The sequence below is a fragment of the Triticum urartu genome, chromosome 5A (genome assembly GCF_056163025.1).
Source record: "Triticum urartu cultivar PI428250 chromosome 5A, HENAU_Tu73, whole genome shotgun sequence".
Lineage (NCBI taxonomy): Eukaryota > Viridiplantae > Streptophyta > Magnoliopsida > Poales > Poaceae > Triticum > Triticum urartu.
This window is the reverse complement of record NC_141877.1, coordinates 129,139,788-129,211,876: the sequence shown is the minus strand read 5'-3', so window position 1 is coordinate 129,211,876 and position 72,089 is coordinate 129,139,788. Positions and strand designations below refer to the sequence as shown.

The 72,089-nt window shown below is 48.0% G+C and overlaps 1 protein-coding gene and 2 pseudogenes across 3 annotated transcripts; 2 read left to right on the top strand and 1 right to left on the bottom strand.

The window, feature by feature from the left end:
- The first annotated feature begins 17,502 nt into the window (after positions 1–17,502).
- Positions 17,503–23,636, top strand: LOC125508148 (uncharacterized; annotated as a pseudogene).
- On the top strand, positions 19,702–20,800 carry LOC125506847 (uncharacterized; annotated as a pseudogene).
- A 227-nt stretch (positions 23,637–23,863) lies between the features above and the next one.
- On the bottom strand, positions 23,864–31,556 carry LOC125508149 (CTP synthase family protein). 3 transcript variants are annotated; one of them, XM_087525670.1, is made up of 23 exons: positions 31,186–31,553; positions 30,277–30,356; positions 30,104–30,190; positions 29,947–29,997; positions 29,735–29,852; positions 29,598–29,654; positions 28,849–28,913; positions 28,615–28,698; positions 28,337–28,387; positions 28,191–28,253; positions 28,024–28,070; positions 27,646–27,715; positions 27,505–27,567; positions 27,112–27,201; positions 25,640–25,678; positions 25,408–25,557; positions 25,256–25,333; positions 25,097–25,182; positions 24,817–24,865; positions 24,629–24,709; positions 24,453–24,546; positions 24,233–24,329; positions 23,864–24,137 (listed from the first exon to the last, which is right to left on the bottom strand). In XM_087525670.1, exons 1-22 carry the CDS (start codon positions 31,337–31,339, stop codon positions 24,253–24,255), a joined length of 1,734 nt encoding a protein of 577 aa, XP_087381796.1. In that variant the 5' UTR covers positions 31,340–31,553; the 3' UTR covers positions 23,864–24,137; positions 24,233–24,252. The 3 variants fall into 3 exon arrangements, with proteins under 3 accessions (XP_087381796.1, XP_087381797.1, XP_087381795.1); XM_087525671.1 differs by lacking the exon at positions 24,233–24,329 and having other exon boundaries at positions 23,864–24,232; positions 31,186–31,556; XM_087525669.1 differs by having other exon boundaries at positions 27,505–27,715; positions 31,186–31,555.
- Between the last annotated feature and the right edge of the window lie 40,533 nt (positions 31,557–72,089).

The window sequence follows — 72,089 nt, the reverse complement described above, 5'->3', positions numbered from 1 at the left end:
AGCCTCTGGTCCGGTAAGAACTTGAGACTGTAGAGGTCCGTGCGAATCCAGAAGAACGTCCCCACAGATAGGGCCACCAATGGCGCACCGCCTGTACCAAGCCAATGAGCTCCCACTCGTATGCCGCGAGCTTAAGATGGCGCAGAGTGAAAGGCCTGCTGAAAAAGGCGAGATGGCCCTCGCCCTGATGAAGCACGGCGCCGAACCCCGCACCCGAGGCGTCACAGTCCACCACGAATGGGCGGTCAAAGTCCGGCATCTGAAGAACGGGGCCCGTCGTGAGGGCCCCCTTGAGGGCCTCGAATGCCGCCTCCGCCTCGTCGTCCCATGCGAAAGCGTCGCGGCGCAGCAAACGCGTGAGTGGCGATGCGATGAGGCCAAACTCCTGAATAAACTTCCGGTAGTATCCTGCGAGGTCGAGAAAACCATGAAGAGCCCATGGTGAGTGCAGTGTCGGCCAGGCTGCGACGGCCGCCACCTTGTCTGCATCCATTGCAACCCCGTCGGTCGAGATGACGTGGCCAAGGTAGGCGACTGAAGGCGTCCCGAACGAGCACTTCGAGCGCTTAAGATGAAGATGGTGCGCCCGGAGCTCGTTGAAGACGATGGCGACGTGCTGGAGGTGCTCCGCCTAGGAGGCGCCGTAGATAAGAATATCATCAAAGAAAACGAGCACAAACCTGTTGGGTAACGTAGTAATTTCAAAAAAATTCCTACGCACACGCAAGATCATGGTGATGCATAGCAACGAGAGGGGAGATTATTATCTACGTACCCTCGTAGACCGATAGCGGAAGCGTTATGACAACGCGGTTGATGTAGTCGTTCGTCTTCACGGCCAGATCGATCAAGCACCGAAACTATGGCACCTCTGAGTTTTAGCACACGTTCAGCTTGATGACGATCCCCGGACTCCGATCCAGCAAAGTGTCGGGGAAGAGTTCCATCAGCACGACGGTGTGGTGACGATCTTGATGTTCTACCGTCGCAGGGCTTCGCCTAAGCACCGCTACAATATTATCGAGGAGTATGGTGGAAGGGGGCACCGCACACGGCTAAGAAAACGATCACGAGGATCAACTTGTGTGTCTAGAGGTGCCCCCTGCCCCCGTATATAAAGGAGCAAGGGGGAGGCCGGCCGGCCCTTGGGCGCGCCAAGGAGGAGGAGTCCTCCTCCTAGTAGGAGTAGGACTCCCCTCTTTCCTACTCCTACTAGGAGGGGGAAAGGAAGGGGGGAGGGAGAAGGAAAGGGGGGCGCCGCCCCCCCTCTTCTAGTCCAATTCGGACCAGAGGGGGAGGGGGCGCGCGGCCCACCCTGGCCGCCCCTCTCTCTCTCCACTAGGGCCCATAAGGCCCATTACTTCTCCCCGGGAGGGTTCCGGTAACCCTCCGGCACTCCGGTTTTCTCCGAAATCACCCGGAACACTTCCGGTGTCCGAATATAGCCGTCCAATATATCAATCTTTATGTCTCGACCATTTCGAGACTCCTCGTCATGTCCGTGATCATATCCGGGACTCCGAACAAACTTCGGTACATCAAAATATATAAACTCATAATGAAACTGTCATCGTAACGTTAAGCGTGCGGACCCTACGGGTTCGAGAACAATGTAGACATGACCAAGACATATCTCCGGTCAATAACCAATAGCGGAACCTGGATGCTCATATTGGCTCCCACATATTCTATGAAGATCTTTATCGGTCAGACCGCATAACAACATACTTTGTTCCCTTTGTCATCGGTATGTTACTTGCCCGAGATTCGATCGTCGGTATCTCAATACCTAGTTCAATCTCGTTACCGGCAAGTCTCTTTACTCGTTTCATAATACATCATCTCGCAACTAACTCATTAGTTGCAATGCTTGCAAGGCTTATGTGATGTGCATTACCGAGAGGGCCCAGAGATACCTCTCCGACAATCGGAGTGACAAATCCTAATCTCGAAATACGCCAACCCAACATGTACCTTTGGAGACACCTGTAGAGCTCCTTTATAATCACCCAGTTACGTTGTGACGTTTGGTAGCACACAAAGTGTTCCTCCGGCAAACGGGAGTTGCATAATCTCATAGTCATAGGAACATGTATAAGTCATGAAGAAAGCAATAGCAACATACTAAACGATCGGGTGCTAAGCTAATGGAATGGGTCAAGTCAATCACATCATTCTCCTAATGATGTGATCCCGTTAATCAAATGACAACTCATGTCTATGGTTAGGAAACATAACCATCTTTAATCAACGAGCTAGTCAAGTAGAGGCATACTAGTGACACTCTGTTTGTTTATGTATTCACACATGTATTATGTTTCCGGTTAATACAATTCTAGCATGAATAATAAACATTTATCATGATATAAGGAAATATATAATAACTTTATTATTGCCTCTAGGGCATATTTCCTTCAGTCTCCCACTTGCACTAGAGTCAATAATCTAGTTCACATCGCCATGTGATTTAACATCAATAGTTCACATCACCATGTGATTAACACCCATAGTTCACATCAACATGTGACCAACACCCAAAGGGTTTACTAGAGTCAATAATCTAGTTCACATCGCTATGTGATTAACACCCAAAGAGTACTGAGGTGTGATTGTGTTTTTGCTTGTGAGAGAATTTTAGTCAACGGGTCTGCCACATTCAGATCCGTAAGTATTTTGCAATTTTCTATGTCAACAATGCTCTGCACAGAGCTACTCTAGCTAATTGCTCCCACTTTCAATATGTATCCAGATTGAGACTTAGAGTCATCTGGATTAGTGTCAAAACTTGCATCGATGTAACCCTTTACGACGAACCTTTTTGTCACCTTCATAATCGAGAAACATATCCTTATTCCACTAAGGATAATTTTGACCGCTGTCCAGTGATCTACTTCTAGATCACTATTGCACTCCCTTGCAAAACTCAAGGCAGGGTATACAATAGGTCTGGTACACAGCATGGCATACTTTATAGAACCTATGGCTGAGGCATAGGGAATGACTTTCATTCTCTCTCTATCTTCTGCCGTGGTTGAGCTTTGAGTCTTACTCAATTTCACACCTTGTAACACGGGCAAGAACTCTTTCTTTGACTGTTCTATTTTGAACTACTTCAAAAACTTGTTAAGGTATGTACTCATTGAAAACTTATCAAGCGTCTTGATCTATCTCTATAGATCTTGATGCTCAATATGTAAGCAGCTTCACCGAGGTTTTTCTTTGAAAAACTCCTTTCAAACACTCCTTTATGCTTTGCAGAATAATTCTACATTATTTCCGATCAACAATATGTCATACACATATACTTATCAGAAATGATGTAGTGCTCCCACTCACTTTCTTGTGAATACAGGCTTCACCGCAAGTCTGTATAAAACTATATGCTTTGATCAACTTATCAAAGCGTATATTCGAACTCCGAGATGCTTGCACCAGTCCATAGATGGATTGCTAGAGCTTGCATATTTTGTTAGTATCTTTAGGATTGACAAAACCTTCTAGTTGCATCATATACAACTCTTCTTTAATAAATACATTAAAGAATGCTGTTTTTGTTTATCCATTTGCCAGATTTCATAAAATGTGGCAATTTCTAACATGATTCGGACAAACTTAAGCATAGATACGAGTGAGAAACTCTCATCGTAGTCAACACCTTGAACTTGTCGAAAACCTTTTTGCGACAATTCTAGCTTTGTAGATAGTAACACTACTATCAGCGTCCGTCTTCCTCTTGAAGATCCATTTAATCTCAATGGCTCGCCGATCATTGGTCAAGTCAATCAAAGTCCATACTTTGTTCTCATACATGGATCTCATCTCAGATTTCATGGCCTCAAGCCATTTCGCGGAATCTGGGCTCATCATCGCTTCCTCATAGTTCGTAGGCTCGTCATGGTCAAGTAACATGACCTCCAGAACAGGATTACCATACCACTCTGGTGCGGATCTCACTCTGGTTTACCTACGAGGTTCGGTAGTAACTTGATCTGAAGTTACATGATCATCATCATTAGCTTCCTCACTAATCGATGTAGTAGTCACAGGATCAGAATTCTGTGATGAACTACTTTCCAATAAGGGAGCAGGTACAGTTACCTCATCAAGTTCTACTTTCCTCCCACTCACTTCTTTCGAGAGAAACTCCTTTTCTAGAAAGGATCCATTCAAAGCAACGAATATATTGCCTTCGGATCTGTGATAGAAGGTGTACCCAACATTTTCTTTTGGGTATCCTATGAAGACGCACTTCTCCGATTTGGGTTAGAGCTTATCAGGTTGAAACTTTTTCACATAAGCATAGCAACCTCAAACTTTAAGAAACGACAGCTTAGGTTTCTTGCCAAACCATAGTTCATACGGTGTTGTCTCAACGGATTTAGATGGTGCCCTATTTAACGTGAATGCAGTTGTCTCTAATGTATAACCCCAAAACGATAGTGGTAGATCGGTAAGAGACATCATATATCGCACCATATCTAGTAAAGTACGGTTATGACGTTCGGACACACCATTACACTGTGGTGTTCCAGGTGGCGTGAGTAGTGATACTATTTCACATTGTTTTAACTGAAGGCCAAACTCATAACTCAAATATTTTACTTCTGCGATCATATCTAGAAAGTTTTATTTTTTGTTACGATGATTCTCCACTTCACTCTGAAATTCTTTGAACTTTTCAAATATTTCAGACTTGTGTTTCATCAAGTAGATATACTCATATCTGCTCAAATCATCTGTGAAGATCAGAAAATAATGATACCTGCCACGAGCCTCAATATTCATCGGACCACATACATCAGTATGTATGATTTCCAACAAATCTGTTGCTCGCTCCATTGTTTCGGAGAACGGAGTCTTAGTCACCTTGCCCATGAGGCATGGTTCGTAAGCATCAACTGATTCATAATCAAGTTATTCCAAAAGTCCATCAGCATGGAGTTTCTTCATGCGCTTTACACAAATATGACCTAAATGGCAGTGCCACAAATAAGTTGCACTATCATTATTAACTTTGCATCTTTTGGCTTCAATATTATGAATATGTGTATCACCACGATCGAGATCCAACGAACCATTTTCATTGAGTGTATGACCATAGAAGGTTTTATTCATGTAAACAGAACAACAATTTATTATCTTACTTAAATGAATAACGGTATTGCAATAAACATGATCAAATCATATTTTTGCTCAACGCAAACACCAAATAACACTTATTTAGGTTCAACACTAATCCCGAAAGTAGGGAGTGTGCGATGATGATCATATCAATCTTGGAACCACTTCCAACACACATCGTCACTTCACCCTTAACTAGTCTTTGTTCATTCTGCAACTCCTGTTTCGAGTTACCACTCTTAGCAACTGAACTATTATCAAATACTGAGGGGTTGCTATAAACACTAGTAAAGTACACATCAATAACATGTATATCAAACATACCTATGTTCACTTTGCCATCCTTCTTATCCGCCAATTACTTGGAGTAGTTCCGCTTCCAGTGACCAGTCCCTTTGCAGTAGAAGCACTCAGTTTCAGGCTTAGGTCCAGACTTGGGTTTTTCACTTGAGCAGCAACTTGCTTGCCGTTCTTCTTGAAGTTCCCCTTTCTTCCCTTTGTCCCTTTACTTGAAACTAGTGGTTTTGTTTACCATCAACACTTGATATTTTTCTTGATTTCTACCTTCTTTGATTTCAGCATTACGAAGAGCTTGGGAATCGTTTCTGTTATCCCTTGCATATCATAGTTCATCATGAAGTTCTACTAACTTGGTGATGGTGACTAGAGAATTTTGTCAATCACTATTTTATCTGGAAGATTAACTCCCACTTGATTCAAGTGATTGTAGTACCCAGACAATCTGAGCACATGCTCACTGCTTGAGCTATTCTCCTCCATCTTTTAGCTATAGAACTTGTTGGAGACTTCATATCTCTCAACTCGGGTATTTGCTTGAAATATTAACTTCAACTCCTGGAACATCTCATATGGTCCATGACGTTCAAAATGTCTTTGAAGTCCCGATTCTAAGCCGTTTAAGCATGGTGCACTAAACTATCAAGTAGTCATCATATTGAGCTAGCCAAATGTTCATAACATCTGCATCTGCTCCTGCAATAGGTTTGTCACCTAGCGGTGTATCAAAGACATAATTCTTCTATGCAACAATGAGGATAAACCTCAGATCACGGATCCAATCCGCATCATTGCTACTAACATCTTTCAACTTAGTTTTGTCTAGGAACATATCAAAAATAAAACAGGGGAGCTAAACGCGAGCTATTGATCTACAACATAGATATGCTAATACTACCAGGACTAAGTTCATGATAAATTTAAGTTCAATTAATCATATTACTTAAGAACTCCCACTTAGATAGACATCCCTCTAATCCTCTAAGTGATCACATGATCCATATCAACTAAACCATGTTCGATCATCACGTGAGATGGAGTAGTTTCAACCGTGAACATCACTATGTTGATCATATCTACTATATGATTCATGCTCAACCTTTCGGTCTCCGTGTTCCGAGGCCATATCTGTTATATGCTAGGCTCGTCAAGTTTAACCTGAGTATTCCGCGTGTGCAACTGTTTTGCACCCGTTGTATTTGAACGTAGAGCCTATCACACCCGATCATCACGTGGTGTCTCAGCACGAAGAACTTTCGCAACAGTGCATACTCAGGGAGAACAGTTGTACCTTGATAATTAGTGAGAGATCATCTTATAAAGCTACCGTCGAACTAAGCAAAATAAGATGTATAAAAGATAAACATCACATGCAATCATAATATGTGACATGATATGGCCATCATCATCTTGTGCCTTTGATCTCCATCTCCAAAGCATCGTCATGATGTCCATCGTCACCGGCATGACACCATGATCTCCATCATCTTGATCTATATCAATGTGTCGTCACATGGTTGTCTCGCCAACAATTGCTCTTGCAACTATTGCTATCGCATAGCAATAAAGTAAAGCAATTATTTGGCGCTTGCATCTTATGAAATAGAGAGATAACCATAAGGCTTTTGCCTGTTGCCAATAACTTCAACAAAACATGATCATCTCATACAACAACTTAAATCTCATCACGTCTTGACCATATCACATCACAACATGCCCTGCAAAAACAAGTTAGACGTCCTCTACTTTGTTGTTGCAAGTTTTACGTGGCTGCTACGGGCTTAGCAAGAACCGTTCTTACCTAGGTATCAAAACCACAATGATAGTTTGTCAAGTTGGTGTTGTTTTAACCTTCGCAAGGACCGGGCGTAGCCACACTCGGTTCAACTAAAGTTGGAGAAACTGACACCCGCCAGCCACCTGTGTGCAAAGCACGTCGGTAGAACCAGTCTCGCATAAGCGTACGCGTAATGTCGGTCCAGGCCGCTTCATCCAACAATACCGCCGAACCAAAGTATGACATGCTCGTAAGCAGTATGACTTATATCGTCCACAACTCACTTGTGTTCTACTCGTGCACAACATCAACGCATAAAACCTAGGCTCGGATGCCACTGTTGGGTAACGTAGTAATTTCAAAAAAATTCCTACGCACACGCAAGATCATCGTGATGCATAGCAACGAGAGGGGAGAGTGTTATCTACGTACCCTCGTAGACCGACAGCGGAAGCGTTATGACAACGCGGTTGATGTAGTCGTTCGTCTTCACGGCCCGACCGATCAAGCACCGAAACTACAACACCTCCGAGTTTTAGCACACGTTCAGCTCAATGACGATCCCCGGACTCCGATCCAGCAAAGTGTCGGGGAAGAGTTCCGTCAGCACGACGGCGTGGTGACGATCTTGATGTTCTACCGTCGCAGGGCTTCGCCTAAGCACCGCTACAATATTATCGAGGAGTATGGTGGAAGGGGGCACCGCACACGGCTAAGAAAACGATCACGAGGATCAACTTGTGTGTCTAGAGGTGCCCCCTGCCCCTGTATATAAAGGAGCAAGGGGGGAGGCCGGCCGGCCCTTGGGCGCGCCAAGGAGGAGGAGTCCTCCTCCTAGTAGGAGTAGGACTCCCCTCTTTCCTACTCCTACTAGGAGGGGGAAAGGAATGGGGAGAGGGAGAAGGAAAGGGGGGCGCCCCCCCCCTCTCCTAGTCCAATTCGGACCAGAGGGGGAGGGGGCGCGCGGCCCACCCTGGCCGCCCCTCTCTCTCTCCACTAGGGCCCATAAGGCCCATTACTTCTCCCGGGGGGTTCCGGTAACCCTCCGGCACTCCAGTTTTCTTCGATATCACCCGGAACACTTCCGGTGTCCGAATATAGCCGTCCAATATATCAATCTTTATGTCTCGACCATTTCGAGACTCCTCGTCATGTCCGTGATCATATCCGGGACTCCGAACAAACTTCGGTACATCAAAATATATAAACTCATAATGAAACTGTCAGCGTAACGTTAAGCGTGCGGACCCTACGGGTTCAAGAACAATGTAGACATGACCAAGACATGTCTCCGGTCAATAACCAATAGCGGAACCTGGATGCTCATATTGGCTCCCACATATTCTACGAAGATCTTTATCGGTCAGACCGCATAACAACATACTTTGTTCCCTTTGTCATCGGTATGTTACTTGCCCGAGATTCGATCGTCGGTATCTCAATACCTAGTTCAATCTCGTTACCGGCAAGTCTCTTTACTCATTTCGTAATACATCATCTCGCAACTAACTCATTAGTTGCAATGCTTGCAAGGCTTATGTGATGTGCATTACCGAGAGGGCCCAGAGATACCTCTCCGACAATCGGAGTGACAAATCCTAATCTCGAAATACGCCAACCCAACATGTACCTTTGGAGACACCTGTAGAGCTCCTTTATAATCACCCAGTTACGTTGTGACGTTTGGTAGCACACAAAGTGTTCCTCCGGCAAACGGGAGTTGCATAATCTCATAGTCATAGGAACATGTATAAGTCATGAAGAAAGCAATAGCAACATACTAAATGATCAGGTGCTAAGCTAATGGAATGGGTCAAGTCAATCACATCATTCTCCTAATGATGTGATCCCGTTAATCAAATGACAACTCATGTCTATGGTTAGGAAACATAACCATCTTTAATCAACGAGCTAGTCAAGTAGAGGCATACTAGTGACACTCTGTTTGTCTATGTATTCACACATGTATTATGTTTCCGGTTAATACAATTCTAGCATGAATAATAAACATTTATCATGATATAAGGAAATATATAATAACTTTATTATTGCCTCTAGGGCATATTTCCTTCAAAACCGACGTAAATAGGGCGGGAGGACGTCATTCATCAAAGCCTGGAAGGTTGCCGGGGCGTTGGCGAGGCCAAAGGGCATCACCAAGAACTCGAAGTGGCCGTGGTGAGTCCAAATTGCCGTCTTGGCGATGTCGTCCGGATGCATGCGCACCTGGTGGTACCCCGACCGGAGATCGAGCTTGGTGAAGAAGCGCGCCCCATGTAGCTCATGCAGGAGCTCATCAACCACCGGAATAGGGAACTTGTCATTGAGCGTGAGAGCCTTAAGGGCGCGGTAGTCGATGCAGAAGCGCCACGTGTCGTCCGATTTGCAGACGAGGAGAACCGGCGCGGTAAACGGCGACGCGGTGTTCCGAATGATGCCCGCGGCGAGCATGAGTGCACATTGCCGCTCCAACTCGTCCTTCTGCAGCTGCGGGTAACGGTAAGGACGCACTGCCACCGGTGCAGAGCCCGGCAGGAGATGGATACGGTGATCATAAACCCGAGCTGGTGGAAGGCCCTGCGGATCGGTGAAGAGGTCGTTGTGTTGCTGCAGAAGGTGATCCAATAGTGGGTGATCGGCCTCGGAGGTAGCCGCGGCCAGCTGAAGCGGTGGCGTGGCCGGTACAGCGCCCCCAACGCCGTCCCACCGGATGCGGCGGCCGAGCCGCCAGAAGGTCATCGTCAGAGCGTCAAAGTCCCAAAGTATGGGACCGAGTATTTGCAGAAAGTCGATGCCGAGGATGAAGTCGAAATAGCCCAAATCAATGCCCGCACACGTGATGGAGAAGTGTTCATCGCCGATGGTGATGGGTACGTCCCGTGCGAGGCCATGACACCGGAGGCGATCGCCGTTGGCCACCTTGACCCGAAGTTGCTCCTCGCTCGTCGGCTGAAGCGTTAAGCGACGCATGGTTGCCTCGGGCAGGAAGTTATGAGTGGAGCTTGTATCCACCAAGGCCACCAAGCGCTCGCCGTGGATCATCACCGGCAAGAGCATGGTCCGCTCGTCGCGGATGCCGGCGAGCGCGTGGAGCGAGACCACGAGAGCCGTCGCCGGGGCGGCTGCGGGTGCAGCCTCAGCAGTCGCTGGAGGTGGCAGTGTGTCGGCCCCGTCGGCCAAGGCGTCCTCCTCAATGAAGTCGACCATCTCCAAGTAGAAGAGGTGCGGGCAAACATGACTCGGCGTATAGGGCTCATCACAGTTAAAGCAGAGGCCCTGGCGCCGCCGCTCCATCTGCTCCGTCGGTGAGAGATGACGGAAGGGTCGCGTCGTGGCTGGTGTAGTAGTCGCTGGAGCGGCCAAAGGTGGCCGTCCCGGCGCCGGGGGTGGTCGGGTGGCCTATCGGCCTCCTCGAGCCGGGGCAGCCGGCTGCATGGCCTGGGCGCGAGCCTCGAAGGCGCGGACGTAATACATGGCCGTCTGGAGATCCTGAGGGCTGCGAAGCTCCACGTCCACGCGGATGTGATCCGGAAGGCCACCGACAAAGAGGTCGGCCCGCTGCTGCGCCGTCACACCCGACGCATGGCACGCCAGGGCCTGAAAACGGTCAGTGAAGTCCTGCACCGTGGAGGTGAAGGGAAGGCGGTCGAGCTCCGCCAGCCGGCTCCCGCGCACCGGAGGCCCAAAGCGAAGGAGGCAGAGCTCGCGGAAGCGCTCCCAAGGAGGCATGGCGCCCTTGTCCTGCTCGAGGGCGTAATACCAGGTCTATGTCGTGCCGCAGAGGTGGTACGAGGCGAGCCAGGTACGCTCCCATGTGAGGGTGCGCTACCCGTGAAAGAACTGGTCGCATTGGTTGAGCCAGTTGAGGGGGTCCTCCGTGCTGTCATAGGTGGCGAAGTCGATCTTGGCGAACCGCGGCGGTGTCTGGGTTGGAGCACCGCGTCGAGCTAACTCGGAGGTGCGGAGCAGCGAGGCGGGTGGCGCCTGGTTGGCGTACTCCGGGTAGGGACCCACGGAGCCAGATGGCCCGCCGAACTGCCGAAAAGGGGTCGGCTGCTCCGGAGCCGTGGTGTAGACCGGCGATGGCGAAGACCCAGCCGCCCAAGCTGGTAGTGGCGACGAGGATGGCGGGAATCGGACCTGATGTATCGGAAGGCCGGCCGGCGAGGCCGCCCCCGAGCTGGGCAGGGGTGGCGCTGGTGGTTGCAGCGTCGGCTGTGGAGGGTGGGCGGGTGCGTCGGTTGCCGCGGGGGAGGGTGGCTGCGGGTGCCAGAGGGGAGCCGCAGCTGGCGGCGACGGCAGATTCCATAGAGGAGCCGCGGCCGCAGTGGTCCCGCCGGGGTGCCCCGCCTGGAACGGCAGCAGCGGTAGCCCGGTGCAGGCCGGCACGCCCTGGGCCGGCCACGGCAGCACGGGGGGCCCTGCCTGGAACGGCAGCAGCAGCTACCCGCTGTAGGCCGGCGCGCCCTGGGACGGCCACGGCAGCGTGGGGTGGCCGTATGCGGCAATCGGCGCAGCCGGCGGAGGTGCGTACAGCCCGGCCATGTACTGGTGGTACTGGTTCAGATGGAGTCCCTGGATGGCCGTCACGAGATCCCGCAAGGTATTGGTTACCTGTTCGGGCTTGAAAACGGCGTTCGTCGGCGACGCGGAAGTGATGGGGGCCGGCGGCGGTGAGAAGCCCACGGTGGTGACCGGGCCCGACAGCGTGGGGGCCCCGGCGGTGGTCATCGGGGCGGTGGACATCGGGGCGGTGGTCATCGGCGACGAGGGCGTTGAAGAAGACATGATCGAACCCGAGTCTCTGGATACCAAATTGGTAGAACCCAGGGTCCTACCGGACCTGCTCCTTAGGTTGTAGGGGCAGGCAGGGGGAAGATGGAGGCGAGGGCGACATGGCCGGCGCGTGGGTGTTGTCCTGATTGCAAGAGGAAGACGGCGGCGAGAGGGAGGTGGTGCGGCTAGGGTTAGGGTTCCGGCTCCTTCAGGGAGAGGGGCAATAGAATATGTCTTATTGCTTAATCTCAAAATAGTCTTACAGCTAGTATATATAACCACAATGCTGAAAATAAAATAACTTGTGGGTCAAGCCCCTAATCTAAACTTGCCCGGTGGGCCTTCTACGGGCATAAGTCTGCCCGGTCATAACAAATTCACAGGGTGTAATTACAAGTACTTATATCCTCTTTTATGTGGTGATTGATGTACTCATGAGTTCCATGAACCATCCACTTTTTGTGCTTCTCTTAATGAAAATATGCAAGCTTCGCAAGTTTCATTATTTTGGAAAAAAATAAAATGCTTACCTGTGGTTCTGCCTTGTCTCTATGCTCTTTGGTCATAGCAAATTGGAAAGTTTGTTGGACTGATAAGCTCCAGGGACGTGGTGGCGTTTTCTGTTTTTAATAAGCCTTGCATGGCTGGTGATGTGACGCACCCATGTAGCATGCATGTAGGCGTAGGAAAGGGCCGGGTCGTGTGCACGATTGCCCGCTGTTGTTTTTTCTTTCTGTTTCGTTCTTCCCGGTCAGCGTGGCAAGCTATCGTGATGGAACTCGTGGGATGGCACGACAATTTCGGATCGTAGCAGGCTGGCCGGGTTTAGTTAGCTCGTTTGTTTTGTAAACTGAATAACGATCTAAGGAATACAACGGAAAAGCTGGGGAGTGGGGAGTCCGCCCGGCGAACAGAAACCACTATCTCGTTCATCCTCTCGTTCCTCTATCTCGCTCCTCTCGATCCCATCGGCAACGACAATTGGCATCAGAGCCTGGTGTTTGATCCTGCTCCGGTGGCCGGCGATGTTTGATCCACGGCGGCGCTTATGTCGGGGGACGAATCGTACAGGAAGAGCAAGGGCGGCGCCAGATCGCCATCGCAGACGCCTTCATCCAAGGCGCCGGTTGCGCGCCTCAACGGCAGCGGCAGCGGCGAGTTCCGCGTGGTGGAGCGCGTCGTGCGCGAGGAGTCGGGGGCGTCGATGATGCTCACCCGCACCAATTACCAGGAGTAGGCGCTTCTAATGCAGGTCAAAATGCAAGTCGCCCGCGTTTGGACGGCGGTGATCGAAGATGGCGCCGACGAGAACGATGATCGGCGCGCGATGCAGATAATTCTCACCGGCGTCTCGCCGGAGATGCTGCGCGTGCTGGCTGCGAAGGACACGGCAAAGACGGCGTGGGAGACCATCAAGACGATGAGGATGGGGAGCGAGCGCGCCCGCGAGGCCAAGGCGCAGGTGCGCCGGCGAGAGTTTGAGGATCTCCGGTTCAAAGACGGGGAGTCCATCGAGGATTTCGGGCTGCGGCTCTCCGCCCTCGTCGCTGATCTCGAGCTGTTCGGCGACCCCGTCACCGAGCACAAGGCCGTCCTCAAGTTCCTTCGTGTAGTGCCGCGCCGTTATTGCCCAATGGCGATGGCGATCGAGTCGCTTCTCGATCTGAAGGCCATGACAATTGAGGAGCTCGTCGGCCGTTTTTCGGCATGCGAGGATCACTATGACCTCGACGACGCTACGCAGGCCACCTGGCGTCTCATGCTCACGCACGAGGAGTGGCTGGCCAGAGAGAAGCACGGCGGCGGCGGCTGTCGTCCGGTGCGGGTGGCGGCAAGAACAAGTCGCCTGCTAAACCCAAAGGTGCTGGCGGCGGTAAGGCTGCGGCATGGAATCAGGGTGCAGGCGGATCTGGCGGATCGGGCGTCAAGAAGAAAAAGGGGAAATGTCACCATTGCGGCATCCCTGGACATTGGAAGGAGTGCAGGACATGGCTCCGCGAACAGGAAAGGAAAGGGCAGCAGGAGCAAGCCAACTTGGCGCAAGGAGGCGACGAGACAGAGCAGGGCCTGCTCATGGCCATGGTTACCGATGTCAACACATCCACTGTCGTCGTGCCTCAAGAGGTGTATCTCAATGAAGAAAAGGTGGTCCCTGTGTCATCTCCTGATGATGTTTGGTTCTTCGACACTGGAGCTAGCAGCCATATGACCGGTGATCGGCGGGCGTTCGCGTCCCTGGACGAGTTCGTGCACGGGACGGTGAAGTTTGGCGATGGCTCGCTGGTGTCCATCAAGGGGCGCGGGTCCGTCATCTTTCGCTGCAAGAGCGGGAACCAGCGCGCGCTCACCGGTGTCTACTTCATCCCCACTTTGCGCAGCAACATCATTTCGGTGGGACAGTTGGATGAAGCTGGCTGCATCATTAGCATACAAGACGGAGTCATGGCCATCAAGGATCCGTCAAGGCGCATGCTAGCGCGCATCATGCGGTCGGGCAGCCGGCTCTACACTGGCATGCTCACCATTAACAGCCCTGCATGCCTCATGGCGCAAGGCGATGATGCGTCGTGGCGTTGGCGCGCGCGCATGGGACACCTGCACTTTCGCGCATTCCGGACCATGTCTACCAAGCAGCTCGTGCGGGAAATGCCAGTCATCGACCGAGTCGAGCAGTACTGCGACGGGTGCGCCCTCGGGAAACAACATCGCGCCCCGTTCCGCAGACCGCGGCATACCGTGCAGAGCGTGCTCTGGAGCTCGTGCACACTGATCTGTGCGGGCCTATCACTCCAACGACACCAGGCGGCAGCAGATACTTCCTGTTATTGTTGATGACTACAGTCGCTACATGTGGCTTGGGCTGCTGAGGTCAAAGGACGAGGCGTATGAACGCTTCAAGAAAGTCCAGGTCATGGCCGAGGCGGAGGGCAGGTGCAAACTTCGAGCCTTCCGCTCGGACCGTGGAGGTGAGTTTAACTCCATCGAGTTCAAGGCCTATTGTGAGCAGCAGGGGGTCAAGCACCACACCACAGCACCTTATTCACCTCAGCAAAATGGTGTCATCGAACGACGCAATCAGACGGTCGTGGAGATGGCGAGGTGCATGCTCAAAAGCATGGGTGTTCTAGCGTTTTTCTGGGCTGAAGCAGTGAAGACAGCGGTGTACTTGCTGAACCGCGTGCCAACAAGGAGTCTGGAGGGTGTCACCCCATATGAGGCGTGGCACGGCCGTAAGCCCCACGTGCAGCACCTGCGCACGTTTGGGTGCATGGTGCATGTGAAAAGGATAGGGTCGGGCATCTCTAAGTTGTCTGACCGCTCGACGCCCATGATCTTTGTTGGGTACGAGGAGGGCTCAAAGGCCTACCGTGCGTACAACCCCGTAACCAAGAAGGTGCAGGTGACACGCGACATCGTCTTCGAGGAAGGACGGCCATGGGACTGGAGCGCACCGGACGCGCCCAGAGCGACGCCCATGTCTGCCACATTCACCATGGTGTACACTACGGCTCACGGCGTCCACGAGTTGGACACTGGCGCTGCTACACCGCTGGCTTCACCGCAAGGGGGAGCCACTCCTACTACACCAACCACAGGGGTGGCGACTCCAGACGCGGGCACGCCGGTGCAGAGCGCGCGTGGAATGTCGGCCGAGCAAGGGATGTCCGCGGGCACGAGCTCGTCATCGCAGGGCACACCTGCGACGCCAACAGAAGGTACGCACACCCCGGATGTGGCTCGCCAGATTCGTTGGGCCACTCCCCTGAGTCAAGATGAGAACCGCCGAGATGTGGACAGTAGCAACATCCGATACCGGCGCATCTCCTGCATACTTGATGAGACAGAGGGGGAGGCTATTCGCGAGGCTATGGAACACTGTCTCCTCAGTGCAGAGGAGCCAGACAACATCAATGAAGCTTTGGATAGTGCGGCCTGGAAGGAAGCCATGGATGCAGAGATGGACGCAATCATGGAGAACTCAACCTGGCAACTCGCCACTCTTCCCCGCGGGCACAAACCGATCGGCCTCAAATGGGTGTATAAAGTGAAGCGCGATCCCAGTGGAAAAATCCTCAAGCACAAGGCCAGGTTGGTTGCCAAGGGTTATGCTCAGCGCGAGGGAGTTGATTTTGAGGAGGTTTTTGCGCCCGTGGCGCGAATGGAGACTGCGCTGTTCTTCCTCGCTCTTGCCGCGCACTCCAGATGGGAGGTTCATCATATGGACGTAAAGTCCGCCTTCCTCAACGGCGATCTGGCGGAGGAGGCCTACGTCGTGCAGCCGCCGGGGTATGTCATCGACGGCAGAGAGGGCGAGGTGTTGAAGCTGAGCAAGGCACTGTACGGGTTGCGTCAGGCACCAAGGGCCTGGTATGCCAAGCTGGATGAAACTCTCTGAACACTTGGCTTCAACAGGAGCCCACTTGAGCATGCGGTTTATCGGCGTGGGCATGCACACTCATATTTGCTAGTTGGGGTGTATGTTGACGACTTGATCATCATAGGCACTGACAAAGATCACATACATGAGTTCAAGAATCAAATGCAGCAGCTATTCAAAATGAGCGACCTTGGTCTCCTAAGTTACTACTTGGGGATCGAAGTGGTTCAGGCAGAGAGTGCAATCACTTTGTACCAACGCAGCTATGCAGAGAAGATACTTGAGACAGCCGGGATGACTGGTTGCAATGCATGTCACACCCCAATGGAGTGCAGACTCAAGCTGAGAAAACAAGACGATTCCAAGCCATGTGATTCTTCTCTCTACCGCAGCGTCATTGGAAGCTTGAGGTACTTGACACACACAAGGCCTGACATCACTTACGCGGCAGGAATAGTGAGCAGATTCATGGAGAAGCCAACCGTGACACACTGGACAGCAGTCAAACAAATCCTTCGATATGTGCAAGGTACGTTGAGCTATGGCTGCAGCTATGCACGAGGAGGGACACATGGACTGTTGGGGTACAGTGACAGCGATCACGCAGGTGATGTTGGTGACAGAAAGAGCACTTCAGGGCAGGTGTTCTTCTTTGGAGGCAATCCCATCTCATGGACTTCTCAGAAGCAAAAAGTGGTGGCAATCAGTTCGTGCGAAGCTGAATATGTGGCAGCTGCTGCAGCCACTTGTCAGGGGCTTTGGCTGAGTCGTTTGCTTGCTGAGATGAGAGGAGAAGAACCTGTCAAGTTCAAGCTTATGGTGGACAATAAGTCAGCGATTGCACTTGCGAAGAATCCCATTCACCATGACAGATCCAAGCACATAGGTGTGAAATATCATTTCATTCGAGAGTGCGTGGAAGAAGGGCAGCTGGAGCTAGACCACGTCAGAACCTCAGATCAGCTCGCCGACATGCTAACGAAGGCCCTGGGTCGCGTGCACCATGTGGAGATGCGGCAGAGGCTGGGCCTCAGGGTGATTGGCGAGGAGACTGGAGCTTAAGGGGGAGAAATGTTGGACTGATAAGCTCCAGGGACGTGGTGGCGTTTTCTGTTTTTAATAAGCCTTGCATGGCTGGTGATGTGACGCACCCATGCAGCATGCACGTAGGCGTAGGAAAGGGCCGGGTCGTGTGCACGATCGCCCGCTGTTGTTTTTTCTTTCTGTTTCGTTCTTCCCGGTCAGCGTGGCAAGCTATCGTGATGGAAGTCGTGGGATGGCACGACAATTCCGGATCGTAGCAGGCTGGCCGGGTTTAGTTAGCTCGTTTGTTTTGTAAACTGAATAACGATCTAAGGAATACAACGGAAAAGCTGGGGAGTCCGCCCGGCGAACAGAAATCACTATCTCGTTCATCCTCTCGTTCCTCTATCTCGCTCCTCTCGATCCCATCGGCAACGACAAAGTTTACAGCAGCAGATGGAGGATATAAGCCATGAAGTGGTTAGATTCATATTACTCTAAAATAATGTCTTAACATGGTCGTCCTTTTTTTCTGGTATTTGTTGTTGCTCACAGTTGTTTTGTCGTGTACAAACTGCAGAAGAAATTGGCTTGTTTGCATTCCGACCGACATGCTGATCAACACCCAAGGTAGGGGGATCTGTAGTCGCGCCGGGTCCACTGTTTCTTCATTCATTTTTAGCCTCATCCTGAAATATTTAATATTTTCCCATTGTCAAGATGCCATTTATGTAGTTCACAATACCCATCTGATGTTCCCTTAATGGAACAAAGTAGTATGTGAATGTTAATTCAGAAAATGTCAATCGAACAACATATCGCATGAGTTTATCACAATGCCATTCATGTTTCTGTTTCAGATCAGAACCATATCAGGAGGGTGCCACTTTGAGTGAACCAAACGCCAACATTCGCCTGTGTTTCCTGGATGGCCTGAAGACTCCAGTTTACACAGAGAAGAACATAACATCTGAAAGCGATGCGGCTATCAGGATTGGCATCTTTAATGGTGATAACATGATCAAGGAAGGCCTGCTTTCAAAGCTGAAAATTGAGATCCTGGTTCTCCATGGAGACTTCTGCAACGACTGCCTGGGAAACTGGACCGGAGAGGAGTTCAATAGTCAGATCGTGCAAGGCCGGGATGGACACAGGTTTGTGTTAGGGGGTGATTGCAGTGTGTGGTTGAACAATGGAGAGGCCTCCTTCAGCAGGATTCGTTTCAAAGAAGGATCATCCAGGACTCGCAGTAGGAAGTTCGTCGTGGGAGCAAGAGTTTGTATGAGCGAAAAGACTGGTGTTTGAGTCCAAGAAGCTGTCATGAAGCCGGTCACGGTGCTGGATCGTAGAAATGAAGGTACCAATAGAACACTGTGATCTGTCAGAGGTTCTGTGTTTTTGTTTCTTAATCTTTTATTTGCTTCAGCAAATGAGAAGAGGTACCCTCCAAAACCAAATGATGAAGTGTATCGTCTGGAAGAAATAGCCAACGATGGAACTTACCACAGGAGGCTTAAAAATGCTAAAATCTACACAGTGGAAGACTTCTTGAAGGCTCTGAATAAGGACGCAGACGACCTCCGTGTAAGGGTAAAGATACTTGGTCTGGAACTTCTCTCTTTCTATACTTGTAATATTTTTACCGCAATGCTCAATATTGCTGCAAATTCTTGACATGCAGGTTCTTCTGATAAAGAAGGTGAACAACTCCTGGGGAAAAATGGTTAAGCATGCTAAGGGATGCTGTCTCACAGACATAAATGATAGGATGAATGTCAGTCTTCCTCAACAAGTTCCGTTTGACTATGTGATGAATGACAATCTTCCTCAACAAGGTCCCTCTAGCACACATTCTTCTCTGGATGCAGTCATTCTTGAGCCGGATGAGGCTCTTCAAAGTTAGTTAGATACTTGTTATCTTTCCCTGACCATGTTTTCATCTTTTTGCGATGGCCTCAACTCTCGCGCATGAATCTGTCGTTTCAAGGAACCACAGCAAACGAAAACCGGTTTCATGATAAGATTGACCATCTCACTGAACCATCTCACCACAATGAGTATGTTCATGGTGATCAGAACACAGTTAAGTCAAATTATTACCAAGGTAGTTGTTGCTTCTTGTTCCCCTCTGTGTTTTTGTGTGGAATTCCTTGCGATTTCAGTTACTCCGCCATGCTCATACTTGCCATTTTTCAAGTAGGTCAATCCAATCCAGAAAATGGCAATCTTGCTGAACAAGTTCCATTTAACTATGTGATGAATGTCAATCCTCCTGAACAAGCTCCCTCTAGCACACATTCATCTCTGGATGCGGTCATGCTTAAGCCGGATGAGGTACTTCAAGGTTAGTCAGATATACGTTACCTTACCCTTACTATGTTCTCATCTTTCTGCGATGGCCTGAACTCTTGAGCTTGAATCTGTTGTTTCAAGGAACTGCAGCGGATGAAAACCGGTTTCATCATGTCACCGATAGGGTGTTTGTTTCCAAAGACTTATTGGTTTAGGGCTTAAAAAAGTCTCTATAAGTCCCATCTAAACCAAACAGGAGGAATTTAGAGCATCTCCAACAGGTGCGGCAAAAGGCGCGTCCGCGCGGTAAAATTTGGTTTTAGCGCGCGCCAGCTGATTCCGCGTGCTCCAGCGGTGGCGGCAACTTACCGCGTGCGGGAAGCGTTTGCGCGCGCGGGGGAGAAAGCGGCACACAGCGCGGTAGATTTGGCGCGCCGCTTCGCGTTCGCCATGCGCACAGACACAGCCACGCGCCCTCCCCTCGCAACCTCGCCGCTTCGCCGCTTTCCGCACCACCATGCCGCCGGGGTTCTTCGGGCTACCGCGGCGTCCGCGAGCGCCCCAACGGCTGGTACTCCGCCGAGATCCGGTCCGGCGTCGTCCGGCTCGGCCTCGGGTCGTTCCGGAGCGCGTACGAGGCGGCCCGCACGTACGACGCGGCGGCGTGGTGCTTGGATAGGCCCCGGTCGCAGATGAACTTCCGGGACGTCTTCACGCGTGAGCAGGCGCAGCGCGTCGCCCCTCCGCCGCGTCTCATCACCGACATGGACCGTGCCGACCACGCTCGGCGCTGCCGCCGCCTCCTCATCGCCGAGGAGGACGAGCGAGCCATGGCGGAGTGGCGCCGTCGCCACCCGGAGGACGTCGCCGACGAGCGTGCCTACTGGGCGGAGAGGACGGCAAGGCGCCGCGCGGAGCGGGCGGACCGGCGTCGGCGGAAGGCATTGGCGAATGCGCAGTGCGATATCGTTGCAGCAGGTGGAGGTCGATCTTCATGTCAGACGATGAACGTTGGGACGACATGTGGCTTGATACCTCGGACAACACCGACGAGGATGATGATGGTGATGATAGCGACTTGGAGTAGTTTCTATCTAGTTGCACCGTAGTTCTATCTATCTATGCTTTCGAACTATCTATCTAGTTGCACCGATGTAAAATACCTTTGTATCGTTTTTTATCTATGCAATTTATCGTTTTTTATCTTATTATCTATGCTTCCGAAAATGTTGTAAAATGAGCGTGCGTGCTGCATTTTTTGCGCGCTGTTGGAGCAGCACGCGCGCTGCATCTTAGCGCGGCTGCTAGAGCCAACGCTGCGCGCCGCGCCAAACCAGGCGATGGGTGCGCGGCAAAGCTGTTTTTTGCGCGCGGCGCGTTCGGCGCCTGTTGGAGATGCTCTCAGGTGCGGTAAAAGGCGCGCCCGCGCGGTAAAATTTGGTTTTAGCGCGCGCCGGCTGGTTCCGCGCGTTCCAGCGGTGGCGGGAACTTACCGCGCGCGGGAGAAAGCGGCACGCGGTGCGGTAGATTTGGCGCGCCGCTTCGCGCGCACTTATAAAATGCCGCGCTCGCCACGCGCACAGACATAGCCACGCGCCCTTCCCTCGCAACCTGGCCGCTTCGCCACCTCGCCGCTTCGCCGCTTTCCGTGCCACCACCGCGCCACCATGCCGCCGCGCCGCCGGGGTTCTTCGGGCTACCGTGGCATCCGCGAGCGCCCCAACGGCTGGTACTCCGCCGAGATCCGGTCCGGCGACGTCCGGCTCGGCGTCGGGTCGTTCCGGGGCGCGTACGAGGCGGCCCGCGCATACGACGCGGCGGCGTAGCGCTTGGATAGGCCCCGGTCGCAAATGAACTTCCGGGACGTCTTCACGCGCGAGCGCGTCGCCCCTCCGCCGCGTCTCATCACCGACATGGACCGTGTCGACCACGCTCGGCGCTGCCGCCGCCTCCTCATCACCGAGGAGGACGAGCGAGCCATGGCGGAGTGGCGCCGACGCCACCCGGAGGACGTCGCCGACGAGCGTGCCTACTGGGTGGAGAGGACGGCAAGGCGCCGCGCGGAGCGGGCGGACCGGCGTTGGCGGAAGGCATTGGCGAATGCGCAGTGCGATATCGTTGCAGCAGGTGGGAGGTCAATCTTCACGTCAGACGATGAACGTTGGGACGACATGTGGCTCGATACCTCAGACAACACCGACGAGGATGATTGATGGTGATGATAGCGACTTGCAGTAGTTTCTATCTAGTTGCACCGTAGTTCTATCTATCTATGCTTTCGAACTATCTATCTAGTTGCACCGATGTAAAATACCTTTGTATCGTTTTTTATCTATGCAATTTATCGTTTTTTATCTTATTATCTATGCTTCCGAAAATGTTGTAAAATAAGCATGCGTGCTGCATTTTTTGCGCGGTGCTGGAGCAGCGCGCGCACGCTGCATCTTAGCGCGGCTGCTGGAGTCAGCGCTGCGCGCCGCGCCAAACCAGGCGATGGGTGCGCGGCAAAGCTGTTTTTTGCGCGCGGCGCGTTCGGGGCCTGTTGGAGATGCTCTTATAGAGACTTAAAGTGGGCATTTGGGACTTATGAAATAAGATTCTCATGGAGAGACTTATAGGAACTTATAGTTGTAATATGGTCTTTTAGTCCATGTTAAGTCCCAGGAACCAAACATGTAGGGACTTTTTAGGGACTTGAGACTTATAAGTTGGGACTAAAAAAAGTCCTAGGACTTATGAACCAAACAGGGCCTGAACCATCTCACTCCAATGAGCATGTTCATGGTGATGAGAATGCAGTTAATACACATTATTACCAAGGTAGTTGTTGCTTCTTGTTCCCCTCTTATCTCTTTATCCCCTTTGTTTTATGTATGGGATTCCTTACAATTTCGGTGACTTGGATATGCTCATACTTGGCCATTTTTTAAGGTGTCCCACCCCTTGGCCAGCAGCAACCTACAACATTCATGGCACCTTCACAGTTGGATGGTGAATTTCTATGGATCTTAGAAGGTGAGCAACCGGTTTCTGCACTAACTTATCAACAGCAAAACTGAACAGACCTGATAGATGACCCACAATTTACTCTGCTTCCAGGATCAGTTCAAGCAAACATCCATAGCCAGATGCAAGTTCCCATATCCATGGATTGTGGCAGTGCCATGGAGGCATCAACCTCTGTCCAACACAACCTTCTAGCGCAACCATTTGAAGTGCGGATTTTTGGAGGCCGAGCTCCAGTGAGCTTGGTATTTTGAAAAAAATCAAAAAGTGTATTTAAAAGTTCCAAAAAAATCTGAAAAAAATACCATGAAAACCTATATGTATTCCGCAAGAACGTGTTAAATTTCGTCGAAAAATGTTGTGATTCGTAGGCTGTACAAAAATAACAAATTTCTGGCCCAATAACAAAAATAAAAGGCCCATTAAAAAATGTGCATTTGTCTTTTTCCTGTACGCCACATGTAAACGTATAATACTGTGAAATTTTGCATATACATAGTATACATGTGCATGTGTGTTCAAAAAATAAATTTGGAATTTTTCGCACTCTAAAAAAATAAAAATTGAAAACGAGCTCACTGGAGCTTGGCCTTCGTTGGCATTTTCCGAACCATTTGTGCCTATTCAATTCCAAGAAAGCATGCCTGGGATCCATTACTCTGAGAATCCACCTAACCATGACTCTGGACCAACGATATGGCAAGATGATCCCATCACCGAACCGGAGCCTAGTGCTTATCCTTATCATGGGCTGGATCATGGAAACCTTTAGCAAGCGGGCCCATTCTGCAATGCAGTTTAGGTCGTGTAACATCATGGTTTTGTGCCATTATAACTTAGGTGACAGGTTGTGATATATGATGTGCAGTATCAGGCCTTGTAGACTGTATGTTTGGACACAAAGTGCTTTGCCCCCATTCTTTCTATTTGATGTTCTAAACGTTGTACAATGATGTTGCGTAGGATCTGAGGGTGTGCTGCAACTTAGGCAAAACATTTTGTTGTCTGCGTGCACCCACTGACGTTAAATCGATGTTTATATGTTTCAGAATGTCTACAAGTGTAAACTGCGATGAATAGAAGACTGGTACTGTTCCGAAAAAGAAAGAAAAATATATAGCATTTTTTTCTTCTAAAAGGGTACTTATTTCACCAGGGTTTCGCATTGCAGCATGCCATATTTACCATGGTAATAAAGAGGGGGCATGTCAAAGAACTCTTTACATGATCATCTCAGACTGATACACAGGTTGTACCTCAAATGATGTCAACAAGTGCCTTGGCATGGCCATCGACAAGTGCCAACGAAATTACGACCCCATTGTATGATGATCGGTTAAGCCACTCCCCACGGAAAACAGAACGTATCTCTCAGCTTAGGTACATTTCTGGTACATGACTACATGATGCAAACTGCTTTGACGACAAGCAGATGCTTGAACTGCACACACATTGGGCGATATCCATCTGGAGCAATAACACAATAGTTCCACTCATAAAACGGATGGGCATAGGTATCCCAGGAAAACGTTCAGGGATAATCAAGTTTGAGAACACAGTACCTGACGGTGTGCAAATGACACTACTCAGAAGCTCCAGCGTCACCATTGGAGACATTTGTAAGTGTTCGCATGCGTTCAGTCGCTGCCAGTATCAGACCTTCATACCAAATTATATAGCAGCTATATCACGGTGATAAACGAGAACAGGGGCAAATTATGGCACTGCATTCATGGGAGAGCAATTAACAGGCCAGCATAAAAGCGTAACGGATAAACGTACCTGTAAATGGAGGCGAGGGTTTTCGAGGCCTCGACTTGAATTCTGGATGGAACTGAACACCTATGTAAAATGGGTGATCTTGTAGCTCTACAATCTGATCGTAAGTGCAAGCAGGTTCAGGCTGGAGAGGTTAAAAAACATCAAGACAATGATGAAATGGGATGTTTGCTCGGTACCTCCATCCTGTTTCCACTTTCATCACAACCAACAAACTGAAGTCCTGCATTCTCAAGCATTGGAACAAAGCTAGGATTGACCTATTTAAACAGAAGAAATTTTTATCACTTCCAAGGAGCATAAGGTAATAATGGTATAATAGACACATGAATAACACGGGGTTTAATAACCAACAGTCATGGCAAACCTCATATCTGTGACGATGGCGCTCATCTACATGTGGAGGATTTCCATACCTGACATTTGCATTAATCTCCATGTTAGAAGGTGAACAAGATTGTGACAGAGCAGCATATATGTAACAGATGGTCAATGAGAAACACTAAGAGTTCAACGAAAGCTCCTGACGACATGCCGCACAAACAGTTAAATTTCATGGCTGTAGCAGTGGATAAATGTTTTAACACACTAGCATTCAGAAGCCTCACATATATCTGTCTAACAAACAAAGGATACAACATCCTTACAGTTTCGATGTCAGACAATCTGGTTTACGGAAGAACGTTCGACGGCAACCCAACCTCATCGTGTTTCCCATGTGTGTTTTTGATACCTTTACAGTGAATTACAAAAGCATTAAAGCAACATCATCTCCTTGTCTTGCACATAACTGGACAGAGAAGTACCTCAGGCATGTACATAACAACACGATCTGGTGTGTCTGTGTTGAACTCTTCACTGTCTGCATTTCCCAGGCCCAAAACCTACACCAGTATTCCTAAAAATCAGGGTCTACAAAGATAATTGGTTGACAAGTAATAAAAGGAAGCATACACACATGTCTGGACATCTCAATCACCGATATCTGCATTCCCAAGCATATGCCAAGATATGGTACTTTATTCTCACGAGCATATTTTGCAGCCAATATCATCCCAGATATTCCACGATCTCCGAATCCTCCAGGTATCAAAATGCACGAGGAACCCTGATTTATTTTAGAATTAGAACACTTTTAGAAGACTGAGCTTACATAGCCACAGAGGAACCAAGACAATCAGCATACTAACCTTAAGAGTTTCCCAAGCTTTAGCATGAGCATCTGGTGCCTGTACAAAAATGATACCACAGTAAGGTAGTCAAAGACACAACAACAAAGCAAGGACACACGTCATATAATTGCTAAATTGACTACAGATACTAAATGCACTACAAATGTAATCATTGCAAATAAAATGACTTTGTACAGCAGCATGTTGAGCTAGTAGCATAGTATGCATTACATCGATATCTACAGCACTGAGATACTAATCGGCAGCAAGATAGAACAGATCATCAACATCAGTTGTATTGGCAGAACAATGAATATTCCGCCTGCAGCCCTGCTCAGGAGCTTAACGACGACAAGATCTTCTTGGGCTCACATGGCCATTCCCATCAGTGTCCAAGGAAGGGTATGTATCCGGTGCACCCAACCTTGGTTCACTCGTCTAGAAGATGTTAAAAGGTTTTGGAAAAATTCAGCATGCAGACACAGTATATATATTTAACAGCTGTGAAGTTCCAATATAAAAATTTGAATACGGCTCAAGAAACAAAAGGACAAATCTCTCTGCATAGTAGCTAATCTAAATTCGGCAGCGAATTCGACCCATTATCGCTATCAACTTAATTTGTCATTTCTATTTCGTAAGTTATGTTTTGAATTTGGATTTGAAATTTTTAGACTGCAGTGTACTCATTGTGTCTATACCATCTATTTTTCGTAGAATTTTGCAAAATTTCTAAATATGTAGGCGGAGGTTCGGTGCACTGGTTGCACCACAAGTTCCAGTGCACCAGATGAGTTTCTCCCCGGCTGTACCACTCTTACAGCCTTAGCATTTGCTCTGGAGAAATGATAAAGATATCCAGGCGGGATAAGGTGTCAATGTCTCCAGAGGCAGGAGAAAACCTCTGAGGATAATCCGTACAGCCTGAGAGAAAACCAGCATATATCAACCTGTTTGGTGGGTCCCATGGAAGACTGTAGACCACATCCCTTGTGGAATTTCCTGGCTTTAGTAGCCCCATCAATCATGAATTCAGATCGTTTGCACAGGGTTACAAGCGTATATAAATGGTGCTCCCTACGTTCACTAATACAAGTTGTTCTAACTTTTTCCGTATGTAGTCCATATTGAAATATCCAAAACATCTTGTATTTGTGAATGGAGGGAGTATATAACTTAGGATTGTACCACACATTCTCCCGATGCATAATACAAGGAAGCAAAGCCTGGTGTGCTCTGTGTCTCACAGCCTCAGGCATTCCTGGACAAAAAGTCCTACCTCCAGCCAGACACAGAGCACACCTGCAAAAGTAGTGTTGCCTTCGCTTGCACCCTAACTTGTGTAAATGCTTCTGTCACTACTATTCCTGTGGACACCAACATGTCTATTGCTCACGTACACTTTCCCATCGCATATTAAGTTCATCGGGTCTACTGTGCTAGTACTCTAGCCAACATATCTTATGAAAAGCAAACTGTTAGCGGCTTACACTTGCAGCAGCTGCATCTTCAAGATCTGAAGCTGAAACCCACTGGATAGAAGGTTTCTGTGAACATGCAACACTGGCATGTAGGAGAGCCTGGAACAAAATGAGATGCATACATGAATTAAAAACAGTGTTTACATCTATAATAAATGAGACAATATTTATCATTAGTACAGCATAAAAATGGGGAAGTCCAGCCGATTGCTTCTACAGTAGACACCCATGGAGAGTTTTGACTGAATAGTTATTTCGCAGCAGAAGCAGAAATTCTAGTTATTGGAATCATTTTCATCATTGGCAAGCTTGATTTAAAACTATAATAAACCTTGTATGAGATGTAATGTTTGTAACTAGGAAAGACGCTTTTATATGTTTAAAAGTTGATTCTTGACCCACCTTCACCACTGATAAGTAAGAATCTGACAGATTAGTGTACTTCCCAACCAAAGCAATTTTAACCTGCATGGATCCATATTCAGTAAATTTGATTTTGCAGCATGCAATCAATAAAGAGAGGACTTGTAGAACAATGCTAACAGAGGTACTGAGGTTATCATATGACTCGGCCATCAGCGTCCAATCTCGTAATTCAGGGGGGGCAGCAGACCTATAAGACCAAAACATGATTGCTTCAAGACATACTAATAATAATGCCATGTATGAAACTGGTAAGATATTACTATCTCAAATCACAAACTGCACACTAATCATGCAAGAACAAGCATTCTCTAACATTCATTAAAAGGCAACGAATATATCCAGAAATACAAAGTGTAAGCTAATTATGCATAAAATATCAGCAGCGCCCATTTTTACCAAAATTATACAGGTAATATGAAAATTACAGTTCATACGTGCAAAGTTGAGCACATTTAACATTCATAAGCAATGGTTTTCATTAACCGTTTGACTCACCTGGAAAGGTTTAGTTGTTTGATTATAGCCTCGTGAGCCTTTTGGTTCTGGAAAGCAGCACATATAAAAATCTTATACCAAAGAGATGACTAAATGTAATTCGTACCAATTCGATAGCTTCCTCTACATAGTCAATGCTAAGCTTTTAGTTTAAGATTGAAACTCACTCTAAGAATAAGGGGAACATGCCATATATTTGGAACATCATGGATGTTAAGTATGTTCTCAACCTGCAAGAAACAATATAGAACGTAAGTAGGGAAATATTGTTAACAAAATGGCCTTTTTCAAATTCCTCGTTACAAAAGCATACCGGTACATGACAAAATTGTGAAAGCTTCTCCTTCGCGGATCCTATTAGTGGCTGAAAATTGAGATAAACATAGGAAAAACCAAGCCAGATTACAATGGCTTCTGGAAAAGGACTTGTTATCATGAAAGAAAAAGAAAGTCCAAATTCACCACACATTTCAACTAGTGTTCGTGATATGGAGAAGCATCTTAACTCAGAAGATGACTTTTACACAATTAAAATCTATCAATGTGAGAGATGACATATCTTAAAGCATACGATATTATTCTTCATGTTACCTGTGCTGATCGGCACGCTAGAAGATCAGGAGTAAGACCCAAGGCCCTTAGTTCTCGTACACTGTGTTGTGTTGGCTTAGTTTTCTACAAAAAAAAAAGGAGACAAGAATATGAGGGTCATATATTTACGATTAGCTGCCTCGACAAAACACTGCAACACAATAATATACAAGGACGAGTGACATGTCCAAGTACGATCTGATTAGTATAATTCATGACGGGAGAATTATTTACTTGCTCACCAACTACACCCAATACTGGAACAAGGCTCACATGTATGAGGCAGAAATTGTCCTTACCTACAAAATATATATGGATGAGTGACATGTCCAAGTACGACCACTAACAAGAAAAACAAGTTTTTTAATAAAGAAAATATTGTCTGACTCCATAGCATAGAATTTATGGCCTGAGTTAGATCAGAGGTGTAGCTGTAATTGGTGGGAGGCCTTGGCACTACCAGGATGACCTTGATCAAGTGCCGTGATCATGGTGGTAATTAGACAGAAGAAGTGTGCATGAGATAGGCACATGAGGCATGATGAACTGGCTAGAAAATAACGGGTTGGGAAAAATATTAATAACTGCTTGACTGCCCTTTATTATGCAATCAAATTACAACTGGGATAGAATCCAACTACCCTATCCATACTTTCGTGATGCAGATTCCTTAATTTAAGGTTTCCTAATTCAAACTCTCCTTGACTCATCTTCAATCCTATAGATACGTATTTTAATGGAAAAAGAATCCAACTAATCCTACTGTTTGTGTGCTAGCCATAAGTCCAACCCCACATGACCGGTATGTCCAGTTAATCACAAAAAAGGAAGGCAGGAAAGACTAAATTAGTGTACTGTCAATGAATAAATAGAGAAGAGAGACAATGTGAAATGATACAACAGACACAGAAGCCCAGTAAACTAGCACATTCTCAGCAACCATGGATATGGGAATTAATTACAACAAGAAAACCCAACTATACCAAGAGAAAATGACAACTGACGTAGAGCTTCAATGAATGGCATTGATTCAATATCACCTGAAACATGAACAAAATCAACTTCTCCTCTACAATAGAAATAAGTAAAGTATCATACATAAGATGTCCCAAAACCCTACCTACAGTGCCGCCCAATTCGATAACACAAACATCAGCTGGACGAGTCTGCCCATCCACAGGAACAGAGGATACTGATTGTATCCATTGTTTTATCTCATCAGTTACATGAGGAACAACCTGGATAAATTTTAGTTGTAAGAGTGTCATACGCTGTCATATTTGGCATCCCGTGCATATGTGAACATAGCTTTGAATAACACAAGGTGGTTACCTGGACCGTCTTTCCAAGATAATCACCCTTCCTCTCCTTCTCAATGACAGACTGAAAAAAAAAGGCATCCACTGTTTAGAAGTTCAAGCGACAATCAGGAAGCCTTTTCCTGTGTCTGTGTGTGTGTGTGTGGGGGGGGGGGGGGGGGGGTGCTCACCTGATATATCTTCCCAGTGGTAATGTTATTTTCCCTCGTAAGAGTAACATCCAAGAAACGCTCATAATTCCCTAAATCCAGGTCCACCTATAAATTTGAAAAGTCAGGTGCAAGACAGCACAAACACTGAAAGTGTAAGATTAAAATTTATATGTGCACCCAAGAGGGCATACCTCTCCACCATCATCAAGCACAAACACCTCACCATGCTCAAAGGGAGACATAGTACCAGCATCTGTGTTTAAGTATGGGTCTGTAAAAACACAGGAAATAGACAATATTAAAAATAGTGGAAGATCCCAAGTTCCTAACTCTGCAAATGGGAATGTCATCGTAGCAAAGCCAATCCAGCACAGTAAAGAAAAGGCACTAAAACGTTACACAATATCACATGTTTATTTATCCTCAATGTTCCGACACAGCATCCACATTTGGCCCAAAAGCTACCCTGTGCCACCTTTTATAAACAATTAAAATGTTCTAAAAAACTAGTACTAGTTAGATGAAAGACCTCCGCAACTTGACATGAGTTGGACAATTACTCAATGCGGCAAGAGCTACTGATTCTCCAGAATCACAGTACCTTTTGGGCAGTGACAACCGTGACTCTAACTATCTTGAAGGCTTAATCAATAACTGGAACTCCCAAAAGGAGCAGTCGTTTATTTCATTCGTTGATTGATTCGCCCATCCCAAATTCTGACCAGAACAAGGAATACGAACGCAACTTAGCATGCGATCTCCTTAGTAGCCCCTTTGGCACCCAAAATTGAGGAAATAAATAAGAGAAATCGTCATGAAATCATGGGAAGGCGCACAAACGCGGCATTTTCACCTGACCAAGAGGTCAGGGAAGCGCAATTTCACATGGGTCAGGGTCGCAAGGTTTTCTAGGGCCGAGACTCTAAATAGCCAAAATCGAAGTTGGAAGGGAGACGCCCCCTAGTAGATGATGAGGACAGACCCGCCCGCGACACCGCAGCGACGTGAGGCGCGAGACCCCAACCCTGTGCGGACCGCAGAAGTGGGCGAGAAGTGAGAAAACATGAAGCGGGAAGGGCGGGAGGGGAAGGGATGCGGACCGATCTTGATGCAGGTGACGCGCAGGCCGCAGGACTTGAGGACGACGCCGACGCTGCTGGCGGTGACGCCCTTGCCGAGGCCGCTGACGACGCCGCCGGTAATCAGCACGTACTTGGTCGGCGCACGGCCCTCCTCCTCCGCCGACGACGCCATGGCCGGAGGCAAGGAGGGAGCGCGGGAGGCTGGGTTGGCTCGGAGGAGGTATATTCCGGGAGGGAGAGAGGCGGGGGAGGGGAGGACGCTCCGGTTCCGGTGGCAACTGGCAGTGTCGTTGCTGTTGCTCCTCCTCCTCGCTGGGTTTCTTTCTTTCTTGGGGTGCGGCTGGGTGTGCAGTGCTGGCAAATCCACGTATGGTGCGTGTGTGTGTGATTCTTTTGTTTTGTATGATCTGGATGGATCTGTCATGCTATCAGCTCGTAGTCGTAGATCGGGTAGTAGTTGCCCCTGCAAGTGGACAAGTAGGGTGATGAATATTATGGAGTAACGGCAACTTCAACGCGGACCTTTTTTCTTTCGCAAATCTTCAACACGGATCTGAAACGATCCGACTACGTTTAGACGAATCCGCGGATATGGGAATTAGCATTCAATTCTATACCTTAAATATTCGTCTTTATTAACATAAAAATTTGCTAGCAATAGCCTTCCGCCAAACATGTGCTAAATAGTCTCGGGTGAGCATAATTTTAGTAGGTCGAGTGAAGGAAGAAACGAAAAAGCACGTCAAAACGTATAATACCTCTAACCCTAGGTGGTTAGGCAAACTCTTCCCTGCAAACTTCGTCGGCAAGCCTATGGACTTGCCTTCCCTCTGCCGCCGCTCGGGCGGTTAGTGACAGGGAAGGGAATTCCCGTGTCTCCGCTCTGGTTAGTAGTTTAGCTTAGGGTTTTTTAATCCTCGCAGGTGCGGTGCTCTGACGGATGGCGCCACTACTTCTCTGAGTTTGTTTTTCGGACTTCGATCCTCCTCGAGTTCATCCGTCTGGACGTAGTCGACGGAGCTCCGGCGTAGATTCCTGCCGTCTCTTTGGGGTGGTAAGGTTAGGGTTTCTCGTCTTGTGGCAATATTTGGTGTAAGGTGTTTCAGATCTATACAAGGGTTCAGCGGCGATGACTGCGGCTCCAAGGCGCTAGCCCTTAGGGGCACGTGCATGAAGACTTCCCGACTGTCATCGATAAGGTCAAGCCGGCTCTGGTAGGGGAGTGGCGATAGCGGCTTGTTCTGGCGGCAGTAGTGGTTGTTTGAGGGTCTTGAAATCTCAATGTAATTTTTATTATGTTTGAAATGCTTTGTATTTCCACTGAACTTTAATAATAGATTTGAATCATTTAAAAAAAACGCGTCATTGCTCATGCACCTTCCATCATGCTCATGCTCATGCACAGGCTTTCGCCATGTGTTTTAATCCTGCAAAATCATCTCCCGCCAAACAAAGCAATATGAAATAACATCCTTCCACCAAAGCCTACAGCAGCGCTTCTCCCTTTCATCATCTGGACGTAGAAATAAAAACGGAGCAACAGCGGACGGGGCTGAGTGCTACTATATCTGTTTCCATTTTTTTTTTGCAAAAATGCAAACGAATATAAAAACTTCGGAAATGAATACGGAAATAAATGCTATCAGAAACAGATACGGAGCAAATACAGAGCGGACACAAAAACAAAAGTGTGCGTTGACTGGAAGTTAAAAACCCCTTGAATCATATAGAAATACACAGAAAAACAAATAAATTTAATGAATTGGTAACATGGCTACAAATGATATGATTATGTTAGCAACTCAGCATAGTATTGCAGTAGTACTGGATAATTGCGTATAGGGTCTAGTTGACTATGTGTGGTAGTAGAAGTTGGGATTCAAATGATCCATTTTGCTAATTGTGTCATTATGTGTTGTTTGGTGGTTGGGCTACAACGCAGCCATAAGGCAAGTTCAAAAAAAAGCAGCCATATTCACGGAAACGGAAAGTTTTGTTTCCACGTCTATTTCATCAGAAAACACCATTTCGTTTTTTCGTCTCCGCATAAAAAAATTTCCATTTTCACTCCCGTTTTTCAAATTTCCATTTTCGTTTTCATTTTTCTTCGGGAAAACGGAAAATCTCCACTCCATTTTCATCCCTATCTCGACGAAGAGGGTATGTGGTGGCTTTGATTGGCAAGTCGGATATCAGGACGACCGCAAACATCCTGCTAGTTTGCTTCCGGTTTGCAGGACTTCGGACAAGCAGGCACGTCCGCGGATATATATGAATCTGAGCCGGATGGCATAACGCATCCGGGCATCTCGGTCCGGACGTTTCTCGGCGATTTAAAGGGTCCGTGTTGGGGATTCCCTAAGTAGACATTTATTATAAGCTTTGTTTGAAATTAATGGTGGTTTCTGGTTAGGAAACGTTATCGGTGCTCCAAGGGCTCCATAGGGACGACCCAAACCCTAGATGTATAGGTATTGATGCGGGCAATTAGAATAAGGTGGTAAAGGTGTAGGCATCTTAAAATCCCACATATGCCCTCTTTGATCTAGGAGAACATTAATGTCTCATGTTTCTCCTGGTGGTGTGGCCACAATCTGGCATGTTGTGGACTCAGGTGGCTGGTGACATTCCTTGAGTGGCGTGGTTGTGAAGTGGTGCGATGATACAATCGTCGTATGAGGTGGTTGATGGTGTTACCTAGGTAGCATGGAGGCGGCTATTATGGGTGGTTTCCAGGTGATATTGGGCTTGTCCACATCTATGGCATGACGCCTTGATACGTTTTCAAGGTATCTATAATTTTTTATTGTTCCATACTATTATAGTATCCATCTTGGATGTTTTACATGCATTATTATACTATTTTATATCATTTTTGGGACTAACCTATTAACCTACTGCCCAGTGTCAATTGCTTTTTCCTATAATTTTGTCTTTTATAGAAAATCAATATCAAACGGAGTCCAAACGGAACGAAACTTTTTGACGATTTTTTTCTCGGACCAGAAGACACCTAGGAAGCTTCGGTAGGAGGCCAGAAGACCCACGGGTGAGCCACAAGCTCACCAGGCGCTCCCTAGGGGGCGCCCTATGAGCTTGTGGGCCCCCCATGGCTCCTCCAACCCTAATCTTAGCTCCATAAATACCCAAATATTCCCCGTATACCAGAGGGCACACCAAAAATACTTTTTCTGCTGCCGCAAGCTTATGTCCTCGTGAGATCCCATCTTGGGGCCTTCTCCAGTACTCTACCGGAGGGGATTCGATCACGGAAGGCTTCTACATCAACCTTGTTGCCCCTCCGGTGATGTGTGAGTAGTTTACCACAGGCCTACAGGTCCATAGCTAGTAGCTAGATGGCTTCATCTCTCTCTTTGATCTTCAATACAATGTTCTCCGCAATGTTCGTGGAGATCTATTCGATGCAATCTTCTTTTGCGGTGCATTTGTTGAGATCCGATGAATTGTGGATTTATGATCAAATTATCTATGAATATTATTCGAGTCTTCTCTGAACTCTTTTATGCATGATTAAGATAGCTTTTGTATTTCTCTCTGATTTATTGATTTGGTTTGGCCAACTAGATTGATTTTTCTTTCAATGGGAGAGGTGCTTTGTTTTGGGTTCAATCTTGCGGTGTCCTCACCTAGTGAGAGAAGGGGTAGCGAGGCACATATTGTATTGTTGTCATCAAGGATAAAAGGATGGGGTTTATTTCATATTGATTGGATCTATCCCTCTACATCATGTCATCTTGCTTAAGGCGTTACTCCGTTCTTGTTAACTTAATACACTAGATGCATGTTGGATATCGGTCGATGTGTGGAGTAATAGTAGTAGATGCAGGCAGGAGTCGGTCTACTTGTCACGGATGTGATGCCTATATTCATGATCATTGCCTTAGATATCGTCATAACTTTGCGCTTTTCTATCAATCGCTCAACAATAATTTGTTTACCCACCATATGCGTTCTTTCAAGAGAGAAGCCTCTAGTGAAAACTATGGCCCCCGATCTATTTTTATCATATTATTTTCAGATCTATAAAACCAAAAACCCAAAAATACATTGCTACAATTTATTTATCTTTACCTTATTTTGCATTTTTATTTATCTTTTATACCTATCTCTATCAGATCTCATCCTTGCAAGTAACCATGAAGGGATTGACAACCCCTTTATCGCGTTGGGTGTAAGTATTTGTTTGTTTGTGTAGGTGCTATCATTGGAGACTTGTGTGTTCCTCCTACTGGATTGATACCTTGGTTCTTAACTGAGGGAAATACTTATCTTTACTTTGTTGCATCACCCTTTCCTCTTCAAGGGAAAAACCAACGCTAGCTCAAGGTGCGGTTTTGTAACTGTCCATAAGTAGTGGATGTTTGTAAGGCTCCATGCTGTCAAATTCTAACTATCGAAGTGCGCTTGTCGGCATTATGGAGGTTCGGGAGACTGACGTACTGGTCATGGTGTTCAATGGTGTGTGGGTACTGGGATGTGACTAGTGCGATCGACGGGATGGGGTGCTGAGGTTGTGGTCGCGTCTATTTGGGTAGTGCTTGTCGGCTATTCTCTGATGCATGTGCAAGTGGCATGCCTCCTGTTTCGCCTTCCTCGCTCTCTCATGTCATTTTGTTGCTTGTTAGTCAAACTTGCCATCTGATGGCAGGTGTGCACTACTGTTGAAAGATCGAGGATGTCTCCTAGAGGGGGATGAATAGGTGCTTTAAAATAATTACGGTTTAGGCTTGAATAAATGCGGAATAAACCTAGCAGTTAATTTGTCAAGCACAAAACCTACAACAACTAGGCTCGCCTATGTGCACCAACAACTTATGCTAAGCAAGATAAACAACTATGTGATAGCAAGATATATAACATGAAATAATATGGCTATCACAAAGTAAAGTGCATAAGTAGAGGGCTCGTGTAAGAGATAACTAAGGCACGCGAATACGATGATGTATCCCGAAGTTCACACCCTTGCGGATGCTAATCTCCATTTGGAGCGGTCTGGAGGCACAATGCTCCCCAAGAAGCCACTAGGTCCACCGTAATCTCCTCATGCCCTCGCACAAATGCAAGATGTCGTGATTCCACTAAGGGACCCTTGAGGACGGTCATCGAACCCGTACAAATGGCAACACTTGGGGGCGGTCACCAAACCCGTACACTTTGGCAACCCTTGGGGACGGTCACCGGTACACGTCAAATTGCTCGGAGCAATCTCCATAACCTAATTGGAGACCCCGACGCTTGCCCGGAGGTTTACACCACAATGATTGAGCTCCGAACACCACCAACCGTCTAGGGCGGCCAAGCACCCAAGAGGACAAGCTCAAGGGTACCAAGCACCCAAAAGTGATAAGCTTCTCAACTGGAAACTTCCACGTATCACCATGGAGAACTCAAATCGATGCACCAAATGCAATGGCAAGGGCACACGGAATGCCCAAGTCCTTCTCTCCCAAATCCCACCAAAGCAACTAATGCTAGGGAGGAAAATGAGAGGAAGAACAAGAAGGAGAACACCAAGAACTCCAAGATCTAGATCTAAGGGGTTCCCCTCACATAGCGAAGAAAGTGATATGTGGAAATGTGGATCTAGATTTCCTCTCTCTTTTCCCCCCAAAACTAGCAAGAATCCATGGGGGGATTGAGAGATAGCAAACTCGAAGAAGGTCAACAATGGGGAAGAACACAAGCTTAAGGGATAAGGTTCAATGGGGAAGAAGACCCCCTTTTATAGGACCTCCCGAATCCAACCGTTATGTGCTCAGGTTGTGTACAAGCGGTACTACCGCTTGGAGGAGCGGTACTACCGCTTAGCACGGTCAAAACAGCCCAACGAGAGAGAAAAACACGAGTTGTAGTTCTACCAGAGAGGTAGTACCGCTCTGGGGAGAGGTAATACCGCTTACCTCTTATAAGCGGTACTACCGCTCGGGTGGAGAGGTAGTACTGCTTACCGCTTATAAGAGGTACTACCACTCGGGCGGAGAGGTACTACCGCTTACCGCTTATAAGAGGTACTGCCGCTCCACTACCACGAAACCCACACGAAAAAATGCATCCCCAGAAGCAATGGTACTATGCACAGCACAGGGCCGCGGTACTGCCGCTTACAAGAGGTACAACCACTCTAGAGAGCAGTACTACCACTTGAGGCTTTCAGGAACACACCAGAGAAAACTGAGAATGCAATAAAGCCTAAACTGCCACAACTTCTGCATATGAGCTCCGAATTGAGCAAATTCAAGCTTGTTGGATAGATGACGATGAGTAGCATCCAACAACGAGTGATTATAGTAAGAAGAGGCAGGGGAGGTATGCCTAAGATATAGAGGAGTTAAACCTCCAAAAGAGAAGAACCAACATAACCTCCAACATCGAAAACATCATAGAAGATGCATGTGAACTCCATTTTCTATGAACTCGAGCTTGTCATGAAAATGACCATAAGCTTCAAATCTCACAAGGAGAAGAACCAAACAATAACCAATAAAGATGATGCAAGGGTGCAATGGTTTGAGCTCTCTACGAACGATGCGATCAAGCTACTCATCGAGACCCCCCCTTGATAGTACGGCAATCGATCCTATAACCCGGTCTCCCAACTACCACCATGAGACCGGTAAAATAGAAAACCTATCAAGGGCAAACCTTTGCCTTGCACATAGTCCACTTGAGCTAGATGATGAGGATCTCGACTCCCTCAAGTTGGACCACCTTTCTTGATTGTGTTGGCTCGATGAAGACTAGTTGATTGCTCCCCCATACTCCACTATGGGTGAGCCACTTTTTGGCACATCTTCACAAGTCCATTGACACCACAATGGACGGCAAGCTTCAAGGATGATCTCTTCGTGATGCTCCACTTGAACTTGCACACCGCAATCTTGATTACGATCACCACTTGATGTCATCCTCCATGGGTTGTATGAGATCTTCCTCTTGATGCAAACCCATGGAAACAAACCTAACCCCACATAGAACTCACATATAGATCATGGGTTAGTACACAAAGCGTAATGGACAATGCTTACCATACTATGGGATCACTTGATCCCTCTTAGTACATCTTCTATGCTTTGTGAGTTGATCAACTTGATTTACTCTTGACTTAGTCTTGATCAACCTTGAACCTTTCCAACTCTCTTCATTTGGATGCCTTGAAGGTAAGCATGAATGATCACACAATCTTCTTCTTCAAGACATGCTTGCAATAAGATCAACTCTCACATGACCAGTCTTTGGATAATTCCTTAATATCACCTTGGTCAACACATAAACTCCTTGAAACCAACACATGGACTTCAAGAAATGCCTATGGACAAATCCTTCAAATATAACTCAATGCAACCATTAGTTCATAGAGAATGTCATCAATTACCAAAACCACACATGGGGGCACCGCATGTCCTTTCAATCTCCCCCATTTTGGTAATTGATGACAATCACTTTCAAGAGAGTTTATATAAGGAATTATGCATCACCATGCAATGCAACAACCAAGAATGCATGCGTATGAGATGCAAATGCTTAGGAACAAAACCAAAGCAAGAATAAGAAATAACTCTCTAAACTTCTCCACAAAACTCTGTGAAACTTCTCCCCCATTGACATCAATTGCCAAAATGGGAGAATAGCTTAGAAGGCCAATATAAATTGTGGTCCTCCATAAATTGTGTATTTCTCAACAAGAGAGTGGAATGCAATACGCATATCCAAAGGTAAATACTTGGAGGAAGACAAACTATATTGAGGCACAAAGATTGCTAAAGAATGATATGCCACAAAGACATAACAAAGAGAGACACAAGCAATCAAGCAATCAAAAGATACCAATTGAAGCAAGAAATCAAAGGATATCAATTGAACCAACTAGACCAAAGATCCTATGAGCCACATGAATAATGGATACTATGATATGAGCAAAGGAGTGTTCTAAAGAAACTAGAGAATCTCCACATGATTTGTGCATAAATAAGAATTTTTGTATTTGGATACAAAGTGCACAAATAGGATCATCACTCCCCTAAAATCAATAGAAACACACAACAAGTGCAAGTAAGCATATAAGAAACTAATCCTAGCACTTGCAACTGTCGGTGTTCTGGGAACGGGGGTCCCCAGACTTGCCTGCCTGCGGCCTGCGGCGTGGCTCAAAGGGGGGCCTAGCACGGCTCATCTTCATCAACACAGACCCAAGACCCTCGCGAGGGGCCAAGCCTCGCGGGGCGGACGACACGGAGCTTCCTCAGGCACGGCCTCACCAGGCTGGCTCACGAGGAGGCGGAGAGATCAAGGCGGGGTACCTCACGACGTGCCCGTGACGCAAGCCATGACGACCAAGGGCGCCAGGCGGGCGCTAGCCCGCGCAGTGTCCTCCTTTCCCCTTTGGTGCAAAGGGGGCAAGCGTAGCCGCGGAGTACCGATGCATCAGGCAAAGGTTGCCGTTTTGGTGCAACAAGACCAAGACCAGGAGGACCGCAAGACGGAGGTCATCGTGGAGCCCAAGACGGCGTCACCACCAGAGCTTTGTGCAGGCGAGGACCAACTTTAGTCAGGATAAGTTTACTAGATGTTCCCCTTCAAAATGGCCAATTGTTGGCGCCCTTCCCGCTCAATATTTTGGAAGAGGCCCAGGGCCATTGCCTATAAATAGGACCAGTCACCCACAAGGATAAGGGGTTCGGTTTTGAGGTAAAAGGAAGGTTAGAGACAGAGATCAAGGATCAAGGATCGGATCGAGATCAGAGAGAGAGAGAAGGGTGACTGCACTCCTCCTAGCAGTTCGTCCCCCCAGCAAAGAGCAGACCCTCACGAGGCTGTTCTTCCTTGTATTGTTCATCACCATCAGCCCAAGAGGCAATCCACCACACCACACACAGGAGTAGGGTATTACACCACAACGGTGGCCCGAACCAGTATAAACCCTGTGTCTCTTGTGTTGTTTTTTCCTTAGCTTAGATCTTAGCGAGGCGGAGGGGTGCAGGTAGGTAGGAGGCGAAATCTCCGTGCGCACCCGAGTGTTCGAACCTCAAGGGTCTGCCGGAACCCGAAATCCGACATTTGGCGCGCCAGGTAGGGGTGCGCCGGAATTCGTCTTCCACCACCCTGTTCTCCTCCGACCACCGCGCCCATGTCTGACGCTCGTCGGGCCCGCGCCGAGCGCCGGGCCGCTCTCGCTTCCTGCATCGCCCCGACGGCTCCTGTCGGCGGGCGTCCTCGCCGTTCCCCGTCACCTGCCGTCAACACCGCCACCGGCCCGGCGGGGGACGAGTAGCAAGGATCGTCCCAGCATCCGTCAGTGCGGCAAGACGACCGCACCGCTACTCCCTCGCTCATCCCAGCTGGTTCTTCGTCCCGCACGCTCCGCGCACCCATGGAGGCTCGAGCTGCCCTCATCGCGGCAAACGAGCTCCTGCGCTACCATCCCGTCGACGACGTCTACGAAGAATGGCTTGACCGCGTCGCCGAGCTCGTCCGCGCCACAGGGGGCTCTCCTGCGCCGTCCGTTCCGCTGCACCGCACCCCGCCCCGCCCCGCGCGGGCGACGAGGCTCCGGCGGCGCCCCGGCCGCCTCCTCCTCAAGAAGGCGCCATGGCTCCAAGGCGCGTGGCCCCTGGGCGGAACCCGCTCCGTCAGGTGCCAGCGCGGCAAGAGCAGAGGTGCCAAGAAGTCCCTCGCACGCAAGAAGCTGCCCGGGCGCTCCCTGCTCCAGCACGTCACGACCATGCTCCTGCTCCCGCACGCCAAGACCCCGCGCTGCTCCCAACTGCAGTGCGTGGGGACATGCAAGACCAAGTTCTCCGTCATCCAAGGCCTCCCGTGGCCACAGTAGGCTGCCATGCCTTCACCACCGAGCTATGCAGCGTCGCATGGCCCGGCAAGTTCAAGCCGGACCTGCCTCCTCGTTACGACGGCACGGCCGACCCTGCGGAGTTCCTCCAGCTCTATGAGCTGGGCATCAAAGCTGCCAACGGAGACGAGAAGGTCATGGCGAACTGGTTTCCCATGGCGCTCAAGGACGGGGCCCGCACCTGGCTCCTGAACCTGGCCCCAGGCACGATCTCCTCCTGGGACGAGATGCGCACCCGCTTCATTGCCAACTTCCAAGGTACTCGCGACCGGCCACCCACCATGAGCGACATGCGCCGCATCAAGCAACAACCCGGGGAGACCCTGCAAAAGTACATCCAGCGCTTCAACAACGCACGCCTAAAGATTCCCAAGGTGACTGAGGAGGCCATCATCTCAGCCTTCTCCGACGGCGTGCGTGATGTCAAGATGATGGAGGAGCTGGCGATGCATGAAGACCTGTGCACTTCCTTGGAGCTTTTCAACTTGGCAACCAAGTGCGCCAGGGCTGAGGAAGGGCGTCTCTCCCTCCTCGAGCTGTCTGCCGCAGACCCAGAAGAGAAGAAGCCCAAGGCCAAGGATGTGAAGCGCAAGGGGGCTGCCGTGCTCACGGCAGAACCAGACACCAAGCGGGGCAGAGATCTGCCCGAACCTCCCAAGGGCAGTCGATACTGTGTGTACCACGACCTCCACACCCACAACACCAACGAATGTCAAGAGCTCCGAGCCGTGCGAGAAGGAAGGATCGGCCGTCGCCCCGACCGCGGTGGCCGGGGCTACGGCCGAGGAGGAGGAAGGAACGCAGGACTCTGGGAAGACCGTGGCCCGCGCCAAGGGTGGCGCGATCAACCTCGCGAGGATCGCTGGCAAGATCCGCCTCGCGAGGGAGACTGGAGGGATCAGCCTCGCGAGGATCGCCCGCAAGGCAACGCAGGCCTCCCTCCGCTGCCGCTGCAGCCAAGGAGGAACGAGGACCGCCACCAGGACGAGGGGGCTGGGGGCTTCCAGGATCCGCGCGCGATCGCCTGCATCCTGGGCGGGGCTCAAGCCCCAGCCTCTCAACGCATCTTCAAGCAGTTCGCCCGCGAAGTGAATGCAGTCCTCCCCAAGCTCGAAGCCACGCGTCCTCTCAGGTGGTCGGCGTGCGCCATCACGTTCAGCCCAGCGGATCAGCTCAAGTGTGCGGCTACAGCCGGAGTCCTCCCGATGCTTTGTTCCCCAATCATTAGCAACGTGGTGGTCACCAGGACCCTCATCGATGGCGGGGCAGGGCTCAACGTCCTGTCCGTGGAAACATTCAACAATCTCCAAGTGCCCTACAGCCAGCTTCAGCCAACCAAGCCTTTCTCCGGAGTCTCCGACGGCTCCACGGTCCCGATTGGGCAGGTCCGCCTCCCTGTCACCTTCGGGGCACGCGACAACTACTGTACCGAGCTCATCGACTTCGACGTCGCTCACATTCGCCTGCCGTACAACGCCATCCTTGGGTACCCAGCGTTGGCCAAGTTCATGGCCGTAACTCACCGCGGCTACAACGTCCTCAAGATGCCAGGAAGTGGCAGAGTCATCACGGTGCCCTGTGAAGAGAAGGACGCGGTGTGTTCCCTGGAGCGAGCCTTTCAGGCCGCGTCACTGGAAGACCCGGATCGCGGAAGCAGGAGGCTTCCCGAGACCGCCCCCCAAGAAGAAGAAGACATCGTCCGGTCCGGCCCCTCAGGAGGCAGGCCCCTCTGGGCCCGCGCCTGCCCAGGGGGAACCTCCTTCCATCGCATAGGAAAGCGCGCCCGGCGCCCTCCTCAGGCAGGGCTCGGGGGCTCTCCCCTGGAGGGCCACCGACCTGGCTAGGGTCACGAGGGAGGCGCTTGGGCACCACATGGAGGCGTGTTTCGAAGCACGTTTCCCTCAAGAAGGAGTAGGTCAAGGAGAGCCAGACCCTTAGGAGTTCGTCACCAAGGCCATTCAGGAGCTACAGGAGTCAAGAGTCATGAAAGGCGGCCGCCGCCTACCAGCAGTGGCTCCCCATCCAGGCGAGGATGGTGGGCTGCGCGTCTGCATCGACATACAGGGCTCAATCGAGTCGCCTCTCTGGAGCGCCTCTGGCCCTCGTGAGTGGGGCGCTGCGGAGGTCCACCCCACAGCTACGTTCGCATGCCTTACGGCTTACCGAACGCGGCTGCCACGTACCAGCGCCTCATGAGGGGCATCATGGAGGCACAAGAGGCCAGGCGTTCCACAACCCTGGCAGAGATGGAAATGGTCCGCGAGGAGCCACCAGCGCCTCCGGAGCCTCCCGAGGCCCCTAGGCCTGGGGGCTCGTGAGGATCGGCTTCCGCAGCCCACCGAGTCTGCTACACCAACGGTCCTTCGTCCTCAACATCATCAGGTGACATCTTACAAGTTTCATTTCCAGCTGGGAGCGCCCCCCAGGGCTGCATTATTCCCAGGCCGCGTGGGTCCGTCCCTGCGGCATGTATCCCTTTTATTTCATGTTGATAGCTTACTTTGTTGGGGGCGCCCCTCAGGTGCATCATCCCCAAGTCGCTCGGGCCAGACCCAGCGGCATGTATCCCTTTTGCGTTTATTTCCAGTTATGCGTTCGACCCGCCATGCTTGATTATTTGATGCCAGTCCACGGCACCTCTTCTTCTCCATGCCAACCACTTGCACGTTAAAGGGGGGGTACCTGAGCATCGCGACTCAGGGCTCTTACTGGCTCTCCAGCCCTCACCCTCTGGCCTTGTCCACGGCATCACGACCTGGCATACCAGCGACGGCTGAGACCAGCTCGAGGGCCGGGACCCGAGGACGTAGAGTGCCGGCGTCTAACCAAATTTGCAGGGACACGTCACAAGATAAGGCCCAGTGCCAGGCGCAACCCGCCTAGAGGTAGGGCCCCGTGAGTCCCGCGCTGGCTCACGGGTGCCCAGATACACCTCACCAGGCCCTACCGTGCCAGCCACGTGTCAAGGCGAGGCTGTACACGCCCCGGGGGCTCCTCCCGAAGGGGGCCCCCCTCCCACGTACCAGTGGAAGCACCATGCTCCGCGCTGGCTGACGACACTGCCGAGGAGCAGCTATGCCCATACACATACGGAAGCGCTATGCTTCGCGCTGGTGATAAACAACTGAGGGTGGCCCCCGGGCCGCATCAACCTCAGGGAGCCCAGAGCTCATTGTCTAGCCTCATCGTAACGCCTCCCCTCGGGAGTGCCGCGCGAGGGGGCTGGGCACGGGGGCTGCGCCTGGGTCACGCCCAGACGCACGCCGCCCAGCCAGGCCCCCCCTGGGCCTGGTTCGTCATGCGTCTCTCCCTGAGCGGAGCCAAGGTACGAAGGCCGTTTGAGCGTCAAGGGGGACTCCTGAGCATCGCGACTCAGGAGCCTAACTGGTCACGTAGCCCCTCACTCCTTAGTTCCGAAAGGCTAACGGCGGTTGAGGTATGCGCGCGGCCGGGCTCTGCAGACGTAGAACGGTAGATCCACCCACATCATACCTCCCTACATGTTGTTCGTGCGCCAAGGGGGACCCCTGAGCATCGCGACTCAGGAGCCTAACTTGTCACATAGCCCCTCACTCCTTGGTCCCGTCCTGGTTTCCGGTCGGGGCTAACGGCGGCTGAGGTATGCGCGGCGCCGGGCTCTGCCGGCGTAGAACATAAGCAAGTAGGAAGGAAAAGCGTAAATCTCAAGGAATTCCAAAGCAAATATTACAGTCCACACTGTTATCTCAATGCCAAACGCAAGTTTAAACGCCTCCCCGAGGCATGATACATGTGCAGGAATTAAAGGCAGGACGGGAGCCACAACGGAGTCACTTGTTGGCGGTGGAGCAGCACGGAGTGGGTTCGCCTCATGGAGTAGTGGGGTCGGCAGCGCCTTGCTTCGGCTTGGTGCTGAAGGTCCGGAACTTCCCCAGCAGAGCCTCCGCACGACCCTTCACGGCCTCGGCAGCGGCAGCGGCACGCTCGCCGCTTACTGGCTCCAGCAGGCTGTCGAGGTCGACGCCGGGATCGCGAAGGTAGATGTGGGTGAGGACCCGCATCAGCGCTGCAGAAGACAGGACACGCGCCTCGGCCTCGGCCGTGGGGCCAAGGCCAAGGGCGACATCTTCAAGAGCACGAACTAGGAAGGGAAGCAGCTTGGCGGGGCCGTCCTCGGCGCCAGCCAGCGGGCTCTCCAGGCCGCTGTCGTAAAGCGTCCTCAGCGAGGAGCGAGCCTTCGCCTCCATCTCCGTGAAGGCCATGCGGTCCTCGGCAAGAACCAGAGCCTTGTCATCCAGCTCGGCCTTCCTCGCCCCCAACTCCTGCTCCAGCGCACCTAGGCAGTCGCGGCGCTTCCTGAGCTTGACCTCCCTCTCCTTGACGGCCGCCTCGCGAGCCTTCACACCTTCTTCCTGCTCTTGGCGAAGGCGGACCTCTTTCGCGAGCTGGTCCCGCAGGCCTTGCAGCTCGTCCTCCAGCGCCTTGCAGCGACCACTGTTCTCGAGATAAGTCACCACCCGGAAGTGCCAGCTACCGTGGCACCATCCCCGCACCTAATGCAATCCCGTGTTAGAGACGCCGCTCTCCTTTCTCACCGAACGACGGCTGCTTGAGCGCCAAAGGGGACCTCCTGAGCATCGCGACTCAGGGGCTCTTACCGGACTCCGGGTCTCTCACCTCCTGGCCTTGACCACGACATCGCGACCTGGCATACCAGCGACGGCTGAAGCCGCCTTGGCGCAGAGCACCTGTCGGCGCAGAGCACCAAGCCCTCGTGAGGTTTGAAAGGGAGAACTAAGCTAAGACGGAATGAGCAACTCGCACAATTCTACGACAAGGGTTATATTAACAAAACAGGATCATAGGCACCTTACAAGCCCCCATGGGATGCGTCTTTGATTCCTCGCAGGGAACAGATCCTAAAAGGACGCTAACTACGCACGCCCCTACAAAAGACGCCATCATCAATAGTGGGCCGTCAAGCACCAGTGCCAACCCCATCCAGATCAGAGGCGGCGACGGCGTGACGAGCCCGCCCTGCTCCAGGAGCAGCGCTGGCTCGGGGGCTCGTAGCTGTCGTCGCGCGTCTCCGGAGTCGCTAAGAGCTCGCCGGAGTCGCTGGGACCTCCGACGCCTTCGCCGCCTGAGGAGCCGCCAAGGGAGCGGTCGGTGGGCCCGGTCCTCGCCGCAGCAGGGTCCCGGCCACCTCTCCCGGGGCAGCACTCTAGCTGACGCCCGTTCGCATCGAAGACCTTGAAGAACATCACCGAAGCACCGTCGTACTCCAAGTGGATCGTGAAGGCGCCGCTTGTCCTGCAAACCCGGGCGACTTCGCTCCAGCCTCGAGTCATGAAGACCTTGCCCGGGGCGACGACCGCGACCTCTGCCTCGGTCGCGAGGGTGCTGCAACCGGCGTGCTGCGGCCAAAGCTCCAGGAGTTCTCCCTGCGGGATGATGGAGGAGAAGAAGGGAGGAAGGCGAATCCAAGACTAAGGAGGCATGGCGGCGTGGAGCACGAACTCTCGGAAGGAGCCCTCGGTGTGGACCCCAGGGGGGACGACCCACACCTTCGTGACCCGTCGGCGCCGACGGCGGCGCCGCCCGGGGCGATCAGCATCAACTCCTTCAGGGCCCTCGATGCGGGCGTACAAGGGAAGCGGGAACCCCGGCGGTGCCCGCTCACACCAGGGCCTCGACACCACCTGATGGGCCCCCTCGTCCGGGCCGCGGAGGGCGAGCCGTTTCTTCGGCGGGAGCGGGTTTGGTTTCTCTCGGGGAGCCTTTCCCTTCTCTGCCATCGAGAACCGGCGGATCGGAGTCATCGCAGCAAGACAGAGCAAGGACCGGGAAGAAGGAGAAGCAAGAAGGGATGGACTGGAAGGGCGCGCGCCGTTTCGTACTTATGGCCGGCGAAGGCCAACCGTCGACCTCCACAATCATAGGTAATCATGACCCGCTTTGCTTGCAGGGGCTTGTCGAATCCGTGCAGTTGCCGAGGCGCCATGGGGAAGTGGAGACGCCCACGTCCAATCAACCGCCACGCGGCGCCCAAGACCGCAGGCTGTTAGGGCCCGCGACGCTTCGCTCTTGCCCTTCCGCCTCCCTGCACGGCCAAGTCCGGGCGCGCCTTGGGCCCGGGGGCTACTGTCGGTGTTCTGGGAACGGGGGTTCCCAGACTTGCTTGCCTGCGGCCTGCGGCGTGGCTCAAAGGGGGCCCCAGCACGGCTCATCTTCATCAACACAGACCCAAGACCCTCGCGAGGGGCCAAGCCTCGCGGGGCGGACGACACGGAGCTTCCTCAGGCACGGCCTCACCAGGCTGGCTCGCGAGGAGGCAGAGAGATCAAGGCAGGGTACCTCACGAGGTGCCCGTGACGCAAGCCATGACGACCAAGGGCGCCAGGCGGGCGCCAGCCCGCGCAGTGTCCTCCTTTCCCCTTTGGTGCAAAGGGGGCAAGCGCAGCCGCGGAGTACCGAGGCATCAGGCAAAGGTTGCCGTTTCGATGCAACAAGACCAAGACCAGGAGGACCGCAAGATGGAGGTCATCGTGGAGCCCAAGACGGCGTCACCACCAGAGCTTTGTGCAGGCGAGGACCAACTTTAGTCAGGATAAGTGTACTAGATGTTCCCCTTCAAAATGGCCAATTGTTGGCGCCCTTCCCGCTCAATATTTGGGAAGAGGCCCAGGGCCATTGCCTATAAATAGGACCAGCCACCCACAAGGATAAGGGGTTCGGTTTCGAGGTAAAATGAAGGTTAGAGACAGAGATCAAGGATCAAGGATCAGATCGAGATTAGAGAGAGATAAGGGTGACTGAACTCCTCCTAGCAGTTCGTCCCCCCAGCAAAGAGCAGACCCTCGCGAGGCTGTTCTTCCTTGTATTGTTCATCACCATCAGCCCAAGAGGCAATCCACCACACCACACACTGGAGTAGGGTATTACACCACAACGGTGGCCCGAACCAGTATAAACCCTGTGTCTCTTGTGTTGTTCTTTCCTTAGCTTAGATCTTAGCGAGGCGGAGGGGTGCAGGTAGGTAGGAGGCGAAATCTCCATGCGCACCGCAGTGTTCGAACCTCAAGGGTCTGCCGGAACCCGAAATCCGACAGCAACAAACACATGGTTGAGCAACATGTAAAAGAGGCAACTTAGGAATAGGCTCAACCAAAACCGATGTGTGTGAGTCAAGGCAATGCACTTGAGAAGACTAATGTACAGATGAGCATAAAGCATCAACATAGTCTTGACTGAATGAGATACACGGTGCAAGGCTTGTCATTCCAACACACAACTAGCAAAATGGGTTCACAAGCTCATTAATAAGCATATAAAGAACCTATGCTTGTGACAACGCGTGGTGAAGATATAAAAGGAAGCTTCGTTAAGAGGAGGATACCAATTGAATTGGCAAAAGCCTCGTCATGACAAGCAAGAGGAAAACAATATTCACCACAAAATAGTGCAACAAGATGCAAAGATATAAGATCCGCACTCAAGACAAATCCTTTCACGGAGCCACCTAGGAAATACACAGGAAAGAAAGGTGGACGTGAAAGAATAAGGATATCCACTAAAGATGTAACTTCTCTCAAGTGTATAAGATTCTAGGTAGATGAAAATCATGATGATATCAATCCACAAAGAAGGATGCACACAAGAAATGGTTACTCAAGGAAAGAATAGGATACCCAAATGGAAGTCATAAAATATACTGATAAGATCTTTGCTTGAAAAGCATATAGCGCATGGCTTAATATTATCTTATAGTATATAAATGAGCTTCAACTAAATGAACATCAAAGACATCACAACTATCAACAAGAGATCATTGTTGAGATGCTTTGAGAAGGGAAACAAGTATCACAAGAACTAATCAAGAAATTCATGCCATGATGCAACCTACACAAGGTTATATGTAAGAAATGAATGCATGAGTAGATACTTGTTACCAAGATAGCATTGGAAGGATGTAGTAGATACCAATTGAATGTAAACGATAGTAGTTCATTGAACGTCCTAGCTTGACTCCAATAAGCACATGGTGACACCACCTTCTTTTGAATGAGTCGAGCATCCAATGCATCTCTCGTTGTTCCTAGAACAAAACCACAAACAAAATGGTACCCAAACTCATTGGGACCAAGGAGTTAGAGAACCAACAATACATTGAATGAACTCCATATATATATATGTGTGTGTGTGCATATAGATATGAAAATAAATTTCATGCACATCTCATCCAAATTGAGACTTGGTGGAGTTTCCCCTATATATTGGGTCACAGAAATAAAGCATGCCAAGTAAAATACATGAAGTACATATGCATGCTCGAAACTTTCAAGAACCGATACCAATTGACAAAGAAATACCAAGTGAAGAAAAGATACCAAATGAATAAATCATCACTTGGAGTATATCAATAAAAGATACATCAAGGAATGAGATATCCATTGATACACACTAAGTAAAAGATATCAAACTCCCAAAAGAGAGGATGGTTCCAAACAAACCAAGCCCTCTACAAAGTTTCATGATGGCACAAAGTACCAAAAATAAAATGGCTTGCCTTCCATAACACACACTTGATAAGGATCACAAGATGAGTGTTTTATAGAAAATAGGATAGCCCTCCCAAGGGTAGTGCATTATAGAGAATTTGCATTTGAATAAAAAATGCACAAGGTGAGATCACCACTTTCACTATATCTAGAAAACACTAGACAAGATCAAGAAATTAACAACATCCACACGTGGTATGGAAGAGGAAGGGAGTTGATATATTCCTTGGCAAGAGATAAGGCAATAAGAAGCAAATGCCAACATGAAGATGATCAATAATTTCCACCACACATAAGTGAGTACCAATTGTCAAAAGATAAGAAGTATTTGGAAATCATTCCCGGTGGTAGGTAGCAAGGATATCTGACATCATCTTCACACCAAACACATAAGCAACTTGCAACTTGTAGAGCCAACATGCCACCTAGGAACAAGATAATCTACAATATCAACACTAGGTGACAATATCTCAAATGTACACATTTTCTAGGCTTGTAATATACACAAAGCATATTACTGAAAGCACAAGTGCTCCCTAGGTGGTTTTGGTAATTAATGTCAACATATCTCTTGTTGGACTAACATTTTTATCTAGTATGTTTCAACAGTGAAGTGGCATGGACTAGAGGATGTGAAACCCCTTCAAGATGCTAAGGACAAAGGATTGGCTCAAGCTCAAAGCTCAAGACTCTACATTTTCTATTTTAGTGATCCAAGATCACATTGAGTCTATAGGAAAAGTCAATACTATCAAGGAGGGATGAGGTGTTGCTTAATGAGGTTCTTGCTCAAAATGCTTAGTGATATGCTCCAAAACCCTCAACTACTTTCTCACATCCACATATGACCTAAACCAAAAGTCAAACTCGGCCCCACCGATACTTCCTATCCGGCGCCACCGAGTTTCAAATGTCATAGCCACTGCCACAAACCCTAGGCAAATCGGTCTCACCGAGATGGGATTGCAAACTCTCTGTTGCCTATTGCAATACTTTTGGTCTCACCGAAACTTGTGATCGGTCCCACCGAGATTGCAATGTAAACTCTCTGTTTTCCCTTCGTAACGTTTCGGTCTCACCGAAATGAGCGATCGGTCCCACCGAGTTTACCTGACCAACTCTCTGGTTAGCTTATTACGAAAATCGGTCTCACCGAGTTTGTGTAATCGGTCTCACCGATATTATGTTATGCCCTAACCCTAATCATATCGGTCCTACCGAGTTGCATGTCAGTCCCACCGAAAACCCTAATGGTCACTAGCTTTGCTGAATCGGTCCGACCGAGTTTAACCATTCGGTCCCACCGAGTTTGGGGAGTTATGTGTAACGGTTAGATTTTGTGTGGAGGCTATATATACCCCTCCACCACCTCTTCATTCGTGGAGAGAGCCATCAGAATGAACCTACACTTCCAACTTATTTTTTTCTGAGAGAGAACCACCTACACTTGTGTTGAGACCAAGATATTCCATTCCTACCATATGAATCTTGATCTCTAGCCTTCCCAAGTTGCTTTCCACTCAAATATTCTTTCCACCAAATCCAAATCCTGTGAGAGAGAGAGAGTTGAGTATTGGGGAGACTATCATTTGAAGCACAAGAGTAAGGAGTTCATCATCAACACACCATTTGTTACTTCTTGGAGAGTGGTGTCTCCTAGATTGGCTAGGTGTGACTTGGGAGCCTCCGACAAGATTGTAGAGTTGAACCAAGGAGTTTGTAAGGGCAAGGAGATCGCCTACTTCGTGAAGATCTACCGCTAGTGAGGCAAGTCCTTCATGGGCGATGACCATGGTGGGATAGACAAGGTTGCTTCTTCGTGGACCCTTCGTGGGTGGAGCCCTCCATGGACTCGCGCAACCGTTACCCTTCGTGGGTTGAAGTCTCCATCAACGTGGATGTACGATAGCACCACCTATCGGAACCACGACAAAAACATCCTTGTCTCCAATTGCGTTTGAATCTTCCAAACCCTTCCCTTTACATTCTTGCAAGTTGCATGCTTTACTTTCCGCTGTTCATTTACTTGTTGCATGCTTGCGTGATATGTATTGTGTTCGTTAAACTTGTGCCAAGAATCCACTTCAACCTAAAGAATTTAAAAACTGCAACTTTTGGTACTTAGTGTCTAATCACCCCCCTCTAGACACCTCTTCTCGGTCCTTTCAATTGGTATCAGAGCTTTGGTCTCCATTGCTTTGGTTTAAACACCATTGGAGGAAGATGGATGAGTGTTCTTTGGGGAGTCTTAGACGTAGAGTGCCTATTCTTGATGGAGAATATTTTCATGAGTGGAAAAATGAAATGCTTGAGATTTTCAATGAATATCATTTGAACAAGTACATTACTAGCCCTTGTGCACCTCATGTTGATCCTTTGCATCCTACCCTTGATGAGTCTATTGACATGATCCGCAACCTTAGAACTGTTAATCTTATCGCTAGAGGCTTGCCTAGAAACTTGATTGAATGTTTGCCTACTCTTGAGTGTGCCTACACTATATGGAGATTTCTTGAGGAACGCTTTCCAAATTATTCCTTGAAAGATCTAGATGAAATCCTCCATAAGTATACTGCCTTGATTAAGATGAGTTCCAATGATCCCAAATTTGGTGACTGCTTATTTGAGCTTACTAATCTTATGAGTGCCAAAGGAGATGTTGGAATCATTAGCAATATCATTTCCAGAGATATTATAATTCATAAAGATAATTATAGAAATGATCATTTATCTAATGAATTACCCTCTCTACGAATTGATCAATCACAAGATGATGTTGAACATGGATACTCTGATGAGGATGATGATGACAGTGACTATGATCTTAATGATGCAATGAGACACTTTGGTCTTATGGCAAATCTTCGCGGCTACATGGCTGGAGGAAAGGAATGGGTTCTTGATAGTGGATGTACTGATCATATGACCGGAGATAAAGATATGTTCCGTGAGCTTGCTGAAAATGACGGCCCTCGAAAATATGTCACCTTTGGTGATAACTCAAAGGGTAAGGTGGTTGGCCTCGGTAAGGTGGCCATCTTACATGATAGCTCCATACAAAATGTCATGCTCGTCGAATCTCTTGGGTACAACTTGCTTTCAGTTTCTAGACTTGCTGATTTCGGTTTCAATGTTTTATTCACTGAAGTAGATTGCCAAGTGTTTTGTAGAGACAATCGTAAAATGGTCTTTACCGAAATACGTAGAGGTGATCTTTACATTGTTGATTTCACTAAAAAGGCTCAACCTAGAACTTTCTTAATTGCTAAATCCTCTAAAGGTTGGTTATGGCATAGACGATTAGGTCATGTTGGTATGCGAAACCTTGACAAGCTCATTAAAGGTGATAATATCCTTGGGGGTAAAAGATGTTATATTTGACAAGGATAGACTTTGTAGTGCTTGTCAGGCAAGGAAACAAGTTGGAGGAAGTCATCGCGCGAAGAACATCATGACCACGAGAAGACCACTCGAGCTACTTCACATGGATCTCTTTGGTCCAAATGCCTACAAGAGTCTCGGTGATAACTCATTTGGACTAGTCATAGTTGATGATTTTTCAAGATTTACGTGGGTGTTCTTTCTTGATGACAAATCGCAGGTCCAAAAGATCTTCAAAAACTTTGCTAGGAAGGCCCAAAATCAATTTGATGTGAAGATCAAGAAGGTTCAAAGCAACAACAGAACAGAGTTCAAGAACGCAAATGTGGATACCTTTCTTGACGAAGAAGGGATTTCACATGAGTTCTCGGCTACGTACACACCTCAACAAAATGGAGTCGTTGAGAGGAAGAACCGGACTCTTATTGATATGGCAAGAATGATGCTTGATGAGTACAAGACGCCAAAACACTTTTGGGCAGAAGCGGTTGAGATAGCTTGTCATGCTACAAATCGCTTGTATATTCACAAGCTACCCGGCAAGATGGCATACAAGCTCCTCACCGGTAACAAACCCCAAGTTGGATACTTTCGAGTATTTGGCTCAAAGTGCTACATTCTTTATAAGCATCGTCGCTCTAAATTTTCTCCTAAGTCTCATGAAGGTTTTCTACTTGGTTATGGCTCAAACTCTCACACATATCGTGTCTACAATAATTTCACCCGAAAGGTTGAAGAGACAGTGGATGTGAAGTTTTATGAATCTAACGGATCGCAAGTAGAGCAATTGCCAATTGATGTAGGAGACAAAGACCCTTCGGAAGCAATCCAAGACTTGTCTATTGGCAAGATTCGTCCAACGAAGGTGAAGGAGAGTACCTCGACCATCCAAGTGAAGGAAATATGCCCTAGAGGCAATAATAAAGTTATTATTTATCCTTATATCATGATAAATGTTTATTATTCATGCTAGAATTGTATTAACCGGAAACATAATGCATGTGTGAATACATAGACAAACAGAGTGTCACTAGTATGCCTCTACTTGAGTAGCTCATTGATCAAAGATGGTTATGTTTCCTAACCATAGACAAAATAGTTGTTAATTGATTAATGGGATCACATCATTAGTTGAATGATCTGATTGACATGACCCATTCCATTAGCTTAGCACCCGATCATTTTAGTATGTTGCTATTGCTTTCTTCATAACTTATACATGTTCCTGTGACTATGAGATTATGCAACTCCCGTTTACCGGAGGAACACTTTGGGTACTACCAAACGTCACAACGTAACTGGGTGATTATAAAGGAGTACTACAGGTGTCTCCAAAGGTAGATGTTGGGTTGGCGTATTTCGAGATTAGGATTTGTCACTCCGATTGTCGGAGAGGTATCTCTGGGCCCTCTCGGTAATGCACATCACATAAGCCTTGCAAGCATTACAACTAATATGTTAGTTGTGAGATGATGTATTACGGAACGAGTAAAGAGACTTGCCGGTAACGAGATTGAACTAGGTATTGGATACCGACGATCGAATCTCGGGCAAGTAACATACCGATGACAAAGGGAACAACGTATGTTGTTATGCGGTCTGACCGATAAAGATCTTCGTAGAATATGTAGGAGCCAATATGGGCATCCAGGTCCCGCTATTGGTTAGTGACCGGAGATTTGTCTCAGTCATGTCTACATTGTTCTCGAACCGTAGGGTCCGCACGCTTAACGTTACGATGACAGTTATTATGAGTTTATGCATTTTGATGTACCGAAGTTAGTTCGGAGTCCCGGATGTGATCACGGACATGACGAGGAGTCTCGAAATGGTTGAGACATAAAGATTGATATATTGGACGACTATATTCGGACACCGGAAGGGTTCCGGGGAAGTTTCGGATAAAACCGGAGCACCGAGGGGTTACCGGAACCCCCCGGGGGGTTAATGGGCCTTATGGGCCTAATGTGGAGAAGAGGAAGGGGCTGCCAGGGCAGGCCGCGCACCCCCTCTCCCCCTAGTCCGAATTGGACAAGGAGGGAGGGGCGGCGCCCCCCCTTTCCTTCTCTCCCCCCTCTCTCCTACTTGGACAAGGAAGAGGGGGAGGAGTCCTACTCCCGGTAGGAGTAGGACTCCTCCTGCGCCCACCTCCTGGCCGGCCGCACCCCTCCCCTTGGCTCCTTTATATACGGAGGCAAGGGGGAACCCTAGAACACACAAGTTGATCCTCATGATCGTTCCTTAGCCGTGTGCGGTGCCCCCTGCCACCATATTCCACCTCGGTCATACCGTTGTAGTGCTTAGGCGAAGCCCTGCGTCGGTAGAACATCATCATCGTCACCACTCCGTCGTGCTGACGGAACTCATCCCCGAAGCTTTGCTGGATCGGAGCCCGTGGAGCGTCATCGAGCTGTACGTGTGCTAAGAACTCGGAGGTGCCGGAGTAACGGTGCTTGGATCGGTCGGATCGGGAAGACGTACGACTACTTCCTCTACATTGCGTCAACGCTTCCGCAGTCGGTCTGCGTGGGTACGTAGACAACACTCTCCCCTCTCGTTGCTATGCATCACCATGATCTTGTGTGTGCGTAGGAAAATTTTGAAATTACTACGTTCCCCAACAGTGGCATCCGAGCCTAGGTTTTATGGTTTGATGTTATATGCACGAGTAGAACACAAGTGATTTGTGGGCAATATAAGTCATACTGCCTACCAGCATGTCATACTTTGGTTCGGCGGTATTGTTGGATGAAGCGGCCCAGACCGACATTACGCGTACGCTTACGCGAGACCGGTTCTCCCGACGTGCTTTGTACAGAGGTGGCTTGTGGGTGACAATTTCTCCAACTTTAGTTGAACCGAGTGTGGCTACGCCCGGTCCTTGCGAAGGTTAAAACGGAGTCAAATTGACAAACTATCATTGTGGTTTTGATGCGTAGGTGAGATTGGTTCTTACTTAAGCCCGTAGCAGCCACGTAAAACTTGCCACAACAAAGTAGATGACGTCTAACTTGTTTTTGCAGGGCATGTTGTGATGTGATATGGTCAAGGCATGATGCTAAATTTTATTGTATGAGATGATCATGTTTTGTAACCGAGTTATCGGCAACTGGCAGGAGCCATATGGTTGTCGCTTTATTGTATGCAATGCAATCGCGATGTAATGCTTTACTTTATCACTAAGCGGTAGCGATAGTCGTGGAAGCATAAGATTGGCGAGACGACAACGATGCTACGATGGAGATCAAGGTGTCGCGCCGGTGACGATGGTGATCATGATGGTGCTTCGGAGATGGAGATCACAGGCACAAGATGATGATGGCCATATCATATCACTTATATTGATTGCATGTGATGTTTATCTTTTATGCATCTTATCTTGCTTTGATTGACGGTAGCATTATAAGATGATCTCTCACTAAATTATCAAGAAGTGTTCTCCCTGAGTATGCACCGTTGCCAAAGTTCGTCGTGCCCAGACACCACGTGATGATCGGGTGTGATAAGCTCTACGTCCATCTACAACGGGTGCAAGCCAGTTTTTGCACACGCAGAATACTCAGGTTAAACTTGACGAGCCTAGCATATGCAGATATGGCCTCGGAACACGGAGACCGAAAGGTCGAGCGTGAATCATATAGTAGATATGATCAACATAACGATGTTCACCATTGAAAACTACTCCATCTCACGTGATGATCGGTTATGGTTTAGTTGATTTGGATCACGTGATCACTTAGAGGATTAGAGGGATGTCTATCTAAGTGGGAGTTCTTTAAATTTGATTAATTGAACTTAAATTTATCATGAACTTAGTCCCTGATAGTATCTTGCTTGTTTATGTTGATTGTAGATAGATGGCTCGTGCTGTTGTTCCATTGAATTTTAATGCGTTCCTTGAGAAAGCAAAGTTGAAAGATGATGGTAGCAATTACACGGACTGGGTCCGTAAACTTGAGGATTATCCTCATTGCTGCATAGAAGAATTACGTCCTGGAAGCACCGCTGGGTGCCAGGCCTGCTGCTGGAGCAACACCAGATGTTATGAACGTTTGGCAGAGCAAAGCTGATGACTACTCGATAGTTCAGTGTGCCATGCTTTACGGCTTAGAATCGGGACGTCAACGACGTTTTGAACGTCATGGAGCATATGAGATGTTCCAGGAGTTGAAGTTAATATTTCAAGCAAATGCCCGGATTGAGAGATATGAAGTCTCCAATAAGTTCTATAGCTGCAAGATGGAGCAGAATAGTTCTGTCAGTGAGCATATACTCAAAATGTCTGGGTATGATAATCACTTGATTCAATTGGGAGTTAATCTTCCAGATGATTGCGTCATTGACAGAATTCTCCAATCACTGCCACCAAGCTACAAGAGCTTCGTTATGAACTATAATATGCGAGGGATGAATAAGACTATTCCCGAGCTCTTCGCAATGCTGAAAGCTGCGGAGGTAGAAATCAGGAAGGAGCATCAAGTGTTGATGGTCAACAAGACCACTAGTTTCAAGAAAAAGGGCAAAGGGAAGAAGAAGGGGAACTTCAAAAAGAACGGCAAGCAAGTTGCTACTCAAGAGAAGAAACCCAACTCTGGACCTAAGCCTGAAACTGAGTGCTTCTACTGCAAGCAGACTGGTCACTGGAAGCGGAACTGCCCCAAGTACTTGGCGGATAAGAAGGATGGCAAGGTGAACAAAGGTATATGTGATATACATGTTATTGATGTGTACCTTACTAGAGCTCGCAGTAGCACCTGGGTATTTGATACTGGTTCTGTTGCTAATATTTGCAACTCGAAACAGGGACTACGGATTAAGCGAACACTGGCAAAGGATGAGGTGATGATGCGCGTGGGAAATGGTTCCAAAGTCGATGTGATCGCGGTCGGCACGCTACCTCTACATCTACCTTCGGGATTAGTATTAGACCTAAATAATTGTTATTTGGTGCCAGCGTTGAGCATGAACATTATATCTGGATCTTGTTTGATGCGAGACGGTTATTCATTTAAATCAGAGAATAATGGTTGTTCTATTTATATGAGTAATATCTTTTATGGTCATGCACCTTTGAAGAGTGGTCTATTTTTGATGAATCTCGATAGTAGTGATACACATATTCATAATGTTGAAACCAAAAGATGCAGAGTTGATAATGATAGTGCAACTTATTTGTGGCACTGCCGTTTAGGTCATATCGGTGTAAAACGCATGAAGAAACTCCATATTGATGGGCTTTTGGAACCACTTGATTATGAATCACTTGGTACTTGCGAACCGTGCCTCATGGGCAAGATGACTAAAACACCGTTCTCCAGAACTATGGAGAGAGCAACAGGTTTGTTGGAAATCATACATACAGATGTATGTGGTCCAATGAATATTGAGGCTCGTGGCAGATATCGTTATTTTCTCACCTTCACAGATGATTTAAGCAGATATGGGTATATCTACTTAATGAAACATAAGTCTGAAACATTTGAAAAGTTCAAAGAATTTCAGAGTGAAGTTGAAAATCATCGTAACAAGAAAATAAAGTTTCTACGATTTGATCGTGGAGGAGAATATTTGAGTTACGATTTTGGTGTACATTTGAAAAATTGTGGAATAGTTTCGCAACTCACGCCACCCGGAACACCACAGCGTAATGGTGTGTCCGAACGTCGTAATCGTACTTTATTAGATATGGTGCGATCTATGATGTCTCTTACCGATTTACCGCTATCGTTTTGGGGTTATGCTCTAGAGACGGCCGCATTCACGTTAAATAGGGCACCATCAAAATCCATTGAGACGACGCCTTATGAACTATGGTTTGGCAAGAAACCAAAGTTGTCGTTTCTTAAAGTTTGGGGCTGCGATGCTTATGTGAAAAAGCTTCAACCTGATAAGCTCAAACCCAAATCGGAGAAATGTGTCTTCATAGGATACCCAAAGGAGACTGTTGGGTACACCTTCTATCACAGATCCGAAGGCAAGACATTCGTTGCTAAGAATGGATCCTTTCTAGAGAAGGAGTTTCTCTCGAAAGAAGTGAGTGGGAGGAAAGTAGAACTTGACGAGGTAACTGTACCTGCTCCCTTATTGGAAAGTAGTACATCACAGAAAACTGTTTCAGTGACACCTACACCAGTTAATGAGGAAGCTAATGATGATGATCATGAAACTTTAGATCAAGATACTACTGAACCTCGTAGATCAACCAGAGTGAGATCCGCACCAGAGTGGTACGGTAATCCTGTTCTGGAAGTCATGCTACTAGATCATGATGAACCTACAAACTATGAAGAAGCGATGGTGAGCCTAGATTCCGCAAAATGGCTTGAAGCCATGAAATCTGAGATGGGATCCATGTATGAGAACAAAGTATGGACTTTGGTTGACTTGCCCAATGATCGGCAAGCAATTGAGAATAAATGGATCTTCAAGAAGAAGACTGACGCTGACGGTAATATTACTGTCTATAAAGCTCGACTTGTCGCAAAAGGTTTTCGACAAGTTCAAGGGATTGACTACGATGAGACCTTCTCACCCGTAGCGATGCTTAAGTCTGTCCGAATCATGTTAGCAATTGCCGCATTTTATGATTATGAAATTTGGCAGATGGATGTCAAAACTGCATTCCTGAATGGATTTCTGGAAGAAGAGTTGTATATGATGCAGCCAGAAGGTTTTGTCGATCCAAAGGGAGCTAACAAAGTATGCAAGCTCCAGCGATCCATTTATGGACTGGTGCAAGCCTCTCGGAGTTGGAATAAACGCTTTGATAGTGTGATCAAAGCATTTGGTTTTATACAGACTTTTGGAGAAGCCTGTATTTACAAGAAAGTGAGTGGGAGCTCTGTAGCATTTCTGATATTATATGTAGATGACATATTACTGATTGGAAATGATATAGAATTTCTAGATAGCATAAAGGGATACTTGAATATGAGTTTTTCAATGAAAGACCTCGGTGAAGCTGCTTATATATTAGGCATTAAGATCTATAGAGATAGATCAAGACGCCTAATTGGACTTTCACAAAGCACATACCTTGACAAAGTTTTGAAAAAGTTCAAAATGGATCAAGCAAAGAAAGGGTTCTTGCCTGTGTTACAAGGTGTGAAATTGAGTAAGACTCAAAGCCTGACCACTACAGAAGATAGAGAGAAAATGAAAGATGTTCCCTATGCTTCAGCCATAGGCTCTATCATGTATGCAATGCTGTGTACCAGAACTGATGTGTGCCTTGCTATAAGTTTAGCAGGGAGGTACCAAAGTAATCCAGGAATGGATCACTGGACAGCGGTCAAGAACATCCTGAAATACCTGAAAAGGACTAAGGATATGTTTCTCATATATGGAGGTGACAAAGAGCTCATCATAAAAGGTTACGTTGATGCAAGCTTTGACACTGATCCGGACGATTCTAAATCGCAAACCGGATACGTGTTTACATTAAACGATGGAGCTGTCAGTTGGTGCAGTTCTAAACAAAGCATCGTAGCGGGATCTACATGTGAAGCGGAATACATAGCTGCTTCGGAAGCAGCAAATGAAGGAGTCTGGATGAAGGAGTTCATATCCGATCTAGGTGTCATACCTAGTGCATCGGGTCCAATGAAAATCTTTTGTGACAATACTGGTGCAATTGCCTTGGCAAAGGAATCCAGATTTCACAAGAGAACCAAGCACATCAAGAGACGCTTCAATTCCATCCGGGATCTAGTCTAGGTGGGAGACATAGAGATTTGCAAGATAAATACGGATCTGAATGTTGCAGACCCATTGACTAAGCCTCTTCCACGAGCAAAACATGATCAGCACCAAGGCTCCATGGGTGTTAGAATCATTACGGTGTAATCTAGATTATTGACTCTAGTGCAAGTGGGAGACTGATGGAAATATGCCCTAGAGGCAATAATAAAGTTATTATTTATTTCCTTATATCATGATAAATGTTTATTATTCATGCTAGAATTGTATTAACCGGAAACATAATGCATGTGTGAATACATAGACAAACAGAGTGTCACTAGTATGCCTCTACTTGACTAGCTCATTGATCAAAGATGGTTATGTTTCCTAACCATAGACAAAATAGTTGTTAATTGATTAATGGGATCACATCATTAGTTGAATGATCTGATTGACATGAACCATTCCATTAGCTTAGCACCCGATCGTTTTAGTATGTTGCTATTGCTTTCTTCATAACTTATACATGTTCCTATGACTATGAGATTATGCAACTCCCGTTTACCGGAGGAACACTTTGGGTACTACCAAACGTCACAACGTAACTGGGTGATTATAAAGGAGTACTACAGGTGTCTCCAAAGGTAGATGTTGGGTTGGCGTATTTCAAGATTAGGATTTGTCACTCCGATTGTCGGAGAGGTATCTCTGGGCCCTCTCGGTAATGCACATCACATAAGCCTTGCAAGCATTACAACTAATATGTTAGTTGTGAGATGATGTATTACGGAACGAGTAAAGAGACTTGCCGGTAACGAGATTGAACTAGGTATTGGATGCCGACGATCGAATCTCGGGCAAGTAACATACCGATGACAAAGGGAACAACGTATGTTGTTATGCGGTCTGACCGTTAAAGATCTTCGTAGAATATGTAGGAGACAATATGGGCATCCAGGTCCCGCTATTGGTTATTGACCGGAGATTTGTCTCAGTCATGTCTACATTGTTCTCGAACCGTAGGGTCCGCACGCTTAACATTACGATGACAGTTATTATGAGTTTATGCATTTTGATGTACCGAAGTTAGTTCGGAGTCCCGGATGTGATCACGGACATGACGAGGAGTCTCGAAATGGTCGAGACATAAAGATTAATATATTGGACGACTATATTCGGACACCGGAAGGGTTCCGGGGAAGTTTCGGATAAAACCGGAGCACCGGGGGGTTACCGGAACCCCCCGGGGGGTTAATGGGCCTTATGGGCCTAATGTGGAGAAGAGGAAGGGGCTGCCAGGGCAGGCCGCACGCCCCCTCTCCCCCTAGTCCGAATTGGACAAGGAGGGATGGGCGGCGCCCCCCCTTTCCTTCTCTCCCCCCCTCTCCTACTTGGACAAGGAAAAGGGGGAGGAGTCCTAGTCCCTGTAGGAGTAGGACTCCTCCTGCGCCCACCTCCTGGCCGGCCGCACCCCTCCCCTTGGCTCCATTATATACGGAGGCAAGGGGGCACCCTAGGACACACAAGTTGATCCTCGTGATCGTTCCTTAGCCGTGTGCGGTGCCCCCTGCCACCATATTCCACCTCGGTCATACCGTTGTAGTGCTTTGGCGAAGCCCTGTGTCGGTAGAACATCATCATCGTCACCACGCCGTCGTGCTGACGAAACTCATCCCCGAAGCTTTGCTGGATCGGAGCCCGGGGAGCGTCATCGAGCTGTACGTGTGCTAAGAACTTGGAGGTGCCGGAGTAACGGTGCTTGGATCGGCCGGATCGGGAAGACGTACGACTACTTCCTCTACATTGCGTCAACGCTTCCGCAGTCGGTCTGCGTGGGTACGTAGACAACACTCTCCCCTCTCGTTGCTATGCATTACCATGATCTTGCGTGTGCGTAGGAAAATTTTGAAATTACTACGTTCCCCAACAGTGGTATCAGAGCCTAGGTTTTATGGTTTGATGTTATATGCACGAGTAGAACACAAGTGAGTTGTGGGTGATATAAGTCATACTACCTACCAGCATGTCATACTTTGGTTCGGCGGTATTGTTGGATGAAGCGGCCCAGACCGACATTACGCGTACGCTTACGCGAGACCGGTTCTCCCGACGTGCTTTGTACAGAGGTGGCTTGTGGGTGACAGTTTCTCCAACTTTAGTTGAACCGAGTGTGGCTACGTCCGGTCCTTGCGAAGGTTAAAACGGAGTCAAATTGACAAACTATCATTGTGGTTTTGATGCGTAGGTGAGATTGGTTCTTACTTAAGCCCGTAGCAGCCACGTAAAACTTGCCACAACAAAGTAGATGACGTCTAACTTGTTTTTGCAGGGCATGTTGTGATGTGATATGGTCAAGGCATGATGCTAAATTTTATTGTATGAGATGATCATGTTTTGTAACCGAGTTATCGGCAACTGGCAGGAGCCATATGGTTGTCGCTTTATTGTATGCAATGCAATCGCGATGTAATGCTTTACTTTATCACTAAGCGGTAGCGATAGTCGTGGAAGCATAAGATTGGCGAGACGACAACGATGCTACGATGGAGATCAAGGTGTCGCGCCGGTGACGATGGTGATCATGATGGTGCTTCGGAGATGGAGATCACAGGCACAAGATGATGATGGCCATATCATATCACTTATATTGATTGCATGTGATGTTTATCTTTTATGCATCTTATCTTGCTTTGATTGACGGTAGCATTATAAGATGATCTCTCACTAAATTATCAAGAAGTGTTCTCCCTGAGTATGCACCGTTGCCAAAGTTCGTCGTGCCCAGACACCACGTGATGATCGGGTGTGATAAGCTCTACGTCCATCTACAACGGGTGCAAGCCAGTTTTTGCACACGCAGAATACTCAGGTTAAACTTGACGAGCCTAGCATATGCAGATATGGCCTCGGAACACGGAGACCGAAAGGTCGAGCGTGAATCATATAGTAGATATGATCAACATAACGATGTTCACCATTGAAAACTACTCCATCTCACGTGATGATCGGTTATGGTTTAGTTGATTTGGATCACGTGATCACTTAGAGGATTAGAGGGATGTCTATCTAAGTGGGAGTTCTTTAAATTTGATTAATTGAACTTAAATTTATCATGAACTTAGTCCCTGATAGTATCTTGCTTGTTTATGTTGATTGTAGATAGATGGCTCGTGCTGTTGTTCCATTGAATTTTAATGCGTTCCTTGAGAAAGCAAAGTTGAAAGATGATGGTAGCAATTACACGGACTGGGTCCGTAAACTTGAGGATTATCCTCATTGCTGCACAGAAGAATTACGTCCTGGAAGCACCGCTGGGTGCCAGGCCTGCTGCTGGAGCAACACCAGATGTTATGAACGTTTGGCAGAGCAAAGCTGATGACTACTCGATAGTTCAGTGTGCCATGCTTTACGGCTTAGAATCGGGACGTCAACGACGTTTTGAACGTCATGGAGCATATGAGATGTTCCAGGAGTTGAAGTTAATATTTCAAGCAAATGCCCGGATTGAGAGATATGAAGTCTCCAATAAGTTCTATAGCTGCAAGATGGAGGAGAATAGTTCTGTCAGTGAGCATATACTCAAAATGTCTGGGTATGATAATCACTTGATTCAATTGGGAGTTAATCTTCCAGATGATTGCGTCATTGACAGAATTCTCCAATCACTGCCACCAAGCTACAAGAGCTTCGTTATGAACTATAATATGCGAGGGATGAATAAGACTATTCCCGAGCTCTTCGCAATGCTGAAAGCTGCGGAGGTAGAAATCAGGAAGGAGCATCAAGTGTTGATGGTCAACAAGACCACTAGTTTCAAGAAAAAGGGCAAAGGGAAGAAGAAGGGGAACTTCAAAAAGAACGGCAAGCAAGTTGCTACTCAAGAGAAGAAACCCAACTCTAGACCTAAGCCTGAAACTGAGTGCTTCTACTGCAAGCAGACTGGTCACTGGAAGCGGAACTGCCCCAAGTACTTGGCGGATAAGAAGGATGGCAAGGTGAACAAAGGTATATGTGATATACATGTTATTGATGTGTACCTTACTAGAGCTCGCAGTAGCACCTGGGTATTTGATACTGGTTCTGTTGCTAATATTTGCAACTCGAAACAGGGACTACGGATTAAGCGAACACTGGCAAAGGATGAGGTGATGATGCGCGTGGGAAATGGTTCCAAAGTCGATGTGATCGCGGTCGGCACGCTACCTCTACATCTACCTTCGGGATTAGTATTAGACCTAAATAATTGTTATTTGGTGCCAGCGTTGAGCATGAACATTATATCTGGATCTTGTTTGATGCGAGACGGTTATTCATTTAAATAAGAGAATAATGGTTGTTCTATTTATATGAGTAATATCTTTTATGGTCATGCACCTTTGAAGAGTGGTCTATTTTTGATGAATCTCGATAGTAGTGATACACATATTCATAATGTTGAAACCAAAAGATGCAGAGTTGATAATGATAGTGCAACTTATTTGTGGCACTGCCGTTTAGGTCATATCGGTGTAAAACGCATGAAGAAACTCCATATTGATGGGCTTTTGGAACCACTTGATTATGAATCACTTGGTACTTGCGAACCGTGCCTCATGGGCAAGATGACTAAAACACCGTTCTCCAGAACTATGGAGAGAGCAACAGGTTTGTTGGAAATCATACATACAGATGTATGTGGTCCAATGAATATTGAGGCTCGTGGCAGATATCGTTATTTTCTCACCTTCACAGATGATTTAAGCAGATATGGGTATATCTACTTAATGAAACATAAGTCTGAAACATTTGAAAAGTTCAAAGAATTTCAGAGTGAAGTTGAAAATCATCGTAACAAGAAAATAAAGTTTCTACGATCTGATCGTGGAGGAGAATATTTGAGTTACGATTTTGGTGTACATTTGAAAAATTGTGGAATAGTTTCGCAACTCACGCCACCCGGAACACCACAGCGTAATGGTGTGTCCGAACGTCGTAATCGTACTTTATTAGATATGGTACGATCTATGATGCCTCTTACAGATTTACCGCCATTGTTTTGGGGTTATGCTCTAGAGACGGCCGCATTCACGTTAAATAGGGCACCATCAAAATCCATTGAGACGACGCCTTATGAACTATGGTTTGGCAAGAAACCAAAGTTGTCGTTTCTTAAAGTTTGGGGCTGCGATGCTTATGTGAAAAAGCTTCAACCTGATAAGCTCGAACCCAAATCGGAGAAATGTGTCTTCATAGGATACCCAAAGGAGACTGTTGGGTACACCTTCTATCACAGATCCGAAGGCAAGACATTCGTTGCTAAGAATGGATCCTTTCTAGAGAAGGAGTTTCTCTCGAAAGAAGTGAGTGGGAGGAAAGTAGAACTTGACGAGGTAACTGTACCTGCTCCCTTATTGGAAAGTAGTACATCACAGAAAACTGTTTCAGTGACACCTACACCAGTTAATGAGGAAGCTAATGATGATGATCATGAAACTTTAGATCAAGATACTACTGAACCTCGTAGATCAACCAGAGTGAGATCTGCACCAGAGTGGTACGGTAATCCTGTTCTAGAAGTCATGCTACTAGATCATGATGAACCTACAAACTATGAAGAAGCGATGGTGAGCCTAGATTCCGCAAAATGGCTTGAAGCCATGAAATCTGAGATGGGATCCATGTATGAGAACAAAGTATGGACTTTGGTTGACTTGCCCAATGATCGGCAAGCAATTGAGAATAAATGGATCTTCAAGAAGAAGACTGACGCTGACGGTAATATTACTGTCTATAAAGCTCGACTTGTCGCAAAAGGTTTTCGACAAGTTCAAGGGATTGACTACGATGAGACCTTCTCACCCGTAGCGATGCTTAAGTCTGTCCGAATCATGTTAGCAATTGCCGCATTTTATGATTATGAAATTTGGCAGATGGATGTCAAAACTGCATTCCTGAATGGATTTCTGGAAGAAGAGTTGTATATGATGCAGCCAGAAGGTTTTGTCGATCCAAAGGGAGCTAACAAAGTATGCAAGCTCCAGCGATCCATTTATGGACTGGTGCAAGCCTCTCGGAGTTGGAATAAACGCTTTGATAGTGTGATCAAAGCATTTGGTTTTATACAGACTTTTGGAGAAGCCTGTATTTACAAGAAAGTGAGTGGGAGCTCTGTAGCATTTCTGATATTATATGTAGATGACATATTACTGATTGGAAATGATATAGAATTTCTGGATAGCATAAAGGGATATTTGAATACGATTTTTTCAATGAAAGACCTCGGTGAAGCTGCTTATATATTAGGCATTAAGATCTATAGAGATAGATCAAGACGCCTAATTGGACTTTCACAAAGCACATACCTTGACAAAGTTTTGAAAAAGTTCAAAATGGATCAAGCAAAGAAAGGGTTCTTGCCTGTGTTACAAGGTGTGAAATTGAGTAAGACTCAAAGCCTGACCACTGCAGAAGATAGAGAGAAAATGAAAGATGTTCCCTATGCTTCAGCCATAGGCTCTATCATGTATGCAATGCTGTGTACCAGACCTGATGTGTGCCTTGCTATAAGTTTAGCAGGGAGGTACCAAAGTAATCCAGGAATGGATCACTGGACAGCGGTCAAGAACATCCTGAAATACCTGAAAAGGACTAAGGATATGTTTCTCATATATGGAGGTGACAAAGAGCTCATCGTAAAAGGTTACGTTGATGCAAGCTTTGACACTGATCCGGACGATTCTAAATCGCAAACCGGATACGTGTTTACATTAAACGGTGGAGCTGTCAGTTGGTGCAGTTCTAAACAAAGCGTCGTAGCGGGATCTACATGTGAAGCGGAATACATAGCTGCTTCGGAAGCAGCAAATGAAGGAGTCTGGATGAAGGAGTTCATATCCGATCTAGGTGTCATACTTAGTGCATCGGGTCCAATGAAAATCTTTTGTGACAATACTGGTGCAATTGCCTTGGCAAAGGAATCCAGATTTCACAAGAGAACCAAGCACATCAAGAGACACTTCAATTCCATCCGGGATCTAGTCCAGGTGTGAGACATAGAGATTTGCAAGATACATACGGATCTGAATGTTGTAGACCCATTGACTAAGCCTCTTCCACGAGGAAAACATGATCAGCACCAAGGCTCCATGGGTGTTAGAATCATTACGGTGTAATCTAGATTATTGACTCTAGTGCAAGTGGGAGACTGAAGGAAATATGCCCTAGAGGCAATAATAAAGTTATTATTTATTTCCTTATATCATGATAAATGTTTATTATTCATGCTAGAATTGTATTAACCGGAAACATAATGCACGTGTGAATACATAGACAAACAGAGTGTCACTAGTATGCCTCTACTTGACTAGCTCATTGATCAAAGATGGTTATGTTTCCTAACCATAGACAAAATAGTTGTTAATTGATTAATGGGATCACATCATTAGTTGAATGATCTGATTGACATGAACCATTCCATTAGCTTAGCACCCGATCGTTTTAGTATGTTGCTATTGCTTTCTTCATAACTTATACATGTTCCTATGACTATGAGATTATGCAACTCCCGTTTACCGGAGGAACACTTTGGGTACTACCAAACGTCACAACGTAACTGGGTGATTATAAAGGAGTACTACAGGTGTCTCCAAAGGTAGATGTTGGGTTGGCGTATTTCGAGATTAGGATTTGTCACTCCGATTGTCGGAGAGGTATCTCTGGGCCCTCTCGGTAATGCACATCACATAAGCCTTGCAAGCATTACAACTAATATGTTAGTTGTGAGATGATGTATTACGGAACGAGTAAAGAGACTTGCCGGTAACGAGATTGAACTAGGTATTGGATGCCGACGATCGAATCTCGGGCAAGTAACATACCGATGACAAAGGGAACAACGTATGTTGTTATGCGGTCTGACCGTTAAAGATCTTCGTAGAATATGTAGGAGACAATATGGGCATCTAGGTCCCGCTATTGGTTATTGACCGGAGATTTGTCTCAGTCATGTCTACATTGTTCTCGAACCGTAGGGTCCGCACGCTTAACATTACGATGACAGTTATTATGAGTTTATGCATTTTGATGTACCGAAGTTAGTTCGGAGTCCCGGATGTGATCACGGACATGACGAGGAGTCTCGAAATGGTCGAGACATAAAGATTAATATATTGGGCGACTATATTCGGACACCGGAAGGGTTCCGGGGAAGTTTCGGATAAAACCGAAGCACCGGGGGGTTACCGGAACCCCCCGGGGGGTTAATGGGCCTTATGGGCCTAATGTGGAGAAGAGGAAGGGGCTGCCAGGGCAGGCCGCGCGCCCCCTCTCCCCCTAGTCTGAATTGGACAAGGAGGGAGGGGCGGCGCCCCCCTTTCCTTCTCTCCCCCTCTCTCCTACTTGGACAAGGAAAAGGGGGAGGAGTCCTACTCCCTGTAGGAGTAGGACTCCTCCTGCGCCCACCTCCTGGCCGGCCGCACCCCTCCCCTTGGCTCCTTTATATACGGAGGCAAGGGGGAACCCTAGGACACACAAGTTGATCCTCATGATCGTTCCTTAGCCGTGTGCGGTGCCCCCTGCCACCATATTCCACCTCGGTCATACCGTTGTAGTGCTTAGGCGAAGCCTTGCGTTGGTAGAACATCATCATCGTCACCACGCTGTCGTGCTGATGAAACTCATCCCCGAAGCTTTGCTGGATCGGAGCCCAGGGAGCGTCATCGAGCTGTACGTGTGCTAAGAACTCGGAGGTGCCGGAGTAACGGTGCTTGGATCGGTCTGATCGGGAAGACGTACGACTACTTCCTCTACATTGCGTCAACGCTTCCGCAGTCGGTCTGCGTGGGTACATAGACAACACTCTCCCCTCTCGTTGCTATGCATCACCATGATCTTGCGTGTGCATAGGAAAATTTTGAAATTACTACGTTCCCCAACACCCCCTTCTCTCTTCCTAGTTGGACTAGGAAAGGGGAGTCCTACTCCTACTAGGAGGAGGACTCCCCCCTCCTTGGCGCGCCCCAAGGCCGGCCGGCCTCTCCCCCTTGCTCCTTTATATACAGGGGCAGGGGGGCACCTCTAGACACACAAGTTGATCTTCGTGATCGTTCACTTAGCCGTGTGCGGTGCCCCCCTCCACCATAATCCTCGATAATATTGTAGCGGTGCTTAGGCGAAGCCCTGCGATGGTAGAACATCAAGATCGTCACCACGCCGTCGTGCTGATGGAACTCTTCCCCGACACTTTGCTGGATCGGAGTCCGGGGATCGTCATCGAGCTGAACGTGTCTAGAACTCGTAGGTGCCGTAGTTTCGGTGCTTGATCGGTCGGGCCGTGAAGACGTACGACTACATCAACCGCGTTGTGCTAACGCTTCCGCTTCCGGTCTACGAGGGTACATAGACAACACTCTCCCCTCTTGTTGCTATGCATCACCATGATCTTGCGTGTGCGTACGAATTTTTTTTGAAATTACTATGTTCCCCAACACTTCCATGTCACATACATCTTGGTGGAGCGTTCAAAATGATAATAATTAAATACATGCACTCATCACCAAGCAAAGTGAATGATCATATAGGGATAAAATGATAATGTCATCCAACAAGCATTAATGTAGCATATGATCAAACACACATGATCATCCAAGTATCACACAGACAGAAAGTATCTCAATCAAGCAAATAAAGTTCAACCACCAAAGCAAGAGAGAATATAAAAGCAACACTCTCTCTCGAAGCCTATGATCTATACATTTTTCTCCCCCTTTGGCAACAAGTTACCAAAAAGTTCATAGAAAATGCATAGCACTAAATCGTCTCCCAGGCTTGGTCTTCAGGTGGTGGTGTACGGAGAACTCCAAGAACGAAGGCTTCAGTCGATGTAGATGGAGCTGTTGGAGTAGGTGCTGGAGCTTGTGGCACTAAAGCTGTAGCTGGTGCAGATGAAGTGGCTCTGGTGTTTGTTACTGGCACTGCAGTTGACCTCTGACCTCTAGGCACTCTGGCAAATGCCTCAGTGGTTGTCTTGCCCTTCCTCTCCTGCATATCATCCTGAAGTTGCTCCACAACAGACTGGATCTCAGTTACCTTCACATCCATGTCATAGAGCTTCTGCTCCATGATCCTTTCCAAGCTCTCCTGGTTTTGAGTCAGGGTGGCCAACCCTTTCTCAATCCTTAGAGTGGATGCAATCAAGTAGCCAAGCTGATCTTGCTTGCTCTTTAGAAGATGCTGAGATGCCTCTTCCATGGTTGGCATCTTTGCAGCTTTCTCAGCCTTTGCCTTCTCCCTCTTTGCTTGAGCGTGCACAGAAGATGGTTCATCCTCATTCATAACCACTTGGTTGTCCTCAAAGTCTGGATAGATAGGCATGTGCTCCTTGTACATGCTAGCCATGGAGTTGTGATCCTTCTTCTTCTTGGCATAGACATCCAAGTCATCTTCATTCTCCTCAGGAGCATTGATCACTTGAGCCAATTCTGCTACTGTTGACTGGTATCTAGTGCCTTCAGACATCCAGACTATCTTGCCATCTGTGTAGAAGTGAGGTGTGGAGTAGAACTGCATGATTAGCTCATCATTCCACTTTGTGAGCTTCTAAGCCACAAACTCATCAACTCCACAAGCCTTGAAACCGTCATATACTCCTGGATAGTGTTCTTCATTCTCCTTGATGTACTCCCAGTTGAACCATCTCATGTCACATACTATTGGTTTCTTGTCAAGCAACACTGTCTCATAAAAATCCTGCTGTTCTTTGGTATGGAACATGTAGTCCACAACAATTCTCGTTCTGGTGGCATATGGATCTGACTCTCTCCATAGCCTCAATCCTGAGTCCTTCCCGATCTTCATGTTTTCTACTACAGGATGAGCATCATTATGATCTGGAATTTTTGGCTTTAACTTCCTCAAAACATGTGTCTCATCATCTTCTTCTTCAGCAATAGTTTCAGGCACCGGGGCCTTGTTTTTCTCAGCAGCTGGAATGTTCCTGGTACTCCTCTTTGGTGCAGTTTTGGGTTTTGGAGCAGCTGGCTTGGGAGCTTCTTTGGGCTTAGATGAAGCAGTCCCTGATCTTATGGCATCTCCCATAAGTTTCTGTGCCTTAGGTGCTGGTGCAACATCTTCTTCCTCTTCCTCTTCAGAGTCTCTCATCATAGACGGCTTTCTAATTACTCTAGCCATGGTCTTCTTGACCCTCTCTTTCCTCTTCTTGCCATCTCCAGCTTCCTTGGGTTCAAGAGTGAGCTCCATTTTCTCACCTGTGGCAACTTTCCTAGGTTTAGACATTGGTTGTCTTCCTACTGGCCTCTTGGTCTTCAGACCTGGCTTAGTTGCAACAGCAGTGCTATATTCCTTTTTAAGCACTTTCTTCTTGGAAGTGGCCTCATCCTCAACTGCCACATAGTCTTCATCCTCAGATTCAGAAGTTTTCTTCTTTCTGGCCCTGGTGGCAGTTTTTGGCAAGTTGCTGG

Bases quoted from the DNA above. Each gene is read 5' to 3' on its own strand.
- LOC125508149 (XM_087525671.1), bottom strand. From the start codon at position 31,339: ATGGCGTCGTCGGCGGAGGAGGAGGGCCGTGCGCCGACCAAGTACGTG. The intron at 30,357-31,185 runs GTCCGCATCCCT...GTGTTTTTACAG, and splicing joins CGTCACCTGCATCAAGATCG to ACCCATACTTAAACACAGAT. The intron at 25,679-27,111 runs GTAAGCCGCTAA...ATTTTTGTACAG, and splicing joins AAGATGCAGCTGCTGCAAGT to GCACCAGATGCTCATGCTAA.